Source organism: Stegostoma tigrinum, chromosome 4 (assembly GCF_030684315.1).
Source record: "Stegostoma tigrinum isolate sSteTig4 chromosome 4, sSteTig4.hap1, whole genome shotgun sequence".
In the NCBI taxonomy this organism is placed as follows: Eukaryota; Metazoa; Chordata; class Chondrichthyes; order Orectolobiformes; family Stegostomatidae; genus Stegostoma; species Stegostoma tigrinum.
In genome coordinates this window covers 127,521,610-127,593,698 of record NC_081357.1, presented here as the reverse complement: position 1 = coordinate 127,593,698, position 72,089 = coordinate 127,521,610, and the positions used below count along the sequence as shown (strand labels likewise).

The following is a 72,089-nucleotide window of genomic DNA, read 5'->3' as shown; positions in this document are numbered from 1 at the left end:
TTAAAAGGCTAAAGTACATTCAGATGAAGAAAGGAGATAACCAAAATGACAACTTTTAGGGAATAAGAACAAAAGAAAGAGTATATACCAGTATTCACTAAGGAGACTGTTACTAAAATTCGCTACACTGTGTCATATTGGGAATATTACTGGACTAGTAATCCAGAGCCCCAGGTTAATGCTTTGGGAACATGAGTTCAAACAGCAACTAGTGATATCCATACATTTAATAAAATTCTGGAGCACAAAAAAAAACTACCTAATGATAACTATGTCATTAAACGGTGTTAACTGTTAGAAAAACCCATCCAGCTCACCAATGTCCTTTCTGGGACTCAATGGGCTGAGTGGCCTATTTCAGCCCATACGAATGTTTCACCCTTGACAAAAGCATTGAAAAACTCCACAGTGCTACAGGGACCTGAAAACATCAGTTTTCCTATCACCATACAAACTGATTAATATTTTGCAATTCCGATGATATTCCCAGTCTCCTACAGTTACCTTAGATACACTTCCTGCAATCATTGCTCCCCTTCCCCTTCCCCTCATGATGTTGGATTACAGAATAACCCAAATGTGTTTAATCATTATTCAATGGAAACTGTGCCATAATTCATTTATTAAAATTGGAGATTACAATCGTTGTGAGTGTGTTCTCATCAGGACCACATGAGAGGAATCAAACAATAAAACTGACTTCCATATGGAGCTACATATGCTGCCAATGAGAGATTGTGTGGCTGAGATGAAAGAACTGAGGTCACTTCATTAGTTTGGGCTACAATAACGATGTTTAATCCTTCAGTCCTTCAAACTCCAAAGTTAAATGAAAGTATTCACAATAAATGTGAATAAGGAATTAATTTTCAAACCATCCTAAGGACTTAGGATCGGCCAAGTGAATCATGATAGAGAAAAAAAATTTCAGGAAACAGCAAGTATAAGCAAAATATGCTGTAATTAATAACATTACCATAGGACTCTAACCAATCTCCTGTCTCATCACACATTCGGTAAGACGACAAGACCATAAGAGATAGGAATGGGTCTTGGTTGTTCAGTCCCTCAAACCTTCTCTGCCATTCGATAGGATCAACATGCCTTATATCTATTTTCCTGCATTTCTATTGATCGAGAATCTGCTGCCTCAGCCTTAAATACACACAAGGACTCTACCTCCACAGCTCTCTGCAGCAAGGCGTTCAAAAGGCTATTTTCTGAAGAAGGTTCGAGGCCTGAAACACCAGCTTTCCTGCTCCTCTGAAGCTGCTTGGACTGTTGTGTTCATTCAACTCTATACCTTGTTATCTCAGATTCTCCAGCATCAGCAGTTCCTACTGCCTCAGGACCAGTTCAAAAGGCTTCCTGAGAAGAGAAATTACACTTTATCTCAGTGTTAAATAGGTGTCACTTTATTGTGAGGTTAACACAGAAGCATAGAAAATAGGAGCAGGAGTAGGCCATTCAGTCCTTAGAGCCTGCACCACAATTCAATATGACCATGGCTTATCATGCACTTTCAGTATTCCACTCCCACTTTCTCACTCTATTCCTTATGCCTTCCAGTTCATAGAAGACTCTTCCATGAGAGGCAATATCCTCTCAGCACTTACCCTGCCAAGACCATTGAGAATCCTATAAGTTTAAATGAGATCACATCTCATTTGTCTAGACTCGAATGAGTAGAGATCCAACTTATCCTGCTTTTGTTCATAAGATGATCCAATCATAACAGGAATTATCCGAATGAAAAATCAAAGAACTATGGATAATGGAAATCAGAAAATAAACATAATTGCTCGAAAAATTCAGCAGGTCCGTCAGCATCGAGGAGAGAAAGCAATATTGACAATTTGGGTTGAGTGATCCTTTCTTAGAACAGTTCTGAAGAAGGGCTACTGGACCTGAAATGTTCATTCTGCTTTCTCTCCAAAGTGTCATCTTAGTGAACATTCTCTGAACTGCCTTCAATGAAATGCTATCTTTCCTTAAATTAGGGACCAAACATCTCTCAGGACTCTAGCACCTTGTACAGATGCAGTCGGATTTCCCGACTCTTATACTCCAAACCCCTCGAAATAAGAATAGACAGGTCATTAGCCTGCCTGATTACCTACTACACCTGTGTGCTAGCTTTCTGTTTTAGATACAAGTAACCCCAAGAGCCTTTGTTTTGCAGCTTTTTGCAATTTTTCTTCATTTAAACATGATGTTCCATTGCTGTCCTTCCAAAATTAACAACTTCACATGTTTCCATATTGCACTCCATTTGCCAACTTCCGGCCCACTTACATAAATTATCAATATCTCTTTGTAAACTACTTGTATCCCTCTCACAACTAGCCTTACCACCTATTTTTCTGTTGACTGCAAATTTGGCTACAGTACTTTCGTCCTTGACATTAACATATGTTGTGAACAGTTGCAGTCCCTGCATTGATCCTTGTGGAGCCCCATAGGTCACAGATCACTACAGTGATAAAAAAAAACTCCTTATACCCATTCACTGTTTCCTGCCCTTGAGCCAATTCTCAATCCATACGAATATACTTCGTCTGACATCATGGGCTCTTATGACTTAATCTTTTGTGAAGTACCTTGTTGCATTCCCTTCTGGAACTCCACATACCATGCATCTACTGGTTCCCCTCTCTAAGTCTGATTGACACCTATAGAGTCCTAGAGTTATAGAGTCATACAGCATGGAAACATACCCTTCAGTTGAACTAGTCCATACTAACCAAGTTTCCCAAACTAAATAAGTCCCATTTGCATGTGTTTGGCCCATATCCCTTGAAGCTTTTCCTATTCATATGCCCATCAAAATGTCTTTTACATATTATATCTGTACGTGTATCTACCACTTCCACTGGCAGTTCATTCAACATATGAAGCATACGCTGACTCCTCAAAAACTCAAATTAATTAGTCAGACATAATTTCTGTTTCACGAAGCCAAGCTGATTCTGCTTGATGAGATTATGACTTTCTAAGTGTTCTCCTATTGCATCATTAATATTTGATTCCTGTACTTTTCCAACGGTAGACGTTGGACAAATTGGACTAAACTTATCTACTTTTTGCCTTCCTCACTTTTTGAATCGGGATGTCACTTTAGCAGTTTTTCAATTATCTGGTACTTCTCCAGAATCCAAGGATTTTTGGAAAATAACAACCAATACATTCACTAACTTGCTCTTTTATGATTGTGGGACGCAAGCAATCAGCTGAATTACCTGCCTTTAGCCCTATTTGTTTGTTTAATAGTGCTTCTCTAGTGATGACAATAGTACTTAATTTTTAGCCCATATTCTTTAACATCAATGGGGTGTTCAAACATAATTTTCACTGTAAAGACTAACACAAAATATCTGTTCAACTCATCTATCATTTCCCTGTTTCCTGTAACCGTCTTGTCAAATTTGCTTACTAAGGGGCCTCTGCTCACTTCGACCACTTCCTTTTTATTATTTAAAGAAGCTCTTATGCCTGTTTTTATATTCCTTGTTAGTTTGCCCACAGTTTATTTCTTTCTCTTTATTATCTGTTTAGCTCCTTTTCACTAGTTTCTGAATTTATCCCTATCCTTGGGTGTCTCATTCACTTTTGCTTTCTCATATGCTTTTTCTTTCAAATTAATGCTCTCCTTAACCTTTTTGGTTAGCCATGGTTAGTTTATCCCTCTCTGAGAATTTCAACTCATTCCTGAGATATACTTTTGTTGAAAGTCATGAATTATCTCATAAATTGTTTACCACTGCTTGATGTCCTTCCTGCTAATCCATCCACCCAGCCCACTTTAGCTAACTCAAACACAGTTTTTTTTCACACAGGTTTATTTGAAGAGCTTAGTCCCTTTGTCAGGTGACAAAACAAGTTCACAAGAAGGAGTGACACTCCGAAAATTTGTGATTTCAGATAAACCTGTTGGACTATAACCTGGTGTCATTTGACTTCTGACTTTGTCCACCCCAGTCCAACACCAGCATCCCTACATCACAGTTAGAACATAGAACATAGAACATAGAACAGCACAGCACAGAACAGGCCCTTCAGCCCACAATGTTGTGCCGACCATTGATCCTCATGTATGCACCCTCAAATTTCTGTGACCATATACATGTCCAGCAGTCTCTTAAATGACCCCAATGACCTTGCTTCCACAACTGCCGCTGGCAACGCATTCCATGCTCTCACAACTCTCTGCGTAAAGAACCTGCCTCTGACATCCCCTCTATACTTTCCACCAACCAGCTTAAAACTATGACCCCTCGTGCTAGCCATTTCTGCCCTAAGTTTTTCACTCTCAAACTGCATACTAAATTCTATCATTTTCTGATCATTACTTCTTAGGGGACATTTTACTCAAAGGCCATTCATTAAACATGGCTTGATATCCATTACTAGATCCAAGATAACCCATGCTATGGTTGGATCCCTGATGTATTGTTCTAGGAAACTATCTTAATGCAATCTGTTGTCATAGTCTCTCCTTTCTATTTGAGTAATCCAATCAACATGAAGATTGAAGTCACTCATAACTGCTGCTCTATTCTATTTATTTGTTCTGATTATTTGTTGATTTTCTTTCCTACTAGTAGGGGTTTGCACACTACTCTTGCCTACATTTTTTTCTGTCGCATTTTATCTGGCCCAAATGGACTATATATCATCTAAGCCTTGATCATCTCTCACAATTTTTTCATCTCTTATTAACAATGCTACCCCAAAACTTTTGCCACATCTCCTGTCTCTTTAACAGGTCAAATAACACAGAATGTTAAGTTCTCAATTATCATCTCCTTGTACCCATGTTTCCATTATGTCTATTTGATCACACTTTGATTTGCCATGCAATGAATGCTCCATGTAATCAAATACACGGCGTTTAAATTTCTGAAGAAGGGCCCCAACCCGAAACGTCAAGCTTTCCTGCTCCTCTGATGCTGCTTGGCCCGTTGTGTTCATCCAGCTTCACACTCTGTTATCTCAGATTCTCCAACGTCGGCAGCTCCTACTATCTCAGCATTTAAATTTGTTCTACATTGAATTCCTTGGCACTTTTTTTGTTTCCTTAGTGCAAAATGACACTTGCACATTTTATCCCTTCCTTTTGTTTTCTGGTAACAATCAGTCCTATCATTAACCTGCACTCCTAACTTCGCCTCTACCTTTTATTTGATTTTTTAAAATTCCCAATGCAACTAAACCCAATCCCCAGTCCCATCCTCTACCATTTAATTTACTTCTCCACAGCTCTCGTTATGTGATTCCCCAGGATTCTGGCCCCAGCATGGTTCATGCGTGGCCCATCCCATCAGAATGGCTCCCTCCTTCCTCACAAGAAGTTATAAATGTGAATGTGGCAGTTCAAGGAATCCAGGAAACAGTGCTGTGTGAATTCAAATTCAAACTGATTTCCCCTGCATCAATCTTTAAGTCAAAGGTTTACCTCTTAAATCTTGTCGACTGTTAGTTAACTCAGCCACATTAGGGGCATTTAAACAGTCCTTGGATAAGCATATGGATGATGATGGGATAGTGTAGGGAGATGGGCTTAGATTAGTTCACAGGTTGGCACAACATCGAGGGCCGAAGGACCTGTTCTGCGCTGTACTGTTCTATGTTCTATCTGTGCCAGTTAGCTCCTGGCTCAGGATGCAATATGAAGGTTATTACCTAATTTGGTTCTGCTTTTTAAGTTAGCATTTTAATTTCACTCACATTCACAAGGCAGTGGAAATTCTCTTTCTACCTATAATACTGGTATCCATGTGGACTATGACAACTGGATCTTTCCTCTCCCACTCCCAATCAAGTTCCTCTGCAGTCCAGATGAAATATCCTGAACCCAAGCACCAGGTGGGCAACACAGTCTTTGGAACTCTTTGTCCAGGCCACAGAGAACAGTGTCTATTCCCCTGGCTATTTTATGCCTAGTTATAACTACATTTCTTTTTTCTCCCCAATGTTGATTGGTTCCATGTACCACAGTGCTATAGTCAGTTTACTCGTCCACCCTATAGCCCTTGTTTTTGTTCTGACAGGGTGCGAGAATCACAAACGCATAGGACAATCTCAACAGCTAACACTCCTTCAACACCACCTCCTGGACCCCTCTACCTGCCTGATTGGTAGTCACTCGTCCTGACCCTGACCACTGACCAAATATCATGGTAGTTAAGGCCAAGGATGAGTCTTGGTCCAGAAAGTCTGGTTTATTCAGCTTAGGCTAAAAAAAATTCCAAACAACGTACAAGAACTTTCTGCAGGTAGATGAAGTTTTACTAGTGGCTATTGGCTAGATTTTCTTTTGGATTGATGCAGTTAGTTGAGGTACAACTGCCGCAGTTCTTACATTCCTGGCATAAACCTGGAGGTCTGACTTAAGTGCCAGCAACTCTTGTGATTCTGTTCCAGTTATAACTTTACAGAGGACTAACAGCCTGGCCAGGTCTATTCCGTCATGCAGACTGTGGATTCTGGCACTGAGTCATCCATTTCTCATCAGGTTCGGAGATTAAGCTGTATTACATCCAAGAACGATGGATGTATTTTCACTGTAACCTACCCAAACAGGCCTATAATATTCCATCAGTGGGCTAACATGGTTTGCAGAACTTGGCTGTTGATGATGGATGATAGTGCCAAGTTTTACTCATGCCTCCTAGATCATGAAATTAAAACTTTTTGCTTAAAGTTAACAATTCAAAGACAAGTATGCGTGCAGGACAAGTGATTTGAGATCTGAGAGATAGCATAACTAAATTAGTGCAATAGATAAACACTGAGGCAAAAATTCAAGCAGGAAAGAGCAGAAAAATAAAACAAAGGCAACCAAGAATTGAAGTACCCACCAATCAGAAGAGTAATGAGTTTACGTTCACATTAAATTGCCATGTAGACTATTTTGTTGCACTTGTTCACTTAGTTGTAATATAAATGAATTAGTTGGACAACGGGAATAGGATTTAGGGGTGCATTGTTAAAATCCAGCTGGATTGTTTTGTATTTATATAACACTTCTAACAACCAATGGGCATCTCAAAATGCTTTATAAATAATGAAATTGTTTCAGAGAATCTCTGTTGCAGGGTGAGAAACACACCTGTCAATTTACACACAGAATCATCCCACAAACAGCAGTCACTAGGCTATCTGGCTTTGAAATGTTGAATAGGGATATACATTGTTCAGGATCAGCAATAACCCATATTCTTATTCTAAATATTACCATGGAATCTTTTACACTCACTTGCACAAGGCAATGTTGCCACATTTTGCAAACGTAAGAACAAAAGAAATAGGAGCAGAAGTAGGCTATCTGGCCCATTGACCCTGCTCTGCCACTCAAAAAATGATGGCTGATCTTTTCATGGAGTTAGATCCACTTACCCACCTGGTATCTTTGACAGTTAATTCCTTTACTGTTCAAAAATCTGTCTATCTTTGCCGTAAACATATTTGATGAGGTAGCCTCAATGCTTCACTGCGCAGGGAATTCCACAGATTCACAGCCCTTTCAGTGGAGAAGTTCCTCCTCCACCTAATCCTAAACCTTCGCTCCTTTATTTTGAGGCTGTGCCCCCTTGTTCTAGTTTCACTCGCCAGTGGAAATATTTACCCTGCTTCTATCTTATCTGTGCCCTTAAAAATTTTACATGTTCCTAAAAATCTGGATGTGAGTTTGTTCGCTGAGCTGGAAGGTTCGTTTTCAGACGTTTCATCACCATACTAGGTAACATCATCAGTGAGCCTCCGACGAAGCGCTGGTGTTATGTCCCACTTTCTATTTATCTGGTTAGGTTTCCTTGAGTTGGTGATGTCATTTCCTGTTCTTTTTCTCAGGGGATGGTAGATTGGCTCCAAATCAATGTGTTTGTTGATGGAATTCCGGTTGGAATGCCATGCTTCTAGGAATTCTCGTGCGTGTCTCTGTTTGGCTTGTCCTAGGATGGATGTGTTGTCCCAATCAAAGTGGTGTCCTTCCTTATCTGTATGTAAGGATACGAGTGATAGTGGGTCATGTCGTTTTGTGGCTAGTTGATGTTCATGTATCCTGGTGGCTAGCTTCCTGCCTGTTTGTCCAATGTAGAGTTTGTCACAGTTCTTGCAAGGTATTTTGTAGATGACGTTCGTTTTATTTGTTGTCTGTATAGGGTCTTTTAAGTTCATTAGCAGCTGTTTTAGTGTGTTGGTGGGTTTGTGGGCTACCCTGATGCCAAGAGGTCCGAGTAGTCTGGCAGTCATTTCGGAATTGTCTTTGATTTAGGGGAGAGTGGTTATGGTTTCTGAGCCCGTTTTGTCTGTTTGTTTGGGTTTATTGCTGAGAAATCGGCGGACTGTGTTCATAGGGTACCCATTCTTTTTGAATACGCTGTATAGGTGATTTTCCTCTGCTCTGCGTAGTTCCTCTGTGCTGCAGTGTGTGGTGGCTTGTTGGAATAATGTTCTAATGCAGCTTTGTTTGTGGGTGTTGGGATGGTTGCTCCTGTAGTTCGGTATTTGGTCCGTATGTGTTGTTTTCCTGTAGACGCTGGTTTGAAGTTCCCCATTGGCTGTTCGCTCTACTGTGACATCTAGGAATGGCAGTTTGTTGCTGTTTTCCTCCTCTTTTGAGAATGTTATGCCAGTAAGGGTATTATTGATGGTCTTGAAGGTTTCCTCCAATTTGTTTTGTTTACTGATGACAAAGGTGTCATCCACATAGTGGACCCAAAGTTTGGGTTAGATGATTGGCAGAGCTGTTTGTTCGAGTCTCTGCATTACTGCCTCTGCTAAGAACCCTGATAGCGGAGATCCCATGGGTGTACCGTTGGTTTGTCTGTAGGTTTTGTTATTGAAAGTGAAGTGGGTGGTGAGGCATAGGCCCACTAGCTTGATGATGTTGTCCTTGCTGATGAGGTTGGTGGTGTCTGGTGGATGTGTCTTCGGTTCTTCTAATAGTGTAGCCAGTGTTTCTTTGGCCAGGTTGATGTTGATGCAAACCATCAGACAGACAGTCGCACCAACACTAAGCAGGAAAAAGGAAGGACACACACTCAATACACAAGAAAGGAAAGCCCTAGAAGGACTCAAAAAAGATAAAAACATCGTTATCCTACCTGCAGACAAAGGACGCTTGACAGTCATTTTAAACCGAACAGACTACATTGAGAAAGCGAACACACTGCTTGCAGATACCGACACTTACCAACAGGTGGCGATAGCCCCGACCCCACAACTAGAGAACTGAATCACAGCCTTACTCAAAAAACTTCAAAAATCTGGAGAATTAAACAAGAGAGACTTCCAAAAAATGAAACCAGATGGATCCAACACACCACGCTTCTACGGACTACCAAAAATTCACAAACCAGAAGCCCCCTTCAGGCCCATAGTGTCGCTACCTGCAACACCAACCTACAGATTAGCCAAGGAACTACACCAAAGACTAAAACACCTAGTAGAAGACTCCCGCCACTCCATTCGCTCCACCCAAGAATTCCTGAACACCAAAGACACCAAGATAGAAGAGGATGAAATAATGGTCTCCTTTGACGTAACAGCCCTGTCCACATCCATCAACATCAACCTGGCCAAAGAAACACTGACTACACTATTAGAAGAACCAAAGACACATACACCAGACACCACCAATCTCATCAGCAAGGACAACATCATCAAGCTAGTGGACCTATACCTCACCACCCACTTCACTTTCAATAACAAAACCTACAGACAAACCAACGGTACACCCATGGGATCTCCGATATCAGGGTTCTTAGCAGAGGCAGCAATGCAGAGACTCTAACAAACAGCTCTGCCAATCATCCAACCCAAACTTTGGGTCCACTATGTGGATGACACCTTTGTCATCAGTAAACAAAACAAATTAGAGGAAACCTTCAAGACCATCAATAATACCCTTACTGGCATAACATTCTCAAAAGAGGAGGAAAACAGCAACAAACTGCCATTCCTAGATGTCACAGTAGAGCGAACAGTCAATGGGGAACTTCAAACCAGCGTCTACAGGAAAACAAGACATACGGACCAAATACCGAACTACAGGAGCAACCATCCCAACACCCACAAACAAAGCTGCATTAGAACATTATTCCAACGAGCCACCACACACTGCAGCACAGAGGAACTACGCAGAGCAGAGGAAAATCACCTATACAGCGTATTCAAAAAGAATGGGTACCCTATGAACACAGTCCGCCGATTTCTCAGCAACAAACCCAAACAAACAGACAAAACGGGCTCAGAAACCATAACCACTCTCCCCTACATCAAAGACATTTCCGAAATGACTGCCAGACTACTCGGACCTCTTGGCATCAGCGTAGCCCACAAACTCACCAACACACTAAAACAGCAGCTAATGAACTTAAAAGACCCTATACAGACAACAAGCAAAACAAACGTCATCTACAAAATACCTTGCAAGAACTGTGACAAACTCTACATTGGACAAACAGGCAGAAAGCTAGCCACCAGGATACATGAGCATCAACTAGCCACAAAATGACATGACCCACTATCACTCGTATCCTTACATACAGATGAGGAAGGACACCACTTTGATTGGGACAACACATCCATCCTAGGACAAGCCAAACAGAGACACGCACGAGAATTCCGAGAAGCATGGCATTCCAACTGGAACTCCATCAACAAACACATTGATTTGGAGCCAATCTACCATCCCCTGAGAAAAAGAACCGGAAATGACATCACCAATGCAGAAAATGACATCACCAACCCAAGGAAACCTAACTAGATAAATAGAAAGTGGGACATAACACCAGCGCTTCATCAGAGGCTCACTGATGTTACCGAGAATGGTGACGAAACGTCTGAAAACTAACCTTCCAGCTCAGCGAGCAAACTCACATCCACAACCTCAACATGAGCTACAAATCTTCTCAAAACTCGCTAGTTCCTAAAAACGTTTGCAGTATTCTGAACAATTCTAAGAGACAAAGTGAAGAAATAAAATAATAAATGTAATTTTATTTGTTGTCAGCCACTTTATTAGCTCTTTTTGTTTTTTTCCACTTGTGACTGTAAGATGTAAGAGCAGGATTAAGCCATTTGGCCAATCGAATCTACTCTGCCATTCAATCATGGCTGATATGTTTCTCAGCTCCATTTCCCGCCTTCCCCCCAAAACCCCTGATCTCCATACTAAACAAGAAACTATCTATCTCTGTCTTAAAGACATTCAATTACTTGGCCTCTACAGCCCTCTGCAGCAGAGTTCCACAGACTCACCCCCCCCCGGCTGAAGAAATTCCTCCATATCTCAGGTGTAAAGGATTATCCCTTCACTCTAAAGCCCATGCCCGCAACTCCTAGTCTTTACTATTAGCGGATATGTCCCCTTTCAATTCATTTTGATAAATTGAGTGATTGAAGTTTCCTGTTAATCTTTGTAGCAGAGTTCCAGAGAGTTTGTTGTCCTGGTTCAAGCGCATTAATTCAGTGGAAGTGTCTGCATTGAAAAAAATAACTTGAAAATGCTTTTTGAAATCACCTTCAGAGATAAAGCAATTAGCTGTCTCTTATTTGTTATAAAATCTGGACCTTGTCAGTCACTGCTATGATTTATTTACGGGTTTCAGAGCTTCACTAAAGAAAATAATTTCCAGTTTTATTTATAATAAGAAAGAGAAGGAAATGCTGAAGCTTATGACTCTTCAACTCACTTGAGGCAAATAAAACTAAGAAAAATAATTACATGCCTGAACCATTGACAAGGTGTAATAAAATATTAATGGTAACTCTCACATTGCAGTATTTGGATAGTTCAGTACACAGGTCCAAGCTTAAGAATGTCCCAAGCTACCACAGCTTATACTGTATTTCATTTCATAGCATTGTTTGGACTCAAGATTGAAATCCTTGACCCCCTGCAGCATGTCAACAAGTAAGCTTTTTAATGAGCATCTGAACAAATGATGAAGCACAACTTCTGGTGAAGGTTTGTTTTACTTCTACCATATGTTCAAAATACTGGAGATCAAATCTCTCCCATTGTGCGCACAACAAGTCTTGGTCCAGCTAAGTACCTGTCTAAGACATGCAAATGTATTAAAATTAATCTTACAATGGTTTAATCTGAATCTTAAAATGTTACCTGATTCCATACAACCCTCTGGATCTGAACCGATTTACCTTGTCCATGTTCCAGACCTGACCAGGTTATTCCTGATGATTGGAGGATTCCAGAGCAAGAGGTCATTGATTAAGCAAAAGATGTAAACCAGGAGAGTGAGAAGGCATTGGTACGCTTGCCTTTATTAATCAGTGTATTGAAAATAGGAGTTGCGAGATCATGTTGTGGCTGTACTCGACATTGGATAGGCCGCTATTGGAACACTGCATTCTGTTCTGGTCTATGATAATTAAATGAGGCTGGATGAACACAGCAGGCCCAGCAGCATCTCAGGAGCAGTTCTGGTCTCCTTGGTCTCCTTGCTGAGGAAAAGATATCAGTAAACTTGAAAGGATTCAGAAAAAATTTACAAAGATGTTGCTGGGGTTGGAGGGCTTAAGCTAAAGGGTGAGGCTGAATAGGCTGGGGCTATTTTTCCTGGAGCACCGCAGGCTGACAGGTGACATTGCAGGGGCTTATAAAACCATGAGCATTGATAGGATGACTACAGAATGTCCCTGGGGAAGGGGAGACTAAAACTAGACAGTACATAGTTTCTCAGGATTTAATAGTTTAAATTTTCTTGAGTAACTCTTTTATTTAATTTCATATGAACATTCCAAAGTCTTTGATTTTTATGGAGTTTGTAGAATGGTACAAGGAATTGTGGAATTTCCTAATGGAATATCCAATTTTCTGGGCAATTCTTTTTGATAGTTCTATAATTGGAACTCTGTAAGGTGTCCATGCACAACTCCCTCTACGTTGTAATAACGACTCCCTGACCAGTAAAATATTTGCCCTAATATCATGTGCTGTTCCTGTTTGCATTGAATTTTTCTTTTTTTCCTTGTGGACTGCAGTAGCTTTTCTTGAATTTCCTTACCCTGATACATTACAGCCAAATGTTATTCCAGATTATCCATTGGCTGATCTTATTCCTCAAGCTGTTTCCAGTGGTTCAAATCTGCTTGGCATTTACTGTTTTGTTCCTGAAGATCTTCCAACTCATTTTGGAGCTTCCCAGTTTTAAGCCCTGGATCCATCTGAAGGTGTCAAATGTTTAGCCTTCTGTTGGTGTTTTTTTTCATTATGGACGATTCTAATAACTATCGAGCCTCTCCAACATTTCTTTTTTCTTTTTGTTTTCTTTGATGTTTGGGCCTCTTCCAATTTGCTCCCTCAATGGTTGCTTAGTTTCCTCTATGTCTGGCTCGAGATCTTTCAGTAGAGTATCACTGCTGGCATCCTGAACAGACTGTCTCAAAAGTGATTTGCAGCTTTTGTGTGTACCTCTTACTGTTTTTGCATGGCTGTAATTTCCTCCAGTACTGATTCATTCATGGAACATAGGCTTCATTGGCTACACCATCATTCATTGTCTACCTCAAACTACCTAGAGGGCTGTTAAGAGTCAATTACATTGATGTGGGTCTGGATTAATACGTACTCCATAGAAGAATGGCAAATTTCCTTCCATGGCCGACATTGGTGAACTAGGTGGGTTTTTATGACAATTGACAGCAGTTACATGGAAACTATTTTGCTTTCATTTTTATTCTAGAGTTTTTATTGAATTAAAATGTCTCCAATTGTCATGGTGGGATTCAATCTCTTGCCACGCACCAGAAAATTAACTACCTCCCCTCTGTAGTTTCTTTGGTTGAACCTGATCTGGTTTGCGTGTGACTTGCTCCAGATCTTTCTGTAAACCAGCAATAACTTCACAGGATTGATGCACGCAGTTCATCCCACTTCTCTTTCTCTTCCAGCACTTACATAATCATTTGCAGCCGAACAAAGGTATCCCCTCAATAATTCGTCAGCTCAGAGATAGAATTCTCAATTTTGGATTCATCCAGCATAGTAAAATTCTTTCCACATCTGGGAGCTGAGGTTGTAGCTCATTAGAAAGTAAAGTGGCCTGTTTTCTTTTCATATTCAGTTCTGCAAAAGTTTCTTCAAAAATCTGTTGTAGTTTCTGTTGAGTCTGTCATGTCTGGCTGATTACTAGTGCAAGGTTATGGCATGCTGTCATGCCTATAGTCACTAGCCCATCAGTATCAAAGATGTAGACATTTGTGGTGTCCAGGATAATCAATTGGATTTGTAAGGAATAGAATTGGACAATTGTTCGTAAGCAGGTCTTACACGCACTGATTTTGTACTGGCTTCCCATGCCTGTTGGCATATATTAGTTAGGATTATGCAGAGGTTGTTTATTATCTCTTTCATCTTTATGTCAATCTAAGCCAGTCACAGATGTGATCGGTTTTCTGAGTTCAGATTATTTGAATTTTTGTGAGCATTTCAGATGGTATGATGACATTAATATTTTGCATGAGATTGACTGCTTGAAACATTCATTCCCAATATTTGTCTTCCATGTACATTATTGGATTCTGCTTTGCCAATTATTTCATGTATATGCCTCAACTGGGATGGGATTTGAATTTTATCGTAGATATTCCTTGTGCACTGTCTTTTAGTTTTGGTGCATGGGTCTTTGTTCCTGCACTGGTCTTCACATTGGTACATTGCCTCGGCAATGGTCATTTTACCCTATGCCTTGAGCAATTGATCGAAAGCTGGGAATTGTCTTGGTGCATTCAGAAGAGCTATACCTTCCACACCTTGCTATGTTCAGCTATTTTAGCGATTGTTGTCAAACATTGAGTTAGTAATTAGGACATGTAATCTTATTCAACCTGGAAGGATTACTTCATACTTACAACCATACTTCTTGATGCTATAATTCTTTCAGTTTATCTGGCAAATTTCTCTGGAAACTGTCCGAGGGATAGATGCAGTCATCAATTCTGTTTGCTAGCTTCGTATCTGAAAACAAACCACAGAATCACCCCCTTACTCTGCATCAGGTAATAACGCAGTATATGGGTTCTGTAGGTTTCTGTCAAAATGACATGGATCCTATTCAATGAATATTGAAGGATAATCTGACTGTGAATTAGTGTTCAGATGTGGTCCATATCTTTTAGGGGATCTTTTTGCTCTTTGGTTGTTAATATTGATGGATTATGCTTGTTGAAATTGCGAGACAAATGAAATGATTGCAAAAAAGAGAAGGGTGTTGTTAGCAAGGTCAAGAGAGCTGAGGAGAAGCTCAAAGGGGATAGGCCAGAATGTGTAGGTGGATATGGTCCAGCTGGGGAGACACAATGAGAATGTCTATCAAAGTAGCACTCAGAAAGATGTACATCACTGGAGCTGAGGTTGTTGTGGGAGGAGGCAACTGTGAACTAAGAAGATTGCTGCATGTGTTGGGAGGCTAATACATTTCCTTTGATCAATCATAGTTGCTCTCAGAGTAAAGGATACACAAACAAAACTGGTCATAGCATTATCTGCCCTTTATTCACAGTTTTCTTGAGGAATTTGCAATGGATCACATACACCCAATAATTTTCCAATCATGAGAGTTGGGGCAGAAGACTCACTGGTGGTGGTTGTGGGGAAAAAGAATAGTGATTACATCCCAGTATACATCACAATGTCATCAGCTGAGGGAGAGTGAGTTCAGGGGAATGGCAACAAGGACTGTCTTCATTAGGAAGTTTACGGATACATTATCATGCGCTAAATCCTTCAACAAGAACAACAGTCCCGATGAGCTGAAGGAAATCCCATGCTAAAAATCACTCAGAAGGTGAGCAGAATTTCAAGGCCAGTGTTGACTCCAGATGTACCTCCCAGGCTCCAACAGATAGCTGCGTACAGGAAGTGATGAGAAAAGAAACAGCTTTCTATTGGTAAAAATAAGCAAGTCACAAGAACAGTTAGCTTCAGAAACAGTAAACATTTCTATCTATTTTGATTTAGGTTGATATTATCACTGGGTAATTTATATTCCTGACTGAAATCTGGTTTGATAGCTCTTTTATTTTGATTTTAGCAGGATTGTGTTTCATTTAAACACAAACACACAATGTTGCAAATTTGTGGTTCACAGAAGTTTATTACACAAAAGAAATATACCACTTGTTCCAAATTCAAAATTTCCAAATAAATGGTATTAAAATGTATATAAAACATACACTACATCTCACAACAGGTGGATGGTGTAATTGACTTAACTTGTGGTCATTACAGCACTCTGGGGGTGGGCAGCTGCTTTTGTTATTTGGAAAAGTTTCACTCATAATGGTCATGTAGCCCTTCACCACCAGAAATGAATGATGCAGGTGTATGCTCATTTCCCAGGGAGGCCCCATTGCTCTTACATTTTATAGGAATTCCAGCTGCCACAGCTTTTTGAGGTCCCTGTGCAAGAGTTGGGTTTGATCCTGTGTAGGATAATAAAATGTGAGGCTGGATGAACACAGCAGGCCCAGCAGCACCTCAGGAGCACAAAAGCTGACATTTCGGGCCTAGACCCTTCATCAGAGAGGGGAATGGGGTGAGGGTTCTGGAATAAATAGGGAGAGAGGGGGAGGTGGACCGAAGATGGAGAGAAAAGAAGATAGGTGGAGAGGAGAGTATAGGTGGGGAGGTAGGGAGGGGATAGGTCAGTCCAGGGAAGATGGACAGGTCAAGGAGGTGGGATGAGGTTAGTAGGTAGGAGATGGAGGTGCGGCTTGAGGTGGGAGGAAAGGATGGGTGAGAGGAAGAACAGGTTAGGGAGGCAGAGACAAGTTGGACTGGTTTTGGGATGCAGTGGGTGAAGGGGAAGAGCTGGGCTGGTTGTGTGGTGCAGTGGGGGGAGGGGACGAACTGGGCTGGTTTTGGGACGCGGTGGGGGAAGGGGAGATTTTGAAGCTAGTGAAGTCCACATTGATACCATTGGGCTGCAGGGTTCCCAAGCGGAATATGAGTTGCTGTTCCTGCAACCTTCGGGTGGCATCATTGTGGCACTGCAGGAGGCCCATGATGAACATGTCATCTAAAGAATGGGAGGGGGAGTGGAAATGGTTTGCGACTGGGAGGTGCAGTTGTTTGTTGTGAACCGAGCAGAGGTGTTCTGCAAAGCAGTCCCCAAGCCTCCGCTTGGTTTCCCCAATGTAGAGGAAGCCGCACCGGGTACAGTGGATGCAGTATACCACATTGGCAGATGTGCAGGTGAACCTCTGCTTAATGTGGAAGTCATCTTGGGGCCTGGGATAGGGGTAAGGGAGGAGGTGTGGGGGCAAGTGTAGCATTTCCTGCGGTTGCAGGGGAAGGTTCCGGGTGTGGTGGGGTTGGAGGGCAGTGTGGAGCGAACAAGGGAGTCATGGAGAGGGTGGTCTCTCCGGAAAGCAGACAGGGGTGGGGATGGAAAAATGTCTTGGGTGGTGGGGTCGGATTGTAGATGGCGGAAGTGTCGGAGGATGACGCGTTGTATCCTGAGGTTGGTGGGGTGGTGTGTGAGAACAAGGGGGATCCTCTTTGGGCGGTCGTGGTGGGGGTGAGGTGTGAGGGATGTGTTGCGGGAAATGCGGGAGACGCGGTCAAGGGCGTTCTCGACCACTGTGGGGGGAAAGTTGCAGTCCTTGAAGAACTTGGACATCTGGGATGTGCTGGAGTGGAATGCCACATCGTGGGAGCAGATGCGGTGGAGGCGGAGGAATAGGGAATAGGGGATGGAATTTTTGCAGGAGAGTGGGTGGAGGAGGTGTATTCTAGGTAGCTGTTGGAGTCGGTGGGCTTGAAATGGACATCAGTTACAAGCTGGTTGCCTGAGATGGAGACTGAGAGGTCCAGGAAGGTGAGGGATGTGCTGGAGATGGCCCAGGTGAACTGAAGGTTGGGGTGGAAGGGGTTGGTGAAGTGGATGAACTGCTCGAGCTCCTCTGGGGAGCAAGAGGTGGCGCCAATACAGTCATCCCTTCCTCCCACCCCAAGCCGCACCTTCATCTCCTACCTACTAACCTCATCCCACCTCCTTGACCTGTCCGTCTTCCCTGGACTGACCTACCCCCTCCCTACCTCCCCACCTATATTCTCCTCTCCACCTATCTTCTTTTCTCTCAATCTTCGGTCCGCCTCCCCCTCTCTCCCTATTTATTCCAGAACCCTCACCCCATCCCCCTCTCTGATGAAGGGTCTAGGCCCGAAACATCAGCTTTTGTGCTTCTGAGATGCTGCTGGGCCTGCTGTGTTCATCCAGCTTCACATTTTATTATCTTGGATTCTCCAGCATCTGCAGTTCCCATTATCACTATTACATCCCTTAGGATGTGCCTTTTGACACCAGTGCATCATCCCCACAGCCTCGAGGAGGAACATTACAACAATCCAGTGTATGGTTGATCAGGGCAATCATATGGAGAGCATAAGATGGGGGAAACTGCTTGTTTCACTGCCCAGACGATTCTGGCAGTGCTCTGTGATACGCACCACAAATCATTGCAATATCAATGCAATTTCACCAGCTTAATTAATAAAACACTTAAAGAATTGCAAGGAGTTTTAGAAAACATACAATTACCACCTCAGCGATCAGTCTAGGTTGACTGCCAGGCAATAGGACCAACCTACTTCCTTGATGGTTTCCCTCTGAAAGTGCCAGTTGATTAGGAATTCTGGCCTCTGTTTTCCCTTTGGCTGCCCAACACACCTGTCCCTCTGCTTGGTCAATCTGTGCCTCTTGGTTGGTTTCGAGGAGACAAATTTCTGCTCCAAATCAAACTGGGCTTATACCAAAGTATCCCGTCAAGTCTGATTTTCCACACATGTTCTTCCTGTGCATAGTCACTTAACCACAAGGCATCTGGCGCACTTGCTTTTTGTTTCCTTCAAGAGCAGCTGTCTCACAGCCAACCACCTCCAAGTTGTGAGCAGTTGGCTGTGTCAAAGGTCAAAGGAGAAAATACAACTGCCATGGATCTTTCATAAAAACAGTTTGGCAAGTTACAAGATACTCTGACAATTGTCGGCTCAATTTAATTGTACTGAACCTGTTAGCATATTTTTACAGGGCAAGTGATGAAGAATAACCGCAAGAAATTGTCAAGAGGAATGGCTGGAGAGTTGGGAGTCACATAGAAATGTTATAGCTGGCATGGTGGGTGAAGGATCGTTTTACAGGTTCTCCAGGCCTGCAGAAGGTGGACGGTGTAATGACTGCCCCAAACCTGAAATTCAGTGTCAACTGATTGTCGTGGCAGACACAGCTCTTGCCTGTGTCCCCTGCCATGTGTTTGTACATGTGACATTGCCTACCACAACTTGTACAGTGATTGTATGCTCTGGGAATCCTGACTTTACAGCAGAAATCCTATCCGCTTCCTGTCCTGTTAGTGAGAGTCACACCACCCAAGTCCTGTCAGTGATGTTAGAACTTTGGAAAGAGTTGGTGGTCTGGATTTAGAAGTCATCTGAGCAAACACTTGTTCTCTGTCATAGACCCTATTGTTACAGTTCCTCTTGGGCTTCAGTATGACATAGAGGTAAGTACATTGGCCATGATGAGGGGAAGCTGTCTGCAGAGGGACACAGACTGGACCTTAACATAGAAGGCTGTACCCACCCAGGGCCTTAAGGCAGCACTGCTCCATGAGAGCCAGGAGCAGAGTTTTGGTTAGCTATGCTTCACCTCTTATGTTTTCCTTATCAAAACATCTCTCCCAGTGCCAACTGCAGCAAAAATGTAACAGTCCATCTGTTAGAAAGCTTCAATCAGTGGAGTCTGTGATAATTCTGGCCCCTGATGTGTACACAATTACAGAGTAGGGTGTCTATTAGATTGCAGGCCACATTCAGGGAGATAAACTGACAACAAGAATGTGCATGCATCCTGTATCACTCCCACTGAGTATGGGGTAATTGCACTTCCCCGTCCCAACACTAGACAATGGACCTTGCCAATATTTAGCCTCAGATATGTAAAAAATATAACAGTCACATCTTAAGTGGCTCTATCCCAATTTATCTTCACTTAACATTTTCATATGTTCACAGTTAGCCTCCGTACTTTTCATTAAAATTCACTAAATCTCTACCTGAATGAAAAATTCCCAATTAAATATAAAATTATGCAGAGGATGCGAATGCATTAACAAGGTCAGCATTTACTGTCCATCGCTATTTGCCATTGAGAAGAGAGACAGTTTATCTCCCTGTGGCAGTCCCCATGGCGTAGGTACACCCACAGTGCTGTTTGGAAAAAAAAACTTCCAGTTTTAAGCCAGTGACTATGAAGGACTGTGACTTAGACCTATAGTTCCACGTAAGGATGATTTGTAAATTGCAAGAGAACTTGTAGTTGATGGTTTATGGGTGGTAGAAGTTGCAGTTTTGGAAGGTGTGCTCAAAGGTGCTAGAAGAAGCACTGAGTGTAGCAGAAGCTGAGAATATACTGAGGAGTGGAGAGCGTCAATGTCCATCACCAAAAGTGGACAGGTCGCACTACCTCTGGCTGAGCTCATGCAGCAGTGAATGACATCACTGTTAGACTGGGCTAGTGGTAGATGGTGAGGAAATAAAACAAGAGAAACAAAGAACCGACCTTGCTGTCATTACCCTACTTTGTCACCAAGAGTGACCATTGCACAGTTCTTGGAGATACAATAACTATCATTACACTGAGGACATGATTAATTGTATTGCTAAATGAGGTTCAGAGTAAACAAAAACCAAAAGAACTGTGGATGCTGTAAATGAGAAGCAAAAATAGAGATTGCTGGAAAAGCTCAGCTGGTCTGGCAGCATCTGTCACTAGACGTGAAACGTTCACTTTGATTTCTCTTCACAGATACTGCTGGATCTGCTGTGCTTTTCCAGCAATTTCTATCTGAGGTTCAGAGAAGAACCAGCACCTTAAAGCTGGGATTCATATGGCTTTGTGAGGACACAATCTGCATGGTCTGGCATATCCCTCGTTCTGCATATCCCTCGTTCTGCATATCCCTCATTCTGCATATCCCTCATTCTGCATAGCCCTCGTTCTGCATATCCCTCATTCTGCATATCCCTCATTCTGCATATCCCTCATTCTGCGTAGCCCTCATTCTGCATATCCCTCATTCTGCATATCCCTCATTCTGCGTAGCCCTCATTCTGCATATACCTCATTCTGCATATTTTTCATTCTGCATATCCCTCATTCTGCATATCCCTCATTCTGTATATTCTTCAATCTGCATATCACTTATTCTGCATAGCCCTCATTCTGCGTAGCCATCATTCTGCATATTCTTCATTCTGCATATTCTTCATTCTGCATATCCCTCATTCTGCATATCCCTTATCCTGTATATCCTTCGTTCTGCATATCCTTCATTCTGCAAATCCCTCATTCTGCAAACACTTCATTCTGTATATACTTCATTGTGCATATCCTTCATTCTGCATATCCCTCATTCTACATATATCTCAATCTGCTCTTAATTTCAAAACTGATGATTAATCCTGGTTCAATGAAGAATGTGGGAAATCTAATTAGCATATCCAAAAAGCAGGTGTTGAAAAAGTGACACAGCGCTGCTAGTATGTATAACAATGGAAGCAGGATGTGATAGAGAAAGCTAACTTACCCCACAGTATTTGAAAGGAAATCTCTGCAGTCTTGACACATTGAGACATGAATGTTGGTGGACAATTAAACAAAAAACTGAAGGAAGAGGTTCCTTTAATATCTTTATCCCAAAGATGAGGATATGGGAAGTCCAGAATATAATACAGAAGACAAGACTATAGCTTTGGGCAAGATAACAAAGTGTGTAGCTGGATGAACACAGCAGGCCAAACAGCATCTCAGGAGCACAAAAGCTGACATTTCGGGTCAAGACCCTTCATCAGAGAGGGGGATGGGGAGAGGGATCTCAAATAAATAGGGACGGAGCGGGAGGCGGACCGAAGATGGATAGAGAAGAAGATAGGTGGAGAGGATAGTATAGGTGGGGAGGTGGGGAGGGGATAGGTCAGTCTGGGGAGGACGGAGGTGTCAAGGAGGCGGGTTGAGGTTGGTAGGTGGGAAATGGAGGTGCGGCTTGAGGTGGGAGGAGGGTTTAGGTGAGAGGAAGAACAGGTAAGGTATAGCTTTAGGCAGATGTCCTGATCGGGTGATCCATCTCAGCTTATTCCAATCATCTCAAACATCATAAATGCTTGACTTTAGTCAATGTAAGCATCTCCATTTAATATTAAGAAATGTCTAAAGGCCATTTCAAAGGTTTGTAGTTAATACTGGTGAAAACTTCTGCTTCAGAATTTGGATCTTTAAATAAGCTATTCCAGAACAGCGACAACACTGGAGCCTACCAGGCAATGGTGTAAACTACACAGGTATGTTTTGTTCACAAATAGAAAGATAAATTTTTGATCTGAATTGATTTTTAATTGCTGCCTGTGCCAAGATACAGTGAAAAGTATTGTTTTGCATGCTAACCAGACAAATTATACCTTACATAAGTACATTGGGCTAATAGACAGAGTGCAGAATATAATGTAACACTACAGAGAAGGTGCAGAGGAAGATCAATTCCAATACAAGAGATCCATACGTAAGTCTGATAATTGTGGAGAGCAAGCTGTTCTTGACTCTCTTGTGTTTTAAAACTTTGGTACCTTCTGCCCAATGGAAGAGGGTGGAAGAGAGCATAACCAGGATTGGGAGGGTATTTGATTATTTTGTCTGCTTTCCCAAGGCAGCAGGAAGTGTAGATGGAGTCAAGGGAAGGAAGGTTGGCTTTTCCCTCATTGGTCAACCCTTGATGAAAAGCATGAGTATCTTAAGGGTATCATTGAAAGGTGTAATTAGCAGTGCTACCCAACAGTTCTTATTCAGCAATTAACCGATGCTCAAAAAAAAGAGCTGCCAGTGCAGGAAATTAGAAGCAAACAAAACAGAAATTGCTGGAGAAAAAACACGACAGGTCTGGAAGCATCTGTGGAGAGAAAGCAGAGTAAATATTTCAGAGCCATAACCCTTTACTGAACCCAAAGCTTTAACTCTGCTTTCTCTCCACAGATGTTACAGACTTGTTGAGTTTTTCCCACAATGTCTGCTTTTGAAACTGATGTTCCTTTTGGGTTCTGCCGAGACCAATTGGTTGAGACCTCAGTACAAACATTTACAAACAGACTGAATTCCAGAGTTGATGTGAGAGTGACTACCCTAGTCAGCACTTGACTGAGTATAGCATCAAGGAGCCCTTGTTACCTTGAAGCTAAATTAGGAAAATATCAGCACAGGTAGAAAGCTCACTTTAGAGGCAGGAAAATATTTTCAGATGTTGGAATCATTAGCCCCTAAGATGTCACTGCAGGATTTTGTATAGTGTCCTAGACCCAACCCTATTCAATTGCTTCCTTCTATGCAACATAAAGTCAGAAGCAGGGATGTTCATTGACAATTACACAACTTCAGCATTATTCACACTTCAGTAGATAAGAAATACAATCAAATAGTATTAAAGAAAATACTTTTGTTTTCATTTAGATTAGCAAAATGTTGCAAGTTGTTCTTGGGAAAATATTATCAGTGCCAGTTTAAAGAAGAGATTTTTCTTTGTCTATTATTTTAACTTATCAAGCAAATAGCTAAACTTAGCAACAAGCATGAAATTCTTGGAAACATGGACAGGATGGATTAAAATGAAAGTAGACTGAAAGATAGAAATCTACAATATCTAGAATTAAAATTAAGGTAAAACAACTCAATGGATAAGAGAAACTGTCAAGCAATTACAATTTAAGATTTCTTTTCCATTTACGTTAATAAAATGCTATAAATTGTTTTTAGGAAACTGAAATCATTGCACATTTTCAAATTGCATTGTGTGCCTGTAGTGATAGCCAATTTGGTGGAAGGGCCTGAAATGAAACTTTAATGAAGTTATCCAAAGATGTGTAGGATAATGAAATGTCTATACACAAGCAAGACATGGCATTATTGATAATTTGTTTAAGATATATTTTGTGCAAAGGACAATATCAGATCATCAGAAAGAAAAGGTGGACAGCACTGTGTTGCATGAGTAATCCATACTGCTACTCATTTTTAAAAGAAAAATACTGCAGATGCTGGAAATCTTAAACAAAGTATAGTTCACTGCCTGTTAGCAACTAGTTACAAGTCACACGGATGTAATAGACATTGTTACATCATCAATGATGAGGAAGTCTGAAATCTTATGTCTTACAACTTTGACATCTTCAGCTTTTCTCCTGCTAAGTTTATATGACATCAAGTTGACAGTGCTTCAAGCATTCCTCAGAACTGATCCTTTCAGTTTCTTATACCATTCTACAACAATCTAGTCTTAGGTTTTGAGTTAACATCACTCCTGTGTTTGCTTGCAGTTTTCTTTATTATGGCAGTTACTTAAGTTGGCTTATTTCCAATAATTTTAGATGGTATTTATCATCTTGTCTTGTATAAATCAATACACTTGTCTAAACTCAGAAACCATAAGTAGTCAGGAAAGGGAGAAACTACTGTGAGGTGATATAATGATAGATGTAAGACCGGAAGTAGTCAATTGAGAGTACTTCAGTGAAACCATATCTGATCTGATAATCCTGAACTCACACTCTTAATGTTTCTCTATAAACTTTGAATCCCTGACTAATTAAAAATCTAGCTAACTCAGCCTTGAATTTGTTCATCAGCCTCTAAAAGTTCCCTAAAAATTTTACATGTTTCAGTTAGATCCCATCTCACTGTCCTAAACTTCAATGAGTATAAGCTCAATTGACTCAACTCCTCCATACTCAGGATCAATCTAGTGAACCTCCTCTGTACTGCCTCCAATGCCAACATATCTTTCCTTAGATAAGGGAACCAGAACTTTACACAGTGATCCCTGTGGCACGTCATTAATTACAGGTTGCCATCCTGAAAATGCCCTCTTTATTCCAACTCTCCATCTTTTATTAGTTAGACAACTCTCTATCCATGCTAATACCCAATACCATGGGCTCTTAGCTTATTAATTAGTCTTATGCACAGTAACTTATTAAATGCATTTTGAAAATCCAACTATATTACTTCTGTTGGTTAATTTTATCTACCTGTTTGTTGCCTTCTCAAAGAACTATAATAAATTAGTTAGGTATGAGTTCCCCTTCATGAAGGTATGCTGATTCTGCTTTGTTATATCATGGGTTTCTAACTGTGGTGCTATTACATCCTTTTTAATAGACTCTAACATTTCCTAATAAGAGATGTAAAGCTGACTAGCCTATAGTCAACTGTTTCTTGTCTCCCTCTATTTTTGAAAAAAGTTATTGTATTGGCACAAGGAGTATTGGTAGGGTGAAGTTTTCGAATTTTGTGAAACATTCCCACAATCTAACGATTCTTGAAAGATTATGACCAGTGTGCCCATTATTTCTGTAGGTGCTTCCTTTAAAATCCTAGGATGGAACCCATTAGATCTAGCAGATGTATTGGTGCCATTTTGGTTTTGTTTGCCAATATTATTTTTGCTCACTTAATAAATGTTCACAGGGTATAAAGACCAGTAAAAATGAGTCAAAATTGCCTCAGAAGTGTTAGGCAAAGAAGATATTGCACAGCATCAACCTATTCATGAGTAATTTTACGTAGTAAGCCAGCAAATGAGACCTGGACTTCATTTAAAGGCACCAAGAAACAGCAGCCATCAACTTAAGTACAACAGTAGAAAATCACGGGATGTCTGGCTTTCATCAGAGAGATACAAATGCCAGAAGCAGAAGCTAAAATACTTTGTTTGTAAAAATGTCTTCAAATTGTTAATATCATTGTAATTGCTTTAGTACATTTAATTCCAGTATGAGAGGTCCTTTTCCACATTAAGAGCCATGTCATATTTGTTGGATTACAGGACTTTTCAGTAGGGTCAGGTGTGTCAACCATCAAACATAGGCTCTACGTTCTGGGAAATTTTTGATCTGACACAAATTTTAGAAGGTCACATTGGTTGATTGCAGCCACAATTGATGACAAGCTCCACGTTATGTAATTTCCAAAACCCATTTGTATCTGCAAAATACAGTTCAACTTTAAATTGTTTGCCTGCTAGCACCAGAGGGTCTGTACATTTGCCAATTATTATGTTTAATGAATTGCAAAAACATGTCTGTGGTTAAGTCTTCAAAGTGGTTCAATCATCCAAAGGCACAACATGATTCCTTTAGAAGCAACTTATTCATTGATAAATATTCATGACTACTGTTGCAGGGTTTTATTAATCAAATAGCAATTGCAACCTCAATTATGACTGTAAAAATGACAAATGGATATAATTGCACATACTTCCAATCTACTGCTGAGTACTAAATAATTCCAGGTGATTGCAATGTGAATGCAATTTTACAACCTTTTACCGAATGCACCTTGATAAAATTCCAGTTATAAAATTTATTCAATCATTTGGTTACCTGACCTACTGATCTAGACTTCTTTTAAAGAGGAAAATCAAGTCTGTTGATCCAAATAAAATATTATTATCAGAAGATTACATCATTACTCAGAAAACAAAAAAGACAACCAAACCATAATATTTTGCATGATAAACATCTTGTAACTTTCAATAATAAATTAATTTCCATTACAGTGCTCATTTTTGCATATATTTGCATGTCAGTCTGAAACATGGTGACACCAAGTGCAGCCTACACAATGTAAATAAGGTAACAATTCAATCTTTAGCTTCTATACAGATGATCCCACTTTTCCATGGTGGGGGATCTTAATTTGGAATATCATGCCCAAAAATGTGAGGAGTCAACCCAGCTCTGATTCTGGTACTGATTACTTTGAAGCTAAGACAAATACAATGCCAATCATCATCCTGGGACAATATCCTATTGACATTCAGTCTTATATTTCTGACACAAAGAAATTCACAAAGTGATCTTGAGAAATAAGGTGGACACCTTCGCTATCTGTAGAGTCTATCCGCAATCAAAGTCAATGTGGGAAGTTTCTGTCTTCACTTCTTTAACCCTGACCTGTTGAAGCAAATTTCCTTCCTATTGACTAGAAAGAGACAAAAACGGCATGCTTTCATTTTGTTTTCGCTTTACAGTAGATTGGACATAAAATTAAAAATACTTCTCAGTATTTTCAGAAAATAGCTGCTTTCCTGCCATAAAATCAGAAAGAACTGGAGGCTCTCAGCAGGCCTCATAGTATCTGTGGTTGTGGAGGTGTTGTGCTGAAATGAAAGTGTTAACTCTGTTTCTCTCCCCACAGATGGAGCAGGCCTATACTGAGGCATGGTGACTCAGTGAATAGCACTGCTGCCTCCCAGTGCTAGGGAGCTGTGTTCAATTCCACCCTCAGGTGGCTGTCTGTGTGTAGTTTGCATGTTCTCCCTGTGTTTGTGTGGGGTTCTTCCAGCTATTCTGGTTTTCTCCCACAGTACAAAAATGTGCAAGCTAGGTGGATTGGGCGTGCTAAATTGCCCATAGTTTCCAGGGATGTGCAGGCTGGGTAGATTAGCTATGGGAAATGCAGGGTTACAGGGATACGATAGGGGGATGGGTCTGTGTTGGATGCTCTTTGGAGGGCTGGAATGGACCATATGATCTGTTGAGGTTCTCCAGCATGTTCTGTTTTTATTTCAGATCTCCAGTATTTGCAGAACTTTGCTTTTACTTGGTTGCATTCCTGCAGTTTTGTTTACACTTATTACACTCGGGTATCTTAGAGATAATGATCAATTAACTGATTTCACTTGTTTCACAGCTGGAAACTAATTCTCCAATAGAATTGGAAAGATGTTATGGTGTACATCATAGAAGATTGAGTACAATTATGGGAGACACTGGGAAGTAATTCTTCATAAATAGATAACATGACCAGCATTACAAACTCAGATGAAGTTAAATATAAACATTACAGATAGAAAGTTGAGAGAATCTCACTCAATTTGGAAGGGTTGCTGCTTTGGCCAGTACATTTGTGAAAAGAAAGCCATAAAATGGTGTGTTGCAAGTGCTAAGGAATTTGGTTGTTGCAATTAGACATCTCTGTGGGGAAATTTGAGCCCCATTGTGTTTTGGCTTGCAATGAGCAATGGACTGTTTTGTATCATTTGTGACACATACCATGCCTTTGTTAAGGAAACCTGTTAAAAATAACAAACGACATGAAATCCATGGAGTAAGATGTCAATTCAAGGAATGTTGATTATAAAAAAGAGATTTCTGATACCATAAATTAAACTACCATAAACATAATTATGTAATTACTGCACAAAGTCATTCTTTTACCCCGTAAAATAATACATTCATTTTTAAATTTGTCACAAGCATTCAGGTTGTCTGATGGAAGTTTTAATAAGATACCTTAAGAAATGCATGGGAACAATACCCAACAGAATGGCTGGTTCCTTCCCCCAATCCATCATATGATACAAATGCCAGACAATTTGAATCTCTCAGTGTGATATCAAGAAACGGCTGAAGGCTTTGGATACAGTAAAGGCTATGGGCCCTAACAGCATCCCAACTGCCACATTGGAGAGCTGTGTTCCAGAACTAATCATGCCATTAATCACATTGCTCCAGTAAATCTACAACACTAGCATCTACTCAGCAAGGAAGAAAATTGGCCTGTTCACTGAAACAAAATAAATCCGATTCAGCCAAAAACTACTCCATCAGTCTGCTTGCTTCATCAGCAAAATGTTGGAAGGCGTTATCAACAGTGTTATCAAACAGCACTTATTCAGAAATACCTGCTCACAGGTAGAATTCTGACAGGGCAACTCAGCTTATTATGTCTTTGTCCAAACATAGACATAAAAGATTAACTCCTGAGGTGAGATGAGAGTGACTATCTTAAAACCAAAGTATTTGACTAAGTGTGGTAACAACAAGCACTATCAATACTGAATTCAATGTGAATTTGGAGGAAAATTCTTTGCTGGCTGGAATCATGTGCAGTACAAAGAAAAAAAGTGGCATGGTTATTGTAAATCAGTCACCTCAGCTCCAGGACACCTCTGCTGAGTTCATTGGCATGGTATTCTAGGCCAAACCATCTTTAGCTGTTTCACTAACATTATTCCCTCTGCACCAAGGTCAAAAGTGGTAAGGTTCACTGATAAGTACATAACATTTAACACCATACATGATACCTCACTTTCTGAAGCAGTTCCTGACCACAGGCAGCGAGACCTGGAGGGCAGTCAGGTTTGCACTAATAAGTGGCAAGTAATGCTCATGACATATAATTGCCAGACAATAACCATCTCCAACAAAAGGAAACCTAACCTCTACATCTTCACATGCGATGGTTTAATTGTCACTGAATCCCTTGCTATGAACAACGTGGGGACTTACCATTGAGTATAAACTGAATTGGGTCAGCCATTTAATGCTGGTACTACAAAAGCAGGATAGAGGATAGGTATGTCGTGGTAGATAATTCACTTCTAGTCTCTGCAAAGCCATCTACAAGACAAGAGTATGATGGAATACTTCCCTGGATGAGTGCAACTCAAACAATAATCAAGAAGTTTGATATTATCCAGGAAAAAGCAGTCCACTTGATTGGCAATACATCCACCACCAACATTCAATACTTCCACCATTGATGCACAGCGGCAGCAGCATTTTCTACCTATGTAATGTAATGTAGCTACTCAACAAGGCACTTTCAATAGCACCTTCCAAACCTGTGGCCTATACCACTTAGAAGCATCGAGCAGCAAATGCAGAGGACCATACCATCACGTAGCATCCTGACTAGGAATTATATCACTGTTCCTGTGTTGTTACTTCAAAATCCTGGATCCCTTCCTATCAGCAGTCCGGTTGTCCCTATAATAATTGAATTTTAACTGTTATGGGAGGTTAATCCAAATGAACACACGCTGGAGAGAAGATACAGGAGGTAGGGCTTTAGATCTTTTGGAACATTGGGACTGTTTTTGGGAGGTGTGGGACTTGTATGAGGCAGGCAGGTTGGATATGAATTGTAATGGGGCCAGCATCCTTGTGTGGAGGTTTGCTTGTGCTGAAAGGTCAAGTCCGAACCAATTTGGCAGGGGGTTTGGGATCCAGAGAGAAGGTTTAGCAAAGGGAGATGCATGGCCAAATAGAGGAGAGACAGCAAGAGAATTAGGAAGGCATAGAAATTAAACACTAGCTAAGGCAAAGGGAGTTTGTCAAAATTGGATACATTTGTTTAAGTGCTGGGAGTCTGACAAATAAGGCAGATGAGTTGAGGGGACAAATTTAAACACGGAGCAGTATGATGTTGTTGCTGTCATGAGACACTGTTGACAAAGGGGCAGGATTGGAAGCTCAATATTCCAGGATATAGGGTCTTCAGGTGAGACTGGAATAAAAGTAAAAGAGGAAGAGTGTTGAAACAGTGATCAGGGAGTCAATGACAACAGTTAAGAGGGATGACATCTTAGAAAGCTGTACACACACACACACACACACACACACAAACATACACACACACACACACACAAGCGCACATACACACATACTTCAAAGAAGTATAGATGTAGACAGGTCAAACAGTAAATTCACTAATTATATGAAAGTTTGTGGGGTGATACATAGTGAGAATAACCTTAGCTTACAGGAGGATATAAACAGCCTGCTCAGATGGGCTGATCAGTAGTAAACAGATAAGTGTGAGAGGATGCACTTGAGCAGGACAAACAAGGCAAGGGAATACATGATGAGCGGTTGGACACTGGGAGGCACTAAGGATCTGAGAGACCTACCAGGACAAGTAGATAAAGTGGTTGAGAGGCCATAAGGATTATTATCTTTATTGGCTGAGGTAGAGAGTTTAAGAGGGAGGTTATGCTGGAACTGTTCTTGTTTAAAACTGTATAATAGGTTGGTTAGGCCGAACTAAAACATTATGTGCAGATTTGGAATCCACAATATTAGAGGAATGTTACTGCACTGGAGAAGGTGCAAAAGGAGATTTACTAAGATATTGCTGGGACAGTTTTAGTTGTGAAGAGAGATTGGACAGACGGGGATTGCTTTACTTGGACCAAAAAAGACTGAGGGTAGACATGATTGAAACGTATAAAATTATAATGGGTACTGTGGGATAGACAGGAAGAATATTTAACCTTTGATACAGGATTCAGTGACTGAGGGCATAGGTTTAAGGGAAGGGGCATGAGGTTTATAAGAGATGGGAGGAAAATCTTTTTCTCCCAAAGGGTGGTGGGAATGTGGGACTCATTGCCTGTAAATGTGGAAGAGGCAGAAATCCTCAAAACATTAAATAACTATTAGATCTGCATTTGTGAAAGCAAGACATACAAGGCTATAAATCCAGTGCTTAAAATTGAATTAAAATAGTTTAGAGCTTGTTTTTTTTCGATTAGTGCAGACACAATGAGCTGCGGAACTCTAAATCTATGACTCTGAAGCTATCTCACGATCAACTTCTTCAGGTCACTAAACATTGACCCAATTGACCCAGCCAGCAACATCCATAGCTCTTCAAGAAGTGAATTTTAAAAATGACTTTGATCAGATATGTCCTTCATTGAGAACACTTTCTCAATCCCTTTTCAAATAACTTATGCAATATCTGGGTTATTTTCTCTGTCATGCTGCAAGCTGATGGGGATGAGGGCAAGAGCATCCAGCAGCAAGTTCTGCAATCTCAGATTCTCCAGCATCTGCAGTCCCTTCTATCTATGTTTGAAATAATCACATTGTTTTGTACAGATGCAGCACCTCACATTGAACAATCTCACCATGGGTTCTGGAATGATATGTTGTTAGTTTAGAAACACAGAATATAAAGAAGCATTGAGTCATGTGACATACCAGATGCCTTCTGATTACTTGCACATAACACCATCATTGTGAACTTGTTTTGAATATGAACGCAATGCAAAAACAATTAATCTGAAAGGGGATTGATGACACCTGCATACAGCACTATAGGTGCTCTTGCTGCATATGAATGCTTCTTGTTGTGTGACAGTGTGTGAGGGGTCAGAAAGTGCATGCTTTAAGTCCTTGTTATATACAAGGGGCAACACAGTGGTTAGCACTACTGCCTCATAGTACCAGGAGCCCAGGCTCGACTGCAGCTTCAGGTGACTCTATGTGTGGAACTTGCAGATTCTCCCGGTACCTGTGGGAGTTTTCTTCAATTGCTCCGGTTTCCTCCCACAGTCCAAAAATGTGCAGGTTGGGTGAATTGGCCGTGCCAAATGCAGAGTTATGGGAATAGGGTGGTCTGGAGGGGATGCTCTTCAGATGTTCAGTGCAGACCCGATGGGCCAAATGGCCTCTATCTGTGCTGTAGGGGTCCTATGATTCTACACTGCTAATATCACAACTACACTTCACCTGACGAAGGAGCAGGGCTTTGAAAGCTTGTGATTTCAAATAAACCTGTTGGACTGTAACCAGGTGTCGTGTGACTTCTGACAATATCATAACCAACCCACTGAGCTTGCATCTGATTCATGGTCTCGGTAACAACATAAACAATCTACATAAAATTGCAGCCAGCAGTGTGAAGGTGTGTGTATGAGATGGCTGCCATTTTGGCCTGTACACATATGTTTTAAAAACAAGTGTTACATAACAGAATCAGTCAACGACTGATAATTTCTTAAAAATGTGGAACTGAAAGCTGTGGAAATAACAATTTAAATCTGTTATGTCTGTGTAGTTTCAATGAAATTGTCGGGGTCATTTTAACCATGCAACGTTAATCACTACAACACCGAATTGAAATCAGATTCATGGAATCGTAGAATCCCTACAATATGGAAACAAGCCATTTGGCCCAACAAGTTCACACCTCCCCTCTGAAGAGCATCCCATCCAGACCCATTCCCCTAACCCTGTATTTCCCATGTCTAACCCACATAATCTACACATCCCTGAACACTACGGGATATTTGTGCCTTTTTCTACAAAGGTACTATTAACTCTCTGAAACCTGAGAGACTGAGTGAAATAGGAGTTAAAATGCAGTGAGATAATTAATGCTCCATTTTAAACAGTGATATTTTGACAACTCTGTACATTCAGTGGGTGAAGTAATACCTGAATCGGATGGGAGTCTTGTGCGTTTAGATAAGTGAACAATTCTGTGACTTACCCAGAACCTTTACGTCATTTCAGTCACTGATTAAGTGAGTTACTTAACTGCAACAGTCAAACAGTTCGGTTGAACCTGTACTGCGGTAGAAGAAGAGGCTGTTGTTCAAGGGCAAGGCTAATCTTTCCTTTGTGAGGGGGATTGAAAGCATGGGCCCCAAAATGAAGGTGTCAGTTGTGGCTTCTATTTTCATTTCTAAGCCAGGAAATCGCAGGGGCTTGAACAGACTCTCCAGTACAACACTGTGCTGCCTTAATCTGTCCTCTCAGGTAATGGGAGAGGATCACGTAGCTTTATTTCAAAGAAGAGAAGGGGAATTTCTCCCTATTGTCCTGGCCAACAGTAATCTCTAAACTAACATCACAAAAACAAAATTACTTGGTCATCGTTAAATCATTGTCAATGGGGGCTTGCTGTGATCCTACATTCCCTCAAATGTAACAGAGCCTGCAGTCGCCATACTGGTCTGTAGAGTCACCCATGGACTCACCCAGACAGTGGAAGAGAGTCATCCTCATCTGTGAGGGGCTGATGGTGATGATGATGATGATGATGGCGATGACGCTAATGACATTACAAGTGTGACTACAAAGTGAATGTTCTTCACGGGCTGTGAAGCACTCTGGAACATACTGTGTTTATGAAAAAAGAAATACCATAAATGCTTAACATAGTGTGGAGCTGGAGGAAGACAGCGGGCTGGGCAACATCAGAGGAGCAGGAAAGTTGACGTTTCAGTTCGGGACCATTCTTCAGAAAGAAGTGTCAGAAAGAATACCAATTCACTGCTGGGTAGATTTCATAAAAAATGAACTTACACCGCTGAGTTTTTGAAGAATTTGGGCTGCACAGATGGAGGCACCCACAACAGTTTGCCTTCACTCATTTAAAGATTATTTGTTTAAACAAACAGAAACCACACTAATGTCTTCCATAGACATTATAGCATGATTACAATAATTGAGCAGGAGGAGTATCACCCCCAGCATAATAGAGCAATGCAATGTTGGGTACTACAACCAGGCAACACTTAATTAACATCCTCCTCCAATAGATACAAGCTGGGTGAATTGATCACTTGTTAACTGCAAATCTGTTATTGTCCAAAAGGCAAGTGGTCCCTATTTATTCCCAGGAGTAAATATAGCTTTTTTTGTTTGTTTTTCAGTTGTTCAATAAAGGTTCATGTTTCCAGCTGTTTGAATGCTTTCCAACATGTGATGCACTGACATTGAACAAAGACAAGATGTTTTGCTGTGCTGGGTTTTTGAGAAAGAGTTGCACTCCTTCAGATAGGGCTCTAACAGAGTATAACCCTCAGGACACGGAGCCTGTGTAATTTCAATCTGGTAGCAGTAATTACAATGACAATCAATCAAACAGTTGATGATGTAAAGTAGCAATACATTTACGATTGTGAGCTTCTGTTTCAAATGAAGTTTCACTCTTGCCAACCACGTGCCCTCAAAAGTCATTCTCTCTTGATTCCCGCCCACTAGATGTACTGTGAAATGCTATTCATAGCTGGCAGTGATTGACTTGGTGCACAGCTAGCCTTTAAATACAATTCTGGTAGTGGAAATGCCAGAAGAAATCCGCTGATAGTGACTGCTAGATCATAGAGGCATGTCGTGTGCTTAGTGAAGTGTGCAGCTGAAATTTGTGTAAGATAACTCAGTAGGGCACACAAAGAAAAATCCTCCATTAACCTCCCTGAAATTAAAATCAGCTGATCTTTTGTACAATTTAGCTAGATATAACACTGACATGTAAAGCTCTTCATTCACAAAGCTCATTCATAAAACCTATTGAAATTGCTGATCAGGGTACATTTTAAGCATTAATATCTTTTCAATATTTAATTCATTTGATTTTCACATTTCATTGAATAAATGCATGTTAATAAGGATTAATATTTTACTAGAATCATCTTATTCATAAATTATTACTTTACTCTCTCTACCTAATTCCCTCAATTTAATTTTGTCTGTGAGTACGATATTTTTATTTATGTATCCTTCCATGAATCATTTCCACACTAGCTTATTTTTTAAGGGGCTTATAGCTGTGTTCTGACAGCACACAAAGAATTTTATGTTAACACACTAACTGTTGAGTAATTAAAGGAAATTAAACCATTTAGTAAATTATTTTGCATGTCAGTCATTCAGATAGCAATTAATTTCCAATGATTTGATGGCATAAAGATAAAATCTGAATAATATAAAACTATCAACAAGTGGAACATATTAGCTATTTGTAAATAATTTCAGTTCCTTTTATTGCACGAGGGAATATTCCGCACTCTATTTACTTTGAGGTCTGATTAGAAGTAACAATATATGTTATGCATGAGAATGCTTTCATCAACCATTTACACAAGCTTTCCTTTTGTCTCACAAACAGGCCATATGTAATTGCAAAAGTCAGTTCAAAGCAATATGAATGCACTGAAAAAATTGCCCTGAAAAAAGTAGAAAATTATTGTCTACCAACTCTTCTGAGCCTGACGTTAATAATCAATCATTACTTTTTAACCTTCTGAATGATCTCCATTAAAGAGGTGTTTTCTTCCTCATCTTGGGTAACTGAGTCTTGATTCACTCATCTTGTCAGTTCCTTGACCCTGTTTGTCTTTAGTGAAGCTAGGGTTTTTTTTTCCTCCAATCTCTTTTCATTTGTTATACTTTTCATTATCCTCTCTGAACTTTCCCGACATCGGTTAAACCAATGACTGAAGAATTTTGGATTAGCTTCAATTTCAATTCTTGACTGATTTTGCTCACACAAAACACAAAAGGATCATCACGAAGGGGCAGACAGATTAGCAATTCAGTCATCGTGGGCTATGGAAACAATAGCAGGATACGTTAAGGGTCAATGCTCTCAGTGTGGAGGAGAAATGGATTACAGAACTTTGTCTCGTGTAGAGAAATGAAAGAATTGCTCCTTTTTAAATTGATTCCCCTGCCTTTCACTTTACCATTTTTCTTTCATAACGAATATAATGTTCATGCAATAAAATCCTGACCTGGGATATAAACATATTTCCAAATATCTACCAGTTCAGCTATTATATGATAACCATATTGATAGTCTTTGAATCAAAATCAAAGGTTAAACCTTATTAGCCTATACATCTTTGTTCTTCCTGAAATGTGTTCAATTAATAATGAATCTACTTTGTCATTTCCTGGCAATTCTATCATAACTATTAAATACATTAAATTCCACTACCTATATTCAAAGCAACTCTCTAAATAAATTATAATTACATGTTGGTTTATTCTCAATTATTTTTATCAAACTTTTTGGGAGATGGGGTGTGAAATACTTTAAAAATTCATCTAATATGAATTCTTTCTCAATCAGAACAAAGATTAGTGCGAGTTAAATTTCAAGAAACAATAAACAGTTTCATCATACTTCATCATTTATCATGAAATGTTGCAGAAATAACATAAAACAATTAGGTGGACATCATGTCTTTTTTTCTTGGAAAAAGATGTAAAACTCCGATGCCATTAAAGAATCAAAAGTTTGAATCAGTTTTCCACTTACTATATGGCCTTAATCTCCAGCTTTTTAGCTTTGATTTGCTGATGTTTTGACTTTATGATCCTGTTTGACCTGTTGACTGTAATAAGCATGTAAAACATTTTCAACATGACATAGAGAAAAGGATTTATCTTCTGCTCATTTCCCCATTATTTGGGTCATGATGAGTGTTTCTGGAAACCCATGTCCAATGTAGACCGAGATAACAAGATGTAGAGCTGGATGAACACAGCAGGCCAAGCAGCATCAGAGGAGCAGGAAGGCTGACATTTTGGGCCGAGACCCTTCGTCAGAAAATGTAGACCGAATGGGAATTCTGCATTTGAACAAAAAATAATTTTGGCTGCATACTTACTAATTCTAATAAAGCTTCCTTTGATCATTAATTTCAGTTAAGCATATAACTGCTGGGGGTGTTATTCATTTAGCAAGCACGTCATATCAAAGGCCATTCATGGACTTAAACCAGACCCGGATTTGATGAAGAGATAGTAGGAACTGCCGAAGCTGGAGAATCTGTGATAACAAGGTGTACAGCTGGATGAACACAGCAGGCCAAGCAGCATCAGAGGAGCAGAAGGCTGACCTTTTGGGCCTAGACCCTTCTTCAGAAATGGGGGAGGGGAAGGGGATTCTGAAATAAATGGGGGGGGGGAATGCGGATGAAAGAAGGATAAAGGAGAAGATAGGTTTAGAGGAGATAGATTGGTCAAAGAGGCAGGGATGGAGCCAGAAAAGGTGAGTGTAGGGGTGGCAGTTAGGATGGGAGTAGGTCAGTCCACGGAGGACGGGCAGGCCAAGGAGGTGGGACGAGGCTGATAGGTAGGAGGTGGGGTAGGTGGGAGGAAGGACAGGTTAGGGAGGTGGGGATGAGCTGGTCTGGTTTTGAGATGCGTTCGGGTGAGGGGAGATTATGAAGCTTGTGAAGGCCACATTAACACCAATGGGCTGCAGAGCTCCCAAGCAAATTGTGAGGTGCGTTTCTGCAATCTTCGGGTGGCATATTTGTGGCACTGCAGGAGGCCCAGAATGGACATGTTGCCAAAGAGTGAGAGGGGGAGTTGAAGTGGTTCGCCACTGGGAGGTGCAGTTGTTTATTGCAAACCGAGCGTAGGTGTTCTGCAAAGTGGTCCCCAAGTCTCCGTTTGGTTTCCCTGTAGAGGAGGCCACAATGGGAACAGCGGATGCAATATACCACAATAGCAGATGTGCAGGTGAACATCTGTTTGATGTGGAAAGTCTTCTTGGGGCCTGGGATGGGGGTGAGGTGGAGGTGTGGGGGCAAGTGTAGCACTTCCTGCGGTTGCAGGGAAATGTGCCAGGTGTGGTGGGGCTGGAGGGGAGTGTGGAGCGGACAAGGGAGTCACGGAGAGAGGGATCCCGCCGGAAGGCAGATAAGGATGTGGAGGGAAAAATGTCTTTGGTGGTGGGGTCGGATTGCAGATGGCGGAAATGCCGGAGCGTGATGCATCGGTTCTGGAGGTTGGTGGGGTGGTACGAGAAGACGAGGGGGATTCTGTTTTGGTCATTATTGCGGGGACGGGGTGTGAGGGATGATTTGCGGGAGGCACAGTCGAAGATGTTTTCGATCACTATGGAGGGGAAGTTGCGGTTCTTGAAAAACGAGGTCATCTAGGATGTATGGGAGTGGAATGCTTCATCTCGGGATCAGATGCAGCCGAGTCGAAGGTTTTGGGTACAAGGGATGGCCTTTTTGCAGGACGGTGGATGGGAGGAGGTATATTCTCAATAGCTGTGGGAGTCGGTGGGATTGAAATGTGTATTGGTATCCAGGTGGTTACCACTGATGCAAACAGAGACACCCAGGAAAGAGAGAGAGATAGCGGAGATGATCCAGGTGAACGTGAGGTTGGGGTGGAAGATGTTATCGAAGTGGATGAACTGTTTGAGCTCCACATGGGAACACGAGGCGGCGCCGATACAGTCATCAATGTCACGGAGGAAGAGGTGGAGTTTTGGGCCAGTGTAGCTACAGAAGAGAGATTGTTCCACGTAACCTACAAAGAGGCAAGGTTTGGGCCCATGCGGGTACCCATGGCTGCCCCCTTTGCCTGTAGGAAGTGGGAGGAATTGAAAGAGAAGTTGTTGAGTGTGAGGGCATGTTCAGCTAAGCTGATAAGGATGTCGGTGGAGGGGGACTGTTCAGGCCTGCGGGACAGGAAGAAGTGGAGGGCCTTTAGGCTGTCTGCATGTCGAATGGGACAGAGTAAACATGGTTTTGTGAGAGGTAGATTATATCTGGTCAATCTATTGGAGTTTTCTGTGGCAATTTGTACTGTGGCTAAAGGAATCAATAGAAACCCTGACTTGAACACACTTCAAAAGATGCCACAGCAAAGATTTTTGCAGAAAGTAAAAGTAGACAGTATAGATAGGAGTGATAATGGGAACTGCAGATGCTGGAGAATCCAAGATAATAAAACGTGAGGCTGGATGAATACAGCAGGCCCAGCAGCATCTCAGGAGCACACATTGCTGTCATTGACAGAAGATTGATTGGCTAAGAGGTTGGTGAGATGTGTGCCACAGGCAATAGTGTAGGCATCTCAACTGTTTACAATGCATATAAATCATTTAAAGTCATAGAGTCATACAGCACGGAAACAGACCCTTCAGCCCAACTCGCCCATGATGAACATAATCCCAAACTAAACTATTCCCGCCCCCTGCTCCTGGCCCATATCCCTCCAACCTTTCCTATTCATGTACCTCTCAAAATGTTTTTTTTTAATGTTGTCATTGTACCCACATTCACCATTTTCTCAGGAAGTGCATTCCACACACAAACCACCCTCAGCGTAAATAAATTGCCTTTCATATCTTTCTAAATCTCTTTCTTCTCACCTTAAAAATTTTTCCCCTTGGTCTTCAAATACCTAATTCTAGGGAAAATGCAGCTATCATTAACTCTATCTATACATCTCATTACTTTAGAAGATTCTAGCAGGCCATTTCTCAACTTCCTGTCCTCCAGTGGAAAAAAAGTCCCAGACTATTCAGAGTGTGGAGCTGGATGAACACAGCAGGCCAAGCAGCATCTCAGGAGACTGCTCCTGAGATGTTGCTTGGCCTTCTGTGTTCATCCAGCTCCACACTTTGTTATCTTGGATTCTCCAGCACCTGCAGTTCCCATTATCACTCACAGACTATTCAGCCATTTTTTATAACTCAAATAGTCCATACCTGACAACATTCTGGTAAATCTCTTTTAAAGCCTCTCTAGCTTGATTGTATCCTTCCTGTATCTGGGCGATCAGTCTGGACACAGTATTCCAGAAGAGGCCTCACCAATGTACTTTACAACCTCAACATGACTTCCCAACTCCTATACTCAGAAGACAGAGCTATGAAGGTAAGTGTGCAAAATGCGTTTTTAACCAACCTGTCAATATGCGATGCAAACTATGTACCTGCGACCCTGGGTCCATCTGTGTTACAACACTACCCAAGGGCCTACCATTAATTCTATAAGTCCTACCCTTGTTTGTTTTACAAAAATGCAATACCTCACATTTATCCAGATTGAACTCCAACTGTTATTTTTCAATCCATTGGCCATTTGATTAAGTTCCCTTTGTAATCTTCAAAAACCTTCTTCACAGATGCTGCCAGGCCTGCTGAGCTTTTCCAGCAGCTTCTGTTTTTGCTCCTGATTTACGATCTCTGCAGTTCTTTCATCTTATATTTGTCAATGGAGAACCACAGCTGTACAGATATACATATAGGGTTTCTACTCTTCCTGAGCAATTTATAGTTCTCATTATGGCAAAAAAAACAAAAGTCATTATAGTAAACTACCTTTTAATGCGTCAAGGGATGGGACTTCATTCCAGACTAACATTAAAAATGAATGATTGATTGTCACACACATTTTACAGTGAAATATAGTAAAATATAGTGAACAGTTTTCGTTTGTCACTTTAATCCAACACCATTTCAATATTTTAGGAAATAGATAAAATGATGAGATACACCTTAATGAGAAGTCCATCCTATGTACATGCTCTGAGACGGCATAGAACCACCACTGCCTTGCCAGACTTAATTAATGTCCAACTGGCCAATCCTCAGCCACCATCTTTCTCTGCTGGGCAGACTCCCCTTCGCCACTCCCGCACCAGGCACACCAACATTGGGGGCTATCGCTGGGCTTGATATTAGTGTTGTGCCCTCCTGTCCCTGCCAGCACCGGACCAAACCAATGACAAAGTGGCTGATCCTCAGGAGGCATCTTTCGCAACTGGGCCTATCTGACATTGTCTCAGGGCTTGCTCTTCTCTATGTTGGGCTCACTCTCCCCCACACTGGGCTTACTCTACCCTGCACTGGGCTCCCTCTCCCCTGCACTGGGCTCCCTCTCACTTGCACTGGGTTCATTCTACCCTGCACTGGGCTCCCTCTGCCCTGCACTGGTCTCCCTCTCCCCTGCGCGGGGTTCATTCTACCCCGCACTGGGCTGCCTCTCCCCTTCGCTGTGCCCACTGTATTTAGAAGTTAGTCTAATACATATTTTATAATAAAAGCACATTGATTCAACTCTATTCCTAGAGGGTTTAACAGACATACAACATAGATTTAACACTGATCTGATGAGTTTCCTTGACAACCAGGGTGACATAGTACCAGTTGAAACTAACGTCCAGTTTTAAAGGTTCAAAGGCATAACAAGGGTGGGAAAAAATTCCTCAGAATTGCTCCCATTTTTGTTTCAAATTTCTAGTGAAGCAGTGTTGATGGAGCAAAAACAACTTTTGGGACTTCCAAAAGCCATGTTTCTCAAATCAGACCAATGTTCAGCAACAAAATCATTTTCATGTGAGATTGGTCAGTAATAAAGGTTTTAAAAAGGCCCATGCTCTAAAATATTTGTGCACCACATTCTGTAGTTACTTATTATAAAGGAAAACCTTCCTTGTATTTTCTGTTCCATAGAGTGCATTTTCATTGCTTTAACTGCCATAATTGCTGGTGACAGTTTTTGGGGTTCAAAGCACTGGCAAGGAGCATGATTGACCTTTTGACAGAAAAGAATGTAAATTGAAAATATAGGTTGATTACAAAATGATGAAAAGGAATTTATTGCCTGGATTTAATCTGATGTTTACTATAATAAATTGTGGCAGGATTTACGGGGCAACCCATGGCCCCGAGCTCTGTTGGTTGGTTTTGGGATTAAATGATCTGAAAGCTTTATGCCCTGTGTAATGATTTAATTACTGTTAACATAGTTAGAAATAAAAACACAGCAGAGAAATGACAATCCCAGCCATGGAATTTTGAAGCAGGAGGACAGATTAATGATATGTGAAGTTTTAGATTGTTCTTAGATGATATCTGCAAGATTTGCATCAAAGATGAGAAATCTGCAATAAATCTGAAAATTCTGGAGAGTTTATATAAGTGATTGTATTAAACTCAAATAAAATAAAGATAGATAACATGAATCATACTTTTAATCAATAATTCAATGATTTGGCTTTCAGTTTTCTTTATTTTTATATATGATATTGCTATACTGACTTCAGATAATGCAATGAAATTTAACAATGGAAGCTAAACTTAACTTTGCAACTACTAATACAAATTGTGAGCAACTTGGTATGAAATTCAAGTAAGTGTATTGATACCTCTGATGAAACAGTCAGTACAAAATATTTCATGATCATGATAAATATTTATCAGTTCATGCACATGCAATATATTTATAAAGCCTAATAGCTGTAACAGTTTTGTGTCTTAAATTTGGTCATAAATTTCAGGAAGATTCAATACCCTGCAAAACATTGTATTTCATGGAATTAACTCAGATGTAAATGCACTAGATGACTGGAAGTGAATTACAAAGGCAGTAACTCGGTCAAGCCACTGTCACAATCAAGCTGTAAGACTTAAAATTTAGGTGATCTGTGAATGTCACCAGACACTAAGATGGAATTATTGCCTAAACCTATATTTCAGATGAATTTTAAAATGTTCATCACTGTACATTATGTTAACTCTATGAATTCTTTTTCCATCTTAAATATTGCTACATGCAGCCTCACCTTCAAATTTTATGCTGAGTTTCCTCAGTAATTCTCCTGATTGAGCACTGTAATGTCACTGAGAATCATTAAATAACCTGAATGTCTGCATAAGCATTAATTATGCCAGTCTTCTGCTCAGATTATAATTGGTGACCAGGATGGTCCTCATACGCTGGGTTCATAAACATTTGCGGTGCTGCATGACAACCTCAAACAAAGTCTTTCTTTGACATTGTTTTTTCGTATTCAACAGGAATACGTAGGAAAGGCACCATATAAAATCAACGTTGAAACAATAACCTTATACATCAAGCATGATCCTCCTCTGCAGTGCCCTGATGACCTATCATAATTCTGACTGAAGAATGCCATCCATACCATTATTGGATGTTCTTCACTCGACTTAGCAACAAATCAACAATTTGATGCTGGCTGCTATATGTTTAGAAGCCCTTCCACTTATTGGGCAGAAACGCTGATCTCTATGGTCAGAAAGCCCCATTGGAGGAAAGAAGCCAAGTTAGTTTTTCAGGTGAATTAAACAAAACTGGATATCCTTCAGTGATAGTAAGAACTACCAATGCTGGAGTCAGAGACAACACACTGTGGAGCTGGAAGAACACGGCAGGCCAGGCAGCACCAGAGGAGCAGGAGTTGATGTTTTGGGTAGGGACCCTGCTTCAGATTTCTGTTATCTCTGGATACCCTTAAGGATGTTCACTAAGTCTTTAACTTTAGGAATGTAACAGATTTTAGGCAGGTTTTAAGGCAGGGATTTGGGGGTGAGGAGGAATGAATAAAAAGGAAATGCCTATGATAGGTTTGAAAGTAGGGGAGATAATATGACAAAAAGAAATGATGAGACATGGCAAATGTGGTGGGAAATGAGTAAAGGGTGTCTAGAAGAAATGTAAATGGGAATAGCATCATTATTAGCAGCTGCTGTCTAAGTAAAAGGATCTAGAAATTTTGATTTATTGAGACATAGAGTCATACAGCACTGAATGACAACCTTCAGTCCAATCAGTCCATGGGAACCATTGTCCCAAACTAAACTGGTTCCACCTGCCTGTGCTTTTCCTGTATCCCTCCAAACATTTCTTACTCATGCACTTATCTAACTGTCTTTTAAACTTTGTAATGGTACCAGCATCCACCACCTCCTCCGGCAGTTCATTAACACACAAACCACTTTCTGTGGAAAAAAGATTGCCCCCATGTCTTTTTTAAATCTTTCTCCTCTCCCCTGAAAGATATGCTCCCTAGTCTTGAAATCTCCCACCCCAAGGAAAAGAAACCAGCCATTTGCCTTATCTATATTCCCCATGATTTTAACAGCCTCTATAAGGTCACACCTCAGCCTCCTGAGATCCAGTGAAAAAAAAAGTCCCAGCTTAATTTTATAACTCAAACCCTCCATTCCCAGCAACATCCTGAATTTGTTGAACACAGTGATGATTCTGAAAGTTTGCAAACTGCTTAATTGAAGCACTGTTTTGCTCATGTGAGAAGTGTGAAGTGAAAGCTGCCCTCGTCACCGAGGACCAGAGCCTGTTCTCTCATCAGAGAGAGAGAGAGGGGCAGAGAAGTAACATATGGTCAGTTTGACCTGTGGTTCATCATGCCTCAGGCAAAGAGTAAAGCCTTTACAGTAACCTAAGTCTGTACAGGAATTGAAGCCGCACTGTTATTCCCACTCTGCATTACAAATCAGCTGTGTAGCCAACTGGCCTAACCATCAACCAACAAAGCTGAAGTCGATAAGTCCAGGGGAGGAGGATTAAATGACCAGGTGTGGGAAACTCCAGGTTCTGTCGACAGCCAAACAGAGATTTGTATCGTTCACACTTTTATGGTGTCAGTAGGTTTAAATTATCAGTGCTGTTGGAATTCAATTTTCATTTATTAAGCATACACCCACCATGCTCCAATGTCATGACTGAATGCTCGCGCTCAAACTCATAACAGAAACTAACTTAAGAATCCATACATTTTTATATAATTTTAGGAATGGGTTTGGCCTTTTCATTTTAACTTAACAAAATACAGATATATTTGTTGACCCACAGATGGATTGTCTAAAGCAGACTAATTTTCTGTGTATCATTTCCTTCCCTAAAATATATCAGAAGACTGTAACGGTAGGAATGTCACTGATTGAATAGTGTAAGGTTTAAAGGTATGAACATTAAAATATTTTTCATGGTAGACGAAAATAAATACATGTGCTGAAATTCCATGCTGGTTTTAGTATTGCTTATGGCTGAAGTCGCTCTCCTGGCCAAAACTTTGGAGTAGAAAACATTTGTGTGGGTTTCTGCTGAAGAATCTGCAGATTCAGAGGTGGGAAAAGAAATTAACCCCTTCCATATCCTAAACCAGCAGCTGATGCAATCTGCAGCTCATTTCTGAATTTTCAAAAGTCACAGAGTTAATTTTCCACTTTTCCAAATATTACTGTAATAAGGAGGATTTGCAATAATGAACCACCCCAGGATGTACTGATATACTGAGTTCATGGTTCAGTGAGTTTGGACAGTATCAACCAACATCGGTCCCGCTGAAGTGCTAACAGTGTCTAAACAGCTCTCTGGAAATTCAAGGTCATCACGTCAACTGGATACTTACATTCAACCTGTTGGGTTTAAGTAATCTGCGTCAAACAGAGCTAATAGTGTAATAATAGATAATAATCAGGGCCAATTATGAAGCAAATGCCTTTCCTCTTTTGTGTGATTGTATGATTGTTGCTATTGCTTTATGAACCTCATTCCCCAAATTCTTCCATCAAGACATTTGTCAGCATCTTTGATCTTGTTAACATCTGGCAGGTCCATTATTTGGGAACAAAACTCAATGAAGCTAAGAAAAATCTTTTTATGCATTGTTATAATCCTTGCATTACAATGACTTCCCCATACAACTCTATTTCAAAGCCAGTGACACCTTTCAACTACTAGATAACCACTCATACACCACTTCAGATTCATTGTGTTACTGCTCTGTAAAACTCCGAATCAAATTTATTGCTTGTAAATGGTTGGTCTGGCCCACTGGCGAAATATAAATCACATCCCATGGCTCTTCATAATTCATTTCTCTTTCATTCCAGTTCCACATTAGAGAACATCCACACTAAAATATTTTGAAGAGACTGAAGTACAGGTAGATTCAAAGGTTAAGACCTCTTGTATGGAACCAATTTTATTGCTTTGGTTTTCTTCCAGGAATTATTCTCAATGGATTTGGAGATTTTGCTGGAACATGCCTTTTCCCTAAATAGTATGGGGGAGAGGCAGTTGGGTTCAGTTTTTATTTCACTTTGGCTGTATTCCTTGACTGAGCATCACTTAACTTTGTCATGGTAGGTTATTGAATGATTAATTATTCCCCAGTGTTATTATAATATTTATGGCTCTAATAAAGAAGATTTCATGCAAGCAAAATTATGATTGTTTAATTTAATGTCAACTGTATAATTCCAAAACCCAAAAGATCAGGAAAGAATAACAGAGATTTGTCTAAAGTATTTGTGGCTTCAAGACTGATATTTATTGAGGGTTGCATGATAGTTTGTCTGAGAGTTGCTGTGTGCTGAAGTTTTTAGTTGGGTGCCGTTTTGAAGGATGAAGGTTTTGAATCAAATAATAATCACTAACCTTACTGTAGGTTTGAGTTTCCACTCATCTATTATTCCTGAGGTGAATGAAGTGGAATGACAGTTATCTGGGCATTTGTTGCCTTTGTCTCTAATCCACAAATAATGGATATTTCTTTAATGTTGCATGTGTGCCTTCGAACCAAAGAAAAAGTATTGCGCTTCATTTTTCCAATGGTGCTGTTCTATGAATGATGAAAGAACAAATAAAGAAAATGCCCAAGCAAGTAACAGGCTGTTAATAAACCAAAACCATGATCATGCAACTAAGTCACATCTGTCACTTGCTTAAAGCTTCTATGTTTTGTGTGGATAATTGGAACCAATTGGGTTGACAGACTATCCTAATGCTGCACATGCTTTAACGATATTTTTAAAAGCAAATATTAGGAATGCACAAAATGATACTAAGTTCAAAATCCACGCTAGTTTTCATGGATCTGCAGTTAAAGTACTTACTTAGTAGCTGGCATCTTATTGCTACAGTTTTATGTTAAATCAGTTTCCCCAAGATGCACATATCTTAAACCATTTCTATGTCATGTTAATAATTTAATTAAATAACGCATTTTCACAGACACGTTTGGCATGCTTGCTATTATTGACTAGAGCATTGAGTCCATTGTGTTGGGACATTGTGTTACAGCAGTACCAGGTGTTGGTAAAGCCTCATCTGGAGCCCTGCATTCAGTTCTGGTCTCCTTTCTGTAGGAAGGATATTATTAAACTGGAAAGGGTGAAAAAAAGATTTACAAAGAGCTATCAAAACTGGAATGTGTGAGTTATAAGGAGAGGCTGGATAGGATGGGACTTCTTCCCTGGAATGTTGGAGGCTGAAGGGTGATCTTACAGAGATTTATAAAATCATGAGGAGCATAGATAAAGTGGATAGCCACACAACACCACACCCCACCACCACCACCTCCCTCCACCCCCAGACCTGGTAGTGGAGTCCAATACTAGAGAGCATAGGTTTAATGTGGAGAGGAAAGATTTAAAAGGGAGCTGCCCGAGGAAGTGGTAGAGACGAGTATAGTTATAACATTTAAAATACATTTGGACAGGTCCATGGATGGAAAAGGTTTAGAGGGATATGGGCCAAATGTAGGCAAGTGGGACTAGTTCATTTTAGGAAACCTGGTCGGCATGGATGGGCTGGGCCAAAGGGTCTGTTTCTGTGCTGTATGACTATGTCTTTTTAAATAAATTTTAAAATTAAATTTATTTAAAAATAAATTTGCTATTCAGTGGTTTAGACTCTCCCCCTTTTCCATTCATTTAATTTATACATTTTCATAGATTGTTCATTCTAACATAATTGACACATAGAAATATAACAGATTAGTATGTTTCTAGTCGGAATTGCTCTTGAATTGTGAAAACACGAAAATAAGTTGACATTAATGCAGATTTTAGCACAGATAATCATTTAAAAATTAATTGGTTAAGCACATAAATAATGCTGGATGAGGTCAAAAATCATTTTTTGATTAAAAATGTGGCAGAGTTGCTTGCCAAGTTTTTATCTGTGTGAGCTTGATTACGTAAACCATGCTCAGTGGATAAGGAAGTATATCCCAGGTCATCAGTAAGATGATCACTCCCCAGCTCCTTTTTAAATGCTGTTAAGTGTCTTCAATGGAGTAAACTGAAACCTGAAGAAATCCAGGACTGTGATCCCCAAGACCTCCAAAACAAACTCAATTCTCACCGATTTGCTTTAGGAAGTAACTGCTTATTTACCTCATAATTAACACCCGGCTGCTGATTTAACTTAGATATAGTGAAAGAGGTCAGAGTTGGGATCGAAAAGGACCAGATAGCCCAGCATTGATCATTCCCTCGGTCTTTTGCTTGCACAGACTGCTTTTTCTTTGGAGCAGATGGACTTCAGCATGTCTAGACAACCAAGAAAATCTGTATAATATTTAACTAGGAATGACACAGCGTTCCTGCTTTCACTGGTGACACTTTTATTCTTTTATCTGAGGTGCTTTCACGTTGGGAATGTGATGCAAATGCCATTTCCTTTAAAATGCTGCCAGAATATTTTTCCCCAGTTTGTTTATTTTCTCTGTCTAACACTGTTCATGTCCATTTATATTTCGCTGAAGAAGTGAGTGAAGAAACTCTGATAACTGAAGCGAATAGTGGGACTTTGGCTGTGGGAGAGCATCTTACAGTGCTTTCTTCCAGTTAGTTCAGTCTTGGTGCCACATTCATAGTTTCAAGGTTATCCAGGTAAAGCTGTTTGTAGAATTCCAGTCTGTAATATGGCACACCACCTTCTCTTACAATACTTTCCGTTGCATGTGTCCAAAAAGGTGCTAAGGCAACTAAAAAGCTCCTGCTATTACCACTGCAGGAAGGCAAAGGAGCCAAGATTAGGCTGGATTTCTGCTCAAAATTCTGTATACACACCCCTACGCTAAAACATTTTGATCATATAAATATCCAAACTTCAAAATTCAAGCATCCTTAATGGAATGTGCTGTGTGTGTGCGTCCTTCCTGATTAGTATAGTTGCAAACCACATTGAGATACCTGCCAGAGATAGTAGGAACTGCAGATGTTGGAGAATCTGAGATAACAAGTTGTGGAGCTGGATGAACACAGCAGGCCAAGCGGCATCAGAACAGCAGGAAGGCTGACGTTTTAGGCCTAGAACTTTCTTCAGAAAATTGAGAGACACCTGCCATGTCCCTTTGTCAGTCCATTCATAATTAAAGAAGTAAAGTCTCCCTTTTTGTTTGGAATCCAAGTAGCTCCATCTTGTCATTTTAATGACAATGATCGAATGGCTTGTCAGGCATTGATTGGTTAGTTTCCTTAAAACAGTAAAACATAAGTTATGAAGCAGACTTTGCAGCAAAGTTCTTTGTGTCCTTTTGTGCAGATTGCAAACACAAAGCAATCTAACTGGCAAGCAGCCTCACATATTGTATACACAAACACATGGATTTGTTGACGGAAAATGCTCTTCAAGGCAAGGTACTCAAACAACACCCACATCCTTTCGTAAATAAAGCTTAAGTATTCACAATAAAAAGTGAGCCTCTGAGCTACTATGACAATTTGCTGATATAGATCATAGAATCCTTAACTGTGTGGAAACAAGCCTTTTACCCAACAAGTCCACACCGACACTCAACGCATCCCACCCAGACCCATTCCCCCTATTATACACCTAATCTACACATCCTTGAACACCATGGGCAACTTAGCATGGCCAATCCACCTAGTCTGAACAACTTTGTACTATGGGAGGAAACCAGAGCACCCAGAGGAAACCCACGCAGACACAGGGAGAATGTGCACACTCCACACAGACAGTAGCCCGAGGATGGAATCAAACTCAGGTTCCTGGTCCTGTGAAGCAGCTGGTAACTGCTGAGTCACATGTCTGCATGGTGAGGTGAGATTCTCAACTTTTGTCATCAAAGCTGCATTTGTCCAAGTGTACATTAAAGAGTCCTAGCAAAACACAAGTCATTATAAATTAGTGGGAAAATTCTCCACTGGTTGCAATTGCACTTGGAACAAAGGAAGCTGGTTGTGGGTTGGTGGAGGTCAAGCACCTTATCTCCACAATATCTCTGCAGGAGTTCCTCAGAATAGTGTCCTAGGCCCAACCATCTTCATCTGCTTCATCATTGCCCTTTCTTCCATTATAAGGACTAAAGTGAGGATGTTCACCAATGATTGCATAATGTTCAGCGCCATTCATGATTCCTCAGATTCTAAAAGCAGTCCATGTCTAAATACAACAAGACCTGGGTAACATCCAGTCTTGAACTGATAAGTGGCAAGCAACATTTGCACCATACAAATTCCAGGCAATGGCTGTATCCAACAAGAGAGAGAATCTAACCATTACTCATTGACATACACTGTTATTAGCATCGTGAATCCCCTACTGTCAACATCCTGAGGATTACCATGGACTAGAGACTGAACTGGACTAGTCACATTAATATTGTGGTTACTAGAGCAGATCAGAGGCTAGGCGTCCTTCCGTGAGCAACTCATCTATTTGGTCCCTAAAGCTTGTCCACAGTCTACAAGGCACAAGTCAGACAACTATTGGATACGTTCCAAAGCTCCAATAACACTCACAAACTTGATGCCTTCCAGGACAGCACAGTCCACTTGATGAGCAGCACATTCACTAACGTTTGCTCACCCAATCACCAATGCACAGTAACAGCAACATGCACTGCTGAAATTCACCAAGATTTCAAAATCACCAATTCATTGGCAGCATAGTAGTTCAGTGGCTAGCACTACTGCCTCACCGTGCAAGGGAACTGGGTTCTCTCCCAGCCTCAGGTGACTGACTGGGTAGATTTTGTACATTCTCCCCATTACGTATGGTTTTCCTCCCACAGCACAAAGATGTGCAGATGAGCTGGAATGGCCAAGGAAAATACAGGGAAAAAGTGGAGTGGTCTGGGTCTAGGTAGGAGGCTCTTCAGAAATATCAATGTTGGCTTGAGAAGTCAAATGGCCTACTTCCACACTGTAGTGATTCTATGATTCTTAGATATCGCCTTCCAATCCTTCATTCAATTCTATCCAGAAGTCAAGGGCAGGATATATATGGGAACACTGCCTCTTGTAGGTTCCCCTCCAAGACATTCCCCATTCTGACCTTGACATACATTGCCATTCCTTCAGTGTTGTTCGGTCAAAATCCTGAAACTTCCTCCCGAATCACATTGTGGGCCTGCCTACAGCAAATGGGCTGCAGTTTTTTGTTAAAGTCTCAGGATGGTGACTTTGTCTGGAGATGACATTGATTTTCAGTCTTTGCTGATGTTGCCAGTCACTCTTATTTGTGTTTTCAAGTTTTTCCTTCATGGATTGTAGTTACTTTCCAAAGCTTCGTCGGAGGGTCACTGATGATGTTACCTAGAATGGTGACGAAACGTCTGAAAACTAACCTTCCAGCTCAGCGAGCAAACTCACATCCAGAACTCTCCAAAATTTGATTACCCTGATACACAACAGCCAGGTTTTGTCCTAATTAGCTGCTGGCTGATTTCATTCCTTGGGCTGTTCTGAGTGTTCCAAATCTTCTTGGCATTTACTCTTTTTTAAAATTTTAAGTTTAATTTGAAGCTACTGTTTTGCACCCCTGATTCTTTTAACTGTATCTAAGTTACAGTCTTCTGTTGGACCAAATTTTTTTTTGTCTCCCTCATAGCTTGCTTGAAAATGAACAGCCTCTTAAAATAATCTGTTTGTTTTCTTTGAAACTTGAACCTCTTCTGTTTACTGCTTTATGTGTATGGTCTCCTTTATGTCCTGAATGAGTCCTTGACCAGAACACCTTTTCTGGCATTTATTTCCAAAAGGACTGTATCGAGAGAGATTTACAGCACTTTTTATGATAGCTGAACATCTCTATCTGTTTTTGCAGCATTGTCATTTCCTCCATTACTGCCTTGAAATCCAGCCAACACTTCTGTAGCTGCAGAGATAATGGGAACTGCAGATGCTGGAGAATTCCAAGATAATAAAATGTGAGGCTGGATGAACACAGCAGGCCAAGCAGCATCTCAGGAGCACAAAAGCTGACGTTTCGGGCCTGAACCCTTCATCTCTGATGAAGGGTCTAGGCCCGAAACGTCAGCTTTTGTGCTCCTGAGATGCTGCTTGGCCTGCTGTGTTCATCCAGCCTCACACTTCTGTAGCTGCCCCTGCTGAGCCTGATCAGTTTCATACTGAGTTAAACCAACAGTCTTTTCATAGAATTGATGCTTGTAGTTCATTCAGCTTCCATTCTCTCTTTTTTAGCTCTTCATTAATATTTGCCAGCTTAGCAGACTCGTCCATTAAAGAGTCCATCAATCTAATGATTACATTCTTCATTCTGGATTTATTCTAAGATATTGCTTTCGCCCTTTCTTCTGGCATTTTCATTTTTCTTTCTATATCAGAAAGCCTAGATTTTAGCTTCACTAATTCAGAAGAATGTGCAGTGCTCTGATCTTCCTTCATATCTGGTTCAGCAGATGTTTCTTGAGTGTTTTGCTGTAGTTTCTGCTGTGTTCCTGATATCTGACAGCTTCTGTAGATTCTGAGTAGAGTAATCTCTTGGTGATTGCTTAACCAGCAGTGCCCGTTATGCAAAACCTCTGTGATATTCAGGAGGATTGCTTATACTTGGATTCTAGTAACATGGTTCAAGAACATGGAATTGGTAAACCATTGTGTGCTGCAAGTTTCACACTTTATATGACTACACTTTATCAAACTTGAATGAGTAATATATTACTACATGTCCCTTGTCAATCTTAGCCAAATCACTAATTTTCTGAGCGGTGATAATGGGAACTGCAGATGCTGGAGAATCCAAGATAACAAAGTGTGGAGCTGGATGAACACAGCAGGCCAAGCAGCATCTCAGGAGCACAAAAGCTGATGTTTCGGGCCTAGGCTGATGAAGGGTCTAGGCCCGAAACGTCAGCTTTTGTGCTCCTGAGATGCTGCTTGGCCTGCTGTGTTCATCCAGCTCCACACTTTGTTATCACTAATTTTCTGAGCATTTGAATGTTCTCAAACGCTTTAGATAATGTATGTTACTGATGTTTCCCATGAGATTAATGGTGTTAAACTTTTGTTCACAGCTCTTTTTCTCATCAGGTACATTATCAGAATCTACTTTATTGATAATTTCATGTGTATGCCTGTGCAACAATACCAGGTGGTCTTTATTGTAGCTTGAAGATCCTTAGTCCTGTGGGTCAGTGCAGGATTCTTTGTGTTAATATCAATCTCTACTCTGGTGTATCACCTTTGCCAGTGGGCCATTCTGCTACATGCTTTGCAAAATTAAATGAAACTTGGGTATTTCCTTCATGCATGAGACCATATCTTCCACATGTCTTGTTATGTTTCGCTGCTCAGTGATTAAGTCAGCTGGTAAACCTGTACTTAACATCTAGAGATATAATTAATCTGTAAGGATTGCTTTATGTGTATGTCTAACTAGCAGTAGTTCTTCAATTCAATATGCCTTCAATCTGTTTAGCAAGTCATTCTGGAGAGTGTATATAGGATGGATACAATAACCAACTCCATAATTACATTTGCTGGCTGCAGATCTAAAAGGCTTGCATTTTTGCTTTGGCTCACTAAGTGATGTACAGATTCAGTAGACTTTTGTCTAAATGAAATTAATTCTGGCTAATGAATAGGGAAGTTCAATCTGACTCTGAATTGGTCTTCTAATATGGTTCATAACTTTTGGGGATCTTCCGGATTTTCAGTTGTGAATTCTGATACATTAAGTCTGTGCAAACTTTTCTGGCCAATCGCTTTTGAAACCTTCATGTTTTTGATATCAGACACACCTGAATCTGGAGACCAAAGATCTAAAAGTTTCCTAAACACATTGAAATCTGTCAAGAGATCTAATATGTTATAACTTGATGTAAAGGCTTTTGTGATCATTCTAATAATATTCTGTTTAAGTGCTTGTTATTAATCCCACAGAAACCCTAATCACTTTACTTTCTCATGTGAGTTACTTTGCCTATTGATGTTGATCAATCTGTTTACCAGCCAGCAGCAAGTTCAACTCTCAGGCACTATCATGAACAAAGATTTCTAGGGTTGTTTCATACACTTTAGCACAATATAAGGTTGTCAGCTGTATGTTTCACCAGTAGATTAATTTACTTGCTGACAGTTCAAGCATGATAGGCCTCTTCTCTCAGCATCATGTTTGCCATTGCTTCCAGCATGTTATTTTAATAATAGTGGTCTGATAACCAATTGCTCAGCAGGCATTGATTAACTCTGTGTGTTAGTTTATTTATAATAGTGTAGTGACTGGAACTATTTCAGTTAGGTGGACGTCACGGAATATAAGCTCCCTGACTGGGGCTGTTAACCTGGCCCAATCAGGGAGCCCTGGCTGAGAGATATAAATAGGAGTGTCAGGGGCTCTGCTCACTCTAGGAGCCAGCTCTGAGCTAGCTGGGTAGGGTCATGACTATACCTGCGTAAATAATAGGTTACTTTGTGACGGCCTTCATAGAGTTATTTCAAATAATAAACCACATTATAAATTATGAGGTAGACATTACAGCACAGTGACTTGTTTCTGTTTGTGCAACTGCCAAAAACACAAAGCAGGCCAACGGCAGCAACATTACAAACTGTACAGACACAGAACATAGAATTCTTAAAGGCAAGGTACACATAGAAAACCATTGGCACTGCACCCTGCAAGTTCGATTGGAAAATCCTAGAATCAACAAGAACCAAGAGTAACAGATTTTATGGTATCCTTTAACTATTTCCTGCTAGAATTCTGGCTGGGACCCTTGAATTAATTCAGAGGCCTCTGCTCCAAATGTAAAGTAGTCATTGCATATTGTTATCCTTTGTAACAAGTCTTTCTAACTAAAATAATTTTATAAATCAATGAAGAATTGGAATAAAGGGAGGATTGAAATGAAGAAAAGAAGAATTGAAATGAAGAGAGGAAGGGTGAATTGAAAAGCAGGAATGAAAGGTTGATATGAAGGATGGAGAAAGCGAGAAATGAATATTGAGCAGATTCACAAACAAATCAACACACTGAATCATCTTGGACTTGCTGTATTCTGATTGGCTTCCGTACCTAGGCACAGGCTCAGGAAGATTTCCTTATAGTACTCTAAAGCAGAATTGTACATTTTCCCAAATATTCACCAACAGTTTGCTCCCACTACACTTGACAATATTAAGTTTCAAATACTACCAATTTTATCCCCTGTACTGGCTTTCTTCTTTTAACCTATTATTTACTTCCTTTACCCATCATAGACTTCATTCTAACTGACGGAAAATACCAAAGCTAACAGATGACTTGATAATAGCCTACGGCTATTTCCAAATTCTTCCCTGTGAATAAGATCAGATATAGCTGATTAAACAAACTTTGGCAATGTTAATCATTGCATTTTGTGGTGAATTTTAACATGCAATAAATAATATGATCAGAAAGATTCCATAACATTTACAATTGTTAGCTACCGGGGTGGCTATCTGAAGTACACTTTAGCAATTCACAAATTCTTACGTCTCCTTAAAGGACAGAAAAACATGGTACAAAAGTTTCTGATATATCTTCCTCATGCAAGAGCTTGTGTTTATAACTTATCTCTAAGTTAATAACAGGAATGTCAAAATAAAGGTGAAAAATATGGAGAGGAGGAAGGAAAACCTGATGACAAGTCACCTGCATTTTGATTTATAGCAAGATAGATATTTTGTTGAAATTGTTACTGCATGAATATTCCTGCTTTTCAGTATTTTAGTGGAGGCAAAAACATTCAGATTAATACACCATTAAAGTAGGATAATGACAAAACTGATTTAACTGTAGTAGCATTTATGTAATAATTTCACTCTCAACAATCATTTCTTCCATAAACTGTTAACAGCAGGGCATGAAATTAAACACAATAATGAATCTGACTATTCACAGACAAAAGATGAGAAATTTTAAAAAAATATAAAATACTGTTTGCAGATGTGAACTTCCCAGTGATAGTCATAATGAACATTAAAGACTTGAGGCTGACAATACAAAGAAACCCACAATCAAGAAAATACAACAATAGTAACTGGGAACCCAGATATAATACCTAAGGTGAAACGCACAGTATAAATTGCAGAAATAGCTTAATATTGCAAAACATTGCATATGATCTAAAAGAAAAAAATAGGATTAACAATCTAAAGAGATAATGGGAACTGCAGATGCCGGAGAATCCAAGATAACAAAGTGTGAAGCTGGATGAACACAGCAGGCCAAACAGCATCTTAGGAGCACAAAAGCTGACATTTCGGGCCTAGACCCTTCATCTGATGAAGGGTCTAGGCCCGAAATGTCAGCTTTTGTGCTCCTGAGATGCTGCTTGGCCTGCTGTGTTCCTCCAGGTCCACACTTTGTTATCCTAATTAATAATCTAAAAGCTTGTTCGACTTTTCATACCTTTTTAAAAAGTTCATAACTAGAATTATTTTCCCCTAAGATGATGGCAACCTACAAGTGAATCCAGTAAAAGAATTCAAGAAGTGTTGATTAACCTTCTCTAATCAAAGCTGAATAATTCTACGAATAAATACTGTGCTGAAAATTATAAGTATATAGATAGACAGCAGTCATTAGAGCTGGCAGAGAATGCAATGATGCTTCTATTTGTGAAGCCACCAATGAATTTTCTGAGGATTAAAACTGATCCAGCCTGAAGAGTATGGATGATAATTGTTGCTTAGTTATTTTTAGAAATAAGTGATTCATTTCATTTGAATATTACCTATAACTAATGATTTCGACAGTAAGTTGAAAGTGCTGAGTAGAACATGTAATAATATTCTCTAATACCTTTTTTTAACATATGTAAAAGGTTATTTTCATAATGGCAGTGAACATTGAGCACCCAAGTGTGAGGCTGGGTTCAAAAGTCCGCATAACCTCCTACCTAATGAAATGTTTGCTATGTACATCCTACGCAGAATGTTCTGCACATCAGCAAATGAATGACAATATTTAATTATTTGTCTTGGGGGAGGTTGTTAAACAGAGTGAAAGGTGTCTTCTGATCCCTTTTTTTTGGAGTTATATTGATGCATGATAGTTTACATTGCTGAGATACATGTTTTACAATTGAAATCTTTACTAAGAGTTTGGTGGGGGTTGAAGGTCACCATTTCCACATCTGTAACTTTGGCAGAATCCCTGCTAAAATGGTTAAAAATGGCTGCCTCAGTTTCCCAGAGATTTTGCTGACCTCTTGCATGAAATGGCTGCTACAAATTATGAGAATCTTATTGAAGCTCTTCCCCTTGGTATTCTGAAGATATTTACCCATGCACTCTGTGTGAACCAGGGCGAGTGACTTTTTCTTTCACTGTTAGCATTGATCATGTTAACATTTTTAACGTGGATAAAATACAAAATCACAATAGCTAAAAAACAAATTAAAGTGAAATGGAACATGTTAGATGCCTCAGTGGTCACCATTTGGAGGAGAAAGGTAGACTTATATTTTACATCCAAGATCAAGCATTTGAATATTTGTTTGGAAGATTGTAGAGAGTAATATGTCAAGGTCAAGAGTTTAAACATAGTCACTACTTTTATAAATAAGAAACTTATGAATTTAATGGCTTATTTATAGTTTGTTATTTAAAAAAAAAATAAGCTGTCTCTGATTCAGGAGTTGTTGGTTGGTTCACCGAGCTAACTGGTTTTCATGCAAACATTTTGTCTCTCTTCTAGGTGACATCTTCAGTGCTGACTAGCCTCTGTTGAAGTGCTGTTGGTCTGTCCTGCTCTGAATTTATATGGCCCGGTCTGTCATGGTGGGCGGTATTGTTTCCGCTTTTGTATCAAAGTGGTATGTAGATGGGGTCCATTTCAACATGTTTGTTTGTCGCACCTGAGGTTGAAACCAAGGCCTTCAGGAGTTCTCGTGCTTGTCTTTGTTTTGCTTGTCCTAGTACTGATCTGATTCTTTGGCAGGTGTGCCAATATATGAGAGGAAACCAAAGGTTCAAGCTATGGCTGTTTCCTGCCAGCCAAGCGTGTAGACATGCAAGGAGAAGTGGTAGCGCCAACTGAGATGGAACAGAGGACTCATGGTAGGATTTTATGACAGCGCCAAACCTCTAAGTGATGAAGTATTGAAAATATGCAGTAAGTTCAGAGAAAACAGGTCTTTTCTGTTGATGAAAACATGCACTTTCTCCTATTCCAAATGTGCACAGTCTATATCCCCCAAGGTCCCTGGGAAACCAGACAGTCCCAAGAATTCCAGTTATGAGCACTGTCTGTGCCTGTGTGCAGATGTGTGCAGGGTAATGGCTGGGAAAGGAAAGCTGAGTACATTGTATAATCAGGTGCAGTTACCAACTCTCTGAAACCAGTCTGAAAACAGATTTGTGCACATGTATACTGTAATATGTCTCATTAGACTGACAACATGCCAAAAATTCTGTAAATGAATTGTAATGGTTATTATTAGGTAAGTGTTTATTTATATAGATTACACATTCTTTGCAAAACGTAGCAAGATGGATTATTATAAATTCATATGATTTAACTTTATTTCTCTGCAGTTTTTTGTGCAATGGTGAGTATATTTTACAGTATTTCAAAATTTTATGACTGTTATTTTAATAAAGTTAGTTAACTGTTCGAATAAAGTGGTTTATTAAAATGCACACAGAAGGCTTTAACACAGATGTATTAAATTGTGCTGTAAGAATTACACACAAAGGATTTACACCCTTGTACAAGTCGTGTTTTTGAGCTTATGCATTTGTTGTTAGTGATATACATTGAGTTTGGGTTCTTGATCAAGCACCAATGTTGTAGAATTGCTGTATTGAGGACTTTTAATTCATACAGCTAGGAGACAGGTTTCTGGAGTGACAACAATATACGGACATTGATTGGACCTATTCCTTAGAAATTGCTGAATGAGGTGGAAAACAAAGTGGCTGCAGATGGCATTAGAACAAAATTCCTAATTTTGATGGTAACAAGAACATTACAGACAAGCACTGCTGGAAAGCAAAGGCGCAGTGCACTAAAGGAAAGTGTTTAATGAAGTTCTACTTTGAAATGCTTTCAGGCCTGCTGCAATCTTCAAACGCTGTGCTGATATGAATCCACTATCTGTTTCAATGGTTCTGTGATGTTTGGAATCAAAATAGTGTTGTTCACTAAGAAGAAACTGCAGAAAGACCTTAAGTGGGGTGTTTTTAAGAGGGACCTTGAGGGCAGTGGCAACATTTCTTATCAATGAACGTTTAGAAACATGGTGGACTGCATTAAAATAAAGACATCATGATAGCTCCCTGGGAAATCTGTGTTCATATGGATGATGTTATGCAGAAGTTCATACAAAGCTCCATGTATATTGAGCAATGTAGCCTGTTGTTTCTAAATGCATAACTATCGAATGGTAGGGGTACATTGGGTAACTTGAATGCAACCAATTATGTTCTGCACTTTGGAGAATCCTGCTGTATTGAAAAAGTATAGAGCCAGATTCTCATTTAAAATGGTGAGTGAAACATGAATGCAGAAAACCTGCATAGTCTCTCTCTCTACTTTCTTATTATTTCTGGCATGGTAAAGGGAACAAGATATTAGTTACAAAATCAGAAAATGTAATCAAATTCAGTAGGCCATTTTAAATTCATATTGAGTTCAAACAGATACAATTTTCACTTTTCGAAACCTGAACCTCTAGTGTGGAAATTAGAGAATTATGGAGGAGACATTTGTGGCTGTAAAGGATGGTCTGTTTAACTGTAATGACCTGAAGTCATTTAAACCTCCAACCCTTTAATAACAAAATACAAACCAAGCTACAACTCTCTGTTAGAGAAAGAATATCAAGACTTACTCTGCATTGATTGACAACAAACCCATAGCAGCTTTGAACAAAAACTATTTCTGCATTAAGACTTCAATGTTGATATTTTCCAAGGATGGCCATTGCAGCTGACTCTATTATGAATGCTTGGCTAAGTTTTAAAGCTGGTAGAAGGTTATAGATTTCATATTCTTATTGAGAGCTTTAAGATGATATTAAACAATTATCCCTTTTGGATGAAGTTACTGAATAGAATTTGTTCTTCATTTATAGCTGGTTGGCTACATGTGCAGGGTATATGGGAACTTCTTCCTGCATTAGATGTATGTCTCTTCAGTTGTTAGAATTTTATTTTCATCTCCACATGTCTCCTGAAGACTATCTAGAGTAGATAGTGGGTGAGCAGTTTTAGAGATGACATGAAGATGTGGAAATAACATGGAGCTATGAAGCAGACTGTGTGCCTCATGGGGATAGGAAGGGACATGTGTTTGTGAGCGTGGGAATGAAGATGCATTGAAGTGGGTGGAGAGTATAAAAGGATGTGGGGATTGAGTGTGTGATGAGGATTAAGGGATCATAAGATCTAAACCCATTTTATTTAACTGAGTAAATGTCTCACAGTTCTGAGGTGTGCCTTCTAACCAGCTCTGAGCATTTAGGTATGTAGCTGTGGAAATGCTAGTCTTGCTGGTGACACCGACAATCCATGAACAAAGAAAAGAAAATCACCTCTGATATATTACGGCAGTCAACTCTCAGTGGAACTTTGAGACTTTGGGATATTAAACTGAGTGCTACCTGTTTGCTGCTTTTGTAATTAGTTTTTAATTCCTGGAGAGATTTTCAATTGATCAGTGGAGGTAACACCAGAAGCTGTGGTATAAGACAAGATATCGCTTCTTACTGTCAATGCCATCATCAAGCATGCTTGACTCAGGCACCGCAGACATCAGACTAAAAACTCCATCAATGTTGCTTCAATCAAGTAACTTACCCTTAAACCCAAAAGACTACACTTACTGAACCCATTCCAACTCCCATCCTGCACCAACTATTTTTCAGGCCTCTAAGCCCAGGTGACAATTTGTGCTGTTGAATTACTCCGATCCCTGAGCTCTAGTTTTGGTAATGCCAGCTGGAACTGGTTCATTAGTTCCTAAGGGAGGAAAGGGAAATTATCCTGTAGTCCACAGAATGTAACATCGTGCTAAAACAACCCAAAACAATGGAAACACATTCCACTCTCAATTATTCTGTACTTTAAGATTAATACTGCATACTGCTGAAAACCATAAATAAAACCATTCTGATAATGTATGATTAACTAAATTGGGGATAAAGGTCTTAGTGGAAAATAAATTCAGTGACTAATATCAGAAATTTTAACTGGGGTTCTCTGAGGTGTAAGCAAAGGATCCATTTGCCACTGGAGGGAACTTTCATATTTGTATCTTGGAAAGGAAATGTACAGCCTGATCAGTGTATTTTTTGAAACCTATGTGATTATAATCACTCTGATTACCTGCACTGAGTCACCAACATCCCTGAGTTGTCATTCTAATGATTTATGTCAACTTATTTTGATTTTGTGAATATATATGCTGCTAGCTTGATCTTCAGCAATTCAAGGTGTAGTGAATGTTAATGTGAAACAGTAATGTGACGTAAAAGCTGCTGATAGTTAATAATCACCTGTAACCGGTATCACTGCTTGAGAAACATTGCGAAATATAATTTCAATTGACTTGACTCTAACAAAATAAGATGCTTAGTACACATATTGCAAACATAATGCTAAGCAAGTAATGAACATACAATAGTCATTAATAGCGTGAGAAGACAGGTGAGGGGAGAGAGGAATATCTCATTAGAAATTGAAAAGTTCATTTGAGCTAAGCTTAAACTCCATCCACGCTGATATAGAACATCCACTGGACTGAGCTTTTGGTTGTTTGGGCAGACAGCAATTCGAGCCTGGCCCAGTATCCTCAACGAAATCCCTGCCCACCTCTTGTTAGTCACATTTAGTATGTCTATGAGTGAATGTAACATGTATATAGCACTTTCATACCTCAGACAAGACATTCTTCTGCTGAGACTTATCCATGGTTCATCTTCCACTACAGATTTCTAGAAAGGTCCTAAACTAGAACACTGGACATGGAACACTACAGAACCAAGTGAGACCCTTCGACCCACCATGCCTGTGCCAACCATGATGCCATTTTAAACTAATCCCACCTGCCTGCAAGTGGCCTGTATCTCTCTGTTCATGTTCATGCGTCTGACTAAGTACCTCTTGAACTTTGCCGTATGATCACCTTCTCCAACCTCTCCTGTCATATTCCAGGCACCCACCACCCTCTGGAGAAAAGCCCTTGTCTCACACATCTCCTTTAAACTTTCCTCCCTCACCTTAAACCTACATTCCAACCTGGAAAAAATCTCAGCTTATCCTCTCTATCTATGCCTCTCATTATTTTATAAGCTTCTATCCGGTTGTCCCTTAGCCTTCAAATTTCTAATGAAAATAATCCAAGTTTGTCCAACTTCTCCTTATGGATAATACTTCTATTTTGTTCCAAAAATTCTCTCCCAATGAAACTTGAATCACATGGCCAGAGTCATTTCTCAATACAAGATCTAGTACAGCCCCCTTCCTGTGTTGGGCTATCTACATACTGTTTCAAGAAACTCTCCTGGATGCAGCAGTAGCATAGGAAGTTTGGAGGCAGCATTCTAGCCCAACCACAAGTGCTTTGCATCCAAATCTTCTCCTCACAGTTGTACTGAAAACATGGAATGCAGACAGAAAGTTGTGGAGAAGACCTGCAGATTTAATAGCATTGAGAGCTTTTCCAACAACGATAACAGAAGCAAAAAAAATGCAGAAGCTGGAAGAAGGAATAAACGTATTGAAAGAGAGAAACATATAAAGTAATGGCAGAGAGTAAAATGGCAATATTAGTTTTGGATGGTTATAACATAGTTATCCCAAATGGTTTGCTTTTGTGTTGTCCACTGTTAAATTCAGTGATAAATAAAGAGTAATTATAAAGCATAATCAAATTAAAAGGATTTTGTAATGTCTTAAACATGCAAACAGATGTTCCTGGTACCCTACAGTTGAACTGTCGCTTATGGAAAATGTTTCAGGGTCTAGGCCCAAAACATCAGCTTTCCTGCTCCTCTGATGCTGCTTGGCCTGCTGTGTTCATCCAGCTCCACACCTTGGTATCTCACTATTGTTAGTTGGGTACTTGGGTTGTGAGAAAGAAAACCTGGGCCGGTTTGTTATTAGATAATAAAATGTGAGGCTGGATGAACACAGCAGGCCCAGCAGCATCTCAGGAGCACAAAAGCTGACATTTCGGGCCTAGACCCTTCATCAGAGAGGGGGATGGGGGGAGGGTTCTGGAATAAATAGGGAGAGGGGGGAGGCGGACCGAAGATGGAGAGTAAAGAAGATAGGTGGAGAGAGTATAGGTGGGGAGGTAGGGAGGGGATAGGTCAGTCCTCATCCCATCTCCCCATCTCCCTCTCTGATGAAGGGTCTAGGCCCGAAACGTCAGCTTCTGTGCTCCTGAGATGCTGCTTGGCCTGCTGTGTTCATCCAGCTTCACACTTTATTATCTTGGAATTCTCCAGCAACTGCAGTTCCCATTATCCCCGGTTTGTTATTTCCTGTTAAGTGTACTCCATCTCTGCACCATCTCTCTGTCCCCTTTTACAATGTCAGAATGCAATATTCAAAGTGCGGCTTGGCTAAAGTTTTATAGATGTTTAATGTAACTTGTTAGTTTTTTTTGTTTTAATTTTATCTCCCTAGAAATAAAACCAAATGAGAGATAATGGGAACTGCAGATGCTGGAGATTCCAAGATAATAAAATGTGAGGCTGGATGAACACAGCAGGCCAAGCAGCATCTCAGGAGCACAAAAGCTGACGTTTCGGGCCTAGACCCTTCATCAGAGAGGGGGATGGGGAAAGGGACCTGGAATAAATAGGGAGAGAGGGGGAGGCGGACCGAAGATGGAGAGTAAAGAAGATAGGTGGAGAGAGTGTAGGTGGGGAGGTAGGGAGGGGATAGGTCAGTCCAGGGAAGACGGACAGGTCAAGGAGGTGGGATGAGGTTAGTAGGTAGATGGGGGTGCGGCTTGGGGTGGGAGGAAGGGATGGGTGAGAGGAAGAACCGGTTAGGGAGGCAGAGACAGGTTGGACTGGTTTTGGGATGCAGTGGGTGGGGGGGAAGAGCTGGGCTGGTTGTGTGGTGCAGTGGGGGGAGGGGACGAACTGGGCTGGTTTAGGGATGCAGTGGGGGAAGGGGAGATTTTGAAACTGGTGAAGTCCACATTGATACCATATGGCTGCAGGGTTCCCAGGCGGAATATGAGTTGCTGTTCCTGCAACCTTCGGGTAGCATCATTGTGGCAGTGCAGGAGGCCCATGATGGACATGTCATCAAGAGAATGGGAGGGGGAGTGGAAATGGTTTGCGACTGGGAGGTGCAGTTGTTTGTTGCGAACTGAGCGGAGGTGTTCTGCAAAGCGGTCTCCAAGCCTCCACTTGGTTTCCCCAATGTAGAGGAAGCCGCACCGGGTACAGTGGATGCAGTATACCACATTGGCAGATGTGCAGGTGAACCTCTGCTTAATGTGGAATGTCATCTTGGGGCCTGGGATGGGGGTGAGGGAGGAGGTGTGGGGACAAGTGTAGCATTTCCTGCGGTTGCAGGGGAAGGTGCCGGGTGTGGTGGGGTTGGAGGGCAGTGTGGAGCAAACAAGGGAGTCACGGAGAGAGTGGTCTCTCCGGAAAGCAGACAAGGGAGGGGATGGAAAAATGTCTTGGGTGGTGGTGTCGGATTGTAAATGGCGGAAGTGTCGGAGGATAATGCGTTGTATCCGGAGGTTGGTAGGGTGGTGTGTGAGAACGAGGGGGATCCTCTTGGGGCGGTTGTGGCGGGGGCGGGGTGTGAGGGATGTGTCGCGGGAAATGCGGGAGACGCGGTCAAGGGCGTTGTCGATCACCGTGGGGGGAAAGTTGCGGTCCTTAAAGAACTTGGACATCTGGGATGTGCGGGAGTGGAATGTCTTATCGTGGGAGCAGATGCGGTGGAGGCGGAGGAATTGGGAATAGGGGATGGAATTTTTGCAGGAGGGTGGGTGGGAGGAGGTGTATCAATGCTTGCTTTCTGAAAAATTTAGCATGATAACTTATGGCGCAAGTTTCAGTACAAAAGCAAATTACTGCAGATTCTTTAAATCATAAACTAAAACAGAAAATGCTGGAAAATCTCAAATGGGTAGACAATAACTGTGGAGAGAAATAATTAGAACATAGAACAGTACAGCACAATAACAGGCCCTCTGGCACATGATGTTGTGCCAAACATGAAGCCAAATTATCTAATCCCTTATGGCTGCCCTTGGTCCATTTCCCTCTATTCCTTTCACAAAAAAAATCTCATGAGGAGGTTTATCTTTCAAAGATATTAACTCTGTTTCTCTACATAGTGACAGCTTTAATGATATTTGATACTAATGATATCAGATTCATTTAATCCACTATCACACCCAGACATGCACATTTTACACAATGAATGGCCTCCCTATTCTTCCTACTATGGTGTAATACCTATCATTTATTTTTGTTAATCTTCAGTTGCTAAATAGTTGCCCATTCTGCAAGATGATTAGCACCATCCTGCACCTGTAGTCTTCCACAGTGTTGGTGCTAGTCCCAAATTTAGTGTCATTTTGTTGGATAAAGCCAGTTTAGTGCAGAGGGTTAACAATTACAAATATAAGGTATTCATACATCTTACTCATATACTACTTTCTGTAATGGAATGATTACACAGATGGTGATAGCACGAAATTCACAGTCTTTCACATATCTGGCTGAAATCCATTTGCTGGTTATGATTTGTGATATTGACATTAACAACTTTTAAAAACAATCTTTACTGTCATAGAGGTTAAAATAGTATCAGAGATAATGGGAACTGCAGATGCTGGAGAATTCCAAGATAACAAAATGTGAGGCTGGATGAACACAGCAGGCCAAGCAGCATCTCAGGAGCACAAAAGCTGACGTTTCGGGCCTAGACCCTTCAACAGAGAGGGGGATGGGGAGATGGAACTGGAATAAATAGGGAGAGAGGGGGAGGCGGACCGAAGATGGAGAGTCGAAGACGGCGGAAAAACTGCTCTATGTCCAACCGTGACTGGTAGGAAGGTGATGTGGCTGTGGTACCTGGTTTGCTTCAGGACATGGTCGAGCAGTTTCAAGGCCGAAGAGATTACAAGAGAGTTGCAATGGGAGAGAGATTCCCTGAGGTTGGTCCGGAGGGAGGAGGGTAACTTCTTCAGGTTAGGCATCCCTGGAAGAGGCTTCGCAGTGAGGTTAAAATAGTATCAGAGATAATGGGAACTGCAGATGCTGGAGAATTCCAAGATAACACAATGTGAGGCTGGATGAACACAGCAGGCCTAGCAGCATCTCAGGAGCACAAAAGCTGACGTTTCGGGCCTAGACCCTTCATCAGAGAGGGGGATGGGGAGATAGTGTATGCTCCTGTCATTGTCCTGTAAGCAGTGCTGTACGGTCTTGCATTCCTTGTTTATTTCATGACTTTTTGGAAGAAGATAGAATAGGCCATCAAATACAGCTGCTGTAATTGCAATCCACAGAATGTATAGTCAATAACAGCACATATTCACCAGATGAAACATCATCCATATTCTTGGATTTGATTCAGACCAATCTTCCAGTTTTGATTAAAATAAAGCTGGCCAGAAATCATTGAATTTTTAACATTCTTGTTGTCAAATATATCAAGGAAATTTTAGGTACTTTCATGAAGAATGTAGAAAGTTATCTAAATATTATTATGGCATTGCTCAGAACCAACATGAGGAAAGGCTTGGAGTGACGTATCAGTGACAGCTGAGTTACAGCTACACCATTACACCTCTTAAGGGTCTCAATAACAGATTGATAATGTCACTTACTGCCCGGAAACTGACTGGAATTCTTTAAGGAGGCATTATCTTGTGGATATGATATAGTTCAACTGGGATATTTGATAGCATTCATTGTGAATCTTTTCCTAAAATGGAGATTTATTACTCAGTCACGATAATGTAACAGCTTTTGTCAATAGGAAGCAAAAGTGATGATAAATGGAGAAAACTGCTTGGAATTGAAAAGCTGCTAAGATGTTTTGCTGTTTACATCATCAAAGAATCAAGCAGTCTTCTAATTCAGATAGAGGCCATTCAACTATTAAGTCTGAAACAAGTCTCAGAAAGAGTGGTCCACATACTTTAGGATAGCAAATGTGGATCCCCTGTTCAAGAAGGGGAGTAGAGACAACCCTGGTAATTATAGACCAGTGAGCCTTACCTCAGTTGTTGGTAACGTGTTGGAAAAGGTTATATGGGATAGGATTTATAATCATCTAGAAAAAGAATAAATTGATTAGGGATAGTCAGCACGGTTTTGTGAAGGGAAGGTCGTGCCTCACAAACCTTATTGAGTTCTTTGAGAAGGTGACCAAACAGGTGGATGAGAGTAAACCGGTTGGTGTGGTGTATATGGATTTCAGCAAGGCATTCGATAAGGTTCCCCACAATAGGCTATTGTACAAAATGCGGAGGAATGGGATTGTGGGAGATATAGCAGTTTGGATCGGAAATTGGCTTGCTGAAAGAAGACAGAGGGTGGTAGTTGATGGGAAATGGTCATCCTGGAGACCAGTTACTAGTGGTGTACCGCAAGGGTCGGTGTTGGGTCCACTGCTGTCTGTCATTTTTATAAACGACCTGGATGAGGGTGTAGAAGGATGGGTTAGTAAATTTGCAGACGACACTAAGGTCGGTGGAGTTGTGGATAGTGACGAAGGATGCTGTAGGTTGCAGAGAGACAGAGATAAGCTGCAGAGCTGGGCTGAGAGGTGGCAAATGGAGTTTAATGCAGACAAGTGTGAGGTGATGCACTTTGGTAGGAGTAATCAGAAGGCAAAGTACAGGGCTAATGGTAAGATTCTTAGTAGTGTAGATGAGCAGAGAGATCTCGGTGTCCATGTACACAGATACTTAAAAGTTGCCACCCAGGTTGACAGGGCTGTTAAGAAGGCATACAGTGTTTTAGCTTTTATTAACAGACGGATCAGGTTCCCGAACCAAGAGGTTATGGTGAAGCTGTACAAAACTCTGGTGCGGCCGCACTTGGAGTATTGTGTACAGTTCTGGTCACCGCATTATAAGAAGGATGTGGAAGTTTTGGAAAGGGTGCAGAGGAGATTTACTAGGATGTTGCCTGGTATGGCGGGAAGGTCGTACGAGGAAGGGCTGAGGGACTTGAGGCTGTTTTCATTAGAGAGAAGAAGGTTGAGAGGTGACTTAATTGAGACGTATAAAATAATCAGAGGGTTAGATAGGGTGGATAGGGAGAGCCTTTTTCCTAGGATGGTGATGGCGAGCACGAGGGGGCATAGCTTTAAATTGAGGGGTGAAAGATAAAGGACAGATGTCAGAGGTAGTTTCTTTACTCAGAGAGTAGTAAGGGAATGGAACACTTTGCCTGCAACAGTAGTAGATTTGCCAACTTTAGGTACATTTAAGTCGTCATTGGATAAGCATATGGACGTACATGGAATAGTGTAGGTTAGATGGGCTTGAGATCGGTATGACAGGTCGGCACAACATCGAGGGCCAAAGGGCCTGCACTGTGCTGTAATGTTCTATGTTCTATGTTCTATGTACTCCCAAAGCGCCAAGATGCATGTCTCAGTAAGAAAGTTAAGGAAGATTATATTATTACAGCTAGTATATTTTTCTAAGTTGGGCCATAAATGGATAGATGGGAAGAACGTTTTTAGGAGAATGTAGTCAGAAAGTGGTTAAAAACAGCTTTTGCAAAAAGAATATTTTTTTTTAAAATTGCGTGAGGATATCACGTTACTATAAACGGTTAGCTGTGAATAATCTTCTAGATATGTGTTTCACAAGGATCTGAGTCTGTGTGGTGTACATCATATCAGCTAATATATCAGGAAACACATCACACCACCAGTGATAAAACAGACAGAAGCAACTGCAGCCAATTCAACCTGTTCCACTAAAATAGCAGAACCAATCATTTGGAGTAATAGCTGTGTAACAGCGCAGTAGCAAAACGCAGCCACTGCGGATTTCGATGAGGTAAACTATACTTGACCAATCTACTTGATTTCTTTGACCAAGTGACAAGCTAAATTAATACTGATAAATTCAATGATGTTGCAAAGACAGAAATTGCTGGAAAAGCTCAGCAGGTCTAGCAACATGAAGAGAAATCAAAGCCAAAGTTTTGGGTGCAGTGACTCTTCCTCATTGCTGGGGAAGGGGGACTGAACCTGAAACATTAACTCTGATTTCTCTCCACAGTTGCTGCCAGACCTGCTGAGCTTTTCCAGCAATTTCTATTTTTGTTTCTGATTTCCAGTATCTGCGGTTTTAAATCAATGATGTTGTTCACTTAGCAAATGGCAATAATTTAATTATTAATCTTCACAAGACTTCATTAAGTGCAAAGCTACTGACAATCAGGGGGAAAAGCCTTGGCAAGAATACCAGCGGAAGTGTAGAGATGAGAATGTCAAGGTAGGACAGTACTGAGAAAGGTGGCCCAGGACCCATTGTTGATTGGTTGATTTATTGACACATGTACTGTAATGCAATTAGAGCCACTAATATCCTAAAACTAAAAGCAATGATTCAGATCCTGAAACTTAATACAAATTGGAAATTTGCAGGTGATGCCAAAGTTAGATTGATATTAGAATTGAAGGAAGTATTCCAGGATCCACAGAACGAACTAAACAAATTTGTACATAGCTAGTACAAAAGCAGATGAAACTAAATGCAAGCAAAAATAAAGGGCTGCACATTAAAGCTTCATACCTTTTGAATGATATTGAAATAGCTGGGAGTATAGTAGACTCGACACTCAACATGTTCAGGCAATACAGAGTTTCAATCAACTGAACCAACTAAGCCAATGGAATTTTGAATCAGATAGTAAAAGGTGGAGGAAACTGAGCAATAATTCAGTCGAGCTATCCTTTGATTGTTGTTCCCAGTTCCTGTCGCTCAAAAATAAGACAGATATTTCAGTGCTGGAGGCAATGCAGGGAAATGGCACATGTTACTTTCAAGGAAAGATTGAAGAAACCCAATCATTTCAAATTTGAAATAATGTGTTTGAGAGGATGATGTTTGAAGATTTAGTAGAAATACGTAAGTTCATTATGGGACTGGAAACAATAAATCCAGGTCAACATTTTAAATTGAACAGTGAGTGAAGAAAAAATAATTCAAATGGATGAAAAGTAACTTTAGTGCTGACATTAGGATGCTGTTACTCCACGTGAAGTTGACAACAATTGGAACAGCAATGTTTGGGAATGTGAAAATCCAAGAATTATTCAAGAATCAACTAAATGTAGAAGAAAGATTTTCGTCAGTTTTTTTACTTTCTGTGCGAAAGATGAGGAGAAATTTCTGGAGGGAGGGCATTAGTGGAACATGAATGGGTGAATTCACCTGCAATCTTGAGGACCCAATGTTTGAGACCAAATTAAGATCTTGAGTCAATGAACTGAGCAGTTGTTCTGGTTCCTAGCCTGTTCCTTGGGAAAGCTCTGCCAAGGTGGGAATGTATCCCAAAGCTGCTTTCCACTAACCCCCAAGCCAATCAACAACCAGCAGGGAGCAACCAGTCTGTAATTGTTTACACAGGAAGAGACGTTACATTTTTAAGGAAAAAATGGCTAAATATGTGAAGTATGGAAGGCATAGCACTACGGAGAGAGAATAGAGGGGTGGGGCTAATTTTGGATTCATTGAGCAAAATATCAGCACGCATATAATAAGCAGATTGTTCTCCTCTTCTTCAAATTACACAGCACAATCATGATCAGCAAACATCACTTAAAAGTAACTAGAACTCAATCAAAATGAGAGATCAGAGAAACCTTTATCTTTATGCAGTAGTAGGTGAATAGAATAGAATCCCAACAAAGGGCTGCATGCTGGTTAGTTAACACCTTTGTGGAATACTAGATAAAAAGTTAGTTAGAAATAGCCTTATAAAACATATATTAAAATTTATTTGTGACCGTAGTTTGATGTACAATTCTAAGAGAGAATTTTGCAAAGACTTGCCTAAGTAACAGCAGTCACTGAATCTCTGTGACACATTTATGAAAGATGAGCAAGAAAAACTATATAAATACAAGGCTCCAATTAGGATTAACCATAGACAGCAGCTAGGCAAGACTGAGCAGTCGAAATGAAAAGTAATTGGAATGCTGAAAATCTAAAATATTGAATTGAATTGAATGATTTATTGTCACTTGTATATTACTGACAACAAGTCAATTGGTAGCTCCAAGAGAAAGGGCATTTATGATTCAGGTGTAAGATCATACTTCAAATCTAAAAGCATATGGAAAAGCTTTTCTGAATGATTATACTTGAAAATATTGACATTAGCACACACACACACACCACGCGCGCGCACACACACACACACACACACACACACACACACACACACACAGACACACACACCCACAGACACACACACGCGCACATGCACACAAACACGTGTACACACACACACACACACACACACACACACATGCGCGCGCGCGCAGCAATCAAACATTGGGCATTATCTGTTTACGGGACTATGCATACATTCAACATGCATTTTTTTTAAATTAAATGATTCAAATTGTTATGTGATAATCATGCCTGCATTTCTATTACGATTTCTCACATTAAATTGTCTCAAAATGCTTCACACTCTTGTGAGAAGTTGCAATTATAATTTCAGATAAAGGTCCATTTGTTTATATTTTCAGACATATACATGAACTTTGCACAACAACTGTTCAGTTTAATTCATTGTACTTACTGCAGGTTAAATGAGAACAGCAGTCATGTCTTGATTCAAACTTTTTTGCACCTCTATAAGAACTAATGGTACATAATCTAGAATTGGAGATGCTCATTACTTGAAGTAAAGCTTTCAACAATCAGACAAATATGCATTTGTCATGAAGAATTTCATTTATCTTTTTCAATGTGGGTGTATATAATGTATATTTTCAAATATAGACTAGATACAGGCTAACAATGCAATTAGCTAATGTAACAAGGTTGGATATGCAACAGGCAGATGTTTCTCTTTAATGTAAAACAGAAGGTGCTAGACTAACTTAGCAGGTCTGACAGCATCTGAA

General features: G+C 40.4%; 1 long non-coding RNA gene across 1 annotated transcript; it reads right to left on the bottom strand.

The window, feature by feature from the left end:
• Positions 1-15,598: 15,598 nt before the first annotated feature.
• On the bottom strand, positions 15,599-48,258 carry LOC125452249 (uncharacterized). Its single transcript, XR_007247506.2, has 3 exons — positions 48,144-48,258; positions 46,402-46,585; positions 15,599-15,876 (listed from the first exon to the last, which is right to left on the bottom strand). It is a non-coding gene; the product is annotated as an uncharacterized LOC125452249 (long non-coding RNA).
• Positions 48,259-72,089: the final 23,831 nt, after the last annotated feature.